The sequence below is a fragment of the Micromys minutus genome, assembly GCF_963924665.1.
Source record: "Micromys minutus genome assembly, chromosome: 4".
In the NCBI taxonomy this organism is placed as follows: domain Eukaryota; kingdom Metazoa; phylum Chordata; class Mammalia; order Rodentia; family Muridae; genus Micromys; species Micromys minutus.
In genome coordinates this window covers 46,433,646-46,505,734 of record NC_137973.1, presented here as the reverse complement: position 1 = coordinate 46,505,734, position 72,089 = coordinate 46,433,646, and the positions used below count along the sequence as shown (strand labels likewise).

The 72,089-nt window shown below is 35.7% G+C and overlaps 1 pseudogene across 1 annotated transcript; it reads left to right on the top strand.

Annotated features, from left to right (window-relative positions):
- Positions 1-26,436: 26,436 nt before the first annotated feature.
- Positions 26,437-61,961, top strand: LOC308420092 (large ribosomal subunit protein eL14-like; annotated as a pseudogene). Its single transcript has 3 exons — positions 26,437-26,499; positions 60,815-60,872; positions 61,327-61,961. The product of its transcript is annotated as a large ribosomal subunit protein eL14-like (transcript).
- Positions 61,962-72,089: the final 10,128 nt, after the last annotated feature.

The following is a 72,089-nucleotide window of genomic DNA, read 5'->3' as shown; positions in this document are numbered from 1 at the left end:
ACATTCTTATATTGTGGAGAATAGTTTTAGCTAACCAGATTTTTTTATTCCAAATTAATTTGCAAGTTGAATTTTTTCCTTACAACTTTACATAAAAAATAGAGACAAATGTACACATTTTTAAAAGTATTTTGGCATAAAACTATATAAATCTATTTGTGTCAGTACTTCACTTTTTTAAAGGCTTGATAGTATGCATTGAAATATTACTAGTTAAAATAAGCATAATATACCTGGAATTTTGATGGCAATTGCATTGAATCTGTAGATTGCTTTTGGCAAGATGGCCATTTTTACTATATTGATCCTTCCAATTCATGACCTTGGGAGATTTTTTCCAACTTCTGAGATTTTCTTCAATTTCCTTCTTCAGAGATTTGAAATTCTTGCCATACAGATTTTTCACTTTCTTAGTTAGGGTAACACCAGGGTATTTCATATTGTTTTTAACTATTGCGAAGGGTATTGTTTCTCTAATTTTTTCATAGTATTTTTTTCCTTTGAATAAAGAAAGGCTAATGATTTGTTTGAGTTCATTTCTATCCAGCCACTTTGCTGAAGTAATTGAACAGCTGTAGGAGTTCTCTGGTAGAATTTTTGAGGTCATTTATATATACCATCATATCATCTTCAAATAGTGATATTTTGGCTACTTCTTTTTCAATTTATGTCCATTTGACTTTCTTTTGCAGTCTAATTGCTCTAGCCAGGACTTCTAGTACTATATTGAATAGGTAGAGGGGGAATGGGCAGCCTTGTCTAGTCCCTAATTTTAGTAGGATTGTTTGAAGTTTCTCTCCATTTAATTTGAAGTTGTATATTGGTTTGCTCTATATTGATTTTAGTTTTTTAGATATGGGCTTGCATTTCTGATCTTTCTAATACTATTGACACAAAGGGGTTTTAAATTTCGTCACATGCTTTCTCAGCATGTAATGAGATGGTCGATCATGTTTTAATTCTTTGAGTTTGTGCATATAGTGGATTTCAAAGATGAATTTTCATATATTGGACCATCTCTACATCTCTCGTATGAAGCCTAGTTGATCATGGTGAATGATCATTTTGATTTGTTCTTGGATTCCATTTTCAAGTATTTTATTTTATATTTTTGCATAATGTTCATGAGAAAAATTGGTCTGAAGTTCTCTTTCTTTGTAAGGTTTATGTGTGGTTTAGGTATGAGTATAATTGTGGATTTGAAAATGAGTCGGATAGTGTTTCTTCTGTTCCTATTTTGTGGAATAGCTTGGTATAAGGTCTTCTATGACATGCAATCTTATCTAACTTGCTCACATGGTGCACTTCAAACTTTATTCACTGTTTATTTTTTAAACATCAAATACTTTTGAAAATCAAATACTGGCCACCAGGAACAGCAGAGATCCACGAAAGCATGCACTACGCTGCAATGAGCAGGGGCACGGAAGGTCTGTGATCAGCACACAGAAAGTGCCCCCAAATTTGGTTTAGGGCGCCAAAGACAACATGGAAAACATAGACAAAACAGTTGATCCAGGACATAATGAGAAGACCAAACCTAAGGATAATAGGACTACAAGAGGGTGAAGAATATCAATTAAGAGGCACAGTAAATATTTTCAACAAAATTGAAGAAGAAAACTTCCCTACCCTTAGGAATAGATGACCATGAGCATAGAAGAAGTCTACAGAACTCCAAATAGAGTCGACCAGAAAAGAAATACCTCCTGACACATAATAGTCAAAACACCAAGTACCCAAAGCAAAGAAAGAAGATTAAAGCAGTAAGGGAAAACAGTCATGTAACATATAAAGGCAGACCAATCCAGAATCACACCCAACTTCTCAAAAGAGAATATGAAAGCTAGAAGGTCCTGGACAGACATCATGCAGAGTCTAAAAGAACACAAGTGTCAGCCCAAGCTTCTATACCCAGCAAACTATCAATCACCATAGATGGAGAGATGAAGATATTCCAAGACAAAATTAAATTTACACAGTATCTGACCACAAACCCAACACAACAACGAATTATAGGTGGACAACCCAATACAAGGAGAGAAACTACATCCTAGTAAACACAAGAAAATACCTAAGCAAGAAAACCATAAGAAGAAAGACACACAGGCACAATTCTACCTCTAAAAGCAAAAGTAGCAGGAAACAGCAACCACTATTCTTTGATATCAGTTAAGATAAATGTACTAAATTCTACAATAAAAAGACATAGACTATCAGACTGAATACATAAACAGAATCCAAAATTTTGCTGCATACAGGAAACTCATCTCAGAGACAAAGACAGACACTATCTCAGAGTACAAGGTTGGAAAAAATACTTCTAAGCAAATGGCCCCAAGAAGCAAAAGGACTAGCCATTCTGAAATGGAGTAAGGTAGATATCAAACACAAGTTGTCAAAAAAGATAAGGAAGGACACTTTTTAATCATTACAAGGAAAATTTGTCAAGAGGAACTCTCAATCCTTAAGATATATGTTCCAAATACAAGATCACTTTATTCATAAAAGAAACCTACTAAAGCACAAAATATACTTTGTAACCCACACAATAATAGTGGGAGAACTCAACACCACACTCTCATTAATGGACAGATCATGGAAATAGAAACTGAAAAAGGGTGCAGTGAAACAAGCAGAGGTTATGAACCAATTGGATTTAACTGACTTCTACATAACATTTCATCCAAAAAACAAAAGAATACACATTCTTTTCAGCACCTCACAACACCTTCCCCAAAATCAAACATAATTGGTCACAAAACAAGCCTTAATGGATATAAGAACATTGAAATACTCTGATGCATCCTATCAGATCACTATGATCTAAGGCTGGTCTTTAATAACAATAAGGACAACAAAAAGACCATATGCACATAGAAACTAGACAATGCTCTATTAAACAATATCATGGTCAAAGAAGAAATAAAGAAAGAAATTAAAGATTTAATAGAATTTAATGAAAATAATAATACCACATATCCAACCCTATGGGATGCAAAGGAAGCAGCACTGAGAGGAAATCTCAAAGCTCTGAGTGCTTCCTAAAAGAAACTGGATAGATCATACACTAGAACCTTGACAGAACAGTTGAAAGCTCTAGAACAAAAGGAAGCAGATATACCCAAGAGGAGTAGATGGCAAGAAATAATCAAACTCAGAGCAGAAATTGCCCAAATAGAAACAAAAAAAAAAAAAAAAAAAAAAAAAACCATTCAAAGAATTAACAAAATCAAGAGCTGTTTCTTTGAGAAAATTAGCAAGATTGATAAACCTTTTGCCAGACTTACTAGAGGGCAAACAGAGTATCTAAATTTAAAAAAAATCAGAAATGAAAGTAGAAACATAATAACTGAAACTGAGAAAATTATTGAAATCATCAGATGCAACTACAAAAGCCTATACTCAAAAAACCTGGAAAAGTTCAAAGAAATGAATGAATTCCTAGAGAGATACCAGATATTAAAGTTCAACTAGGACCATGTAAACCATCTAAATAGTCCCATAACACGTAAAGAAATAGAAATAGTCATCAAAAGCCTTCCAACCAAAAAAAGCCCAGGTCCAGGTGTGTTCAGTGCAGAATTCTATCACACATTTATTGATGACCTAATACCAATACTCTCCAAACTATTCAACAAAATATAGTCAGATGCAACACTACATATGTCATTTTTTGAGTCCACAATAACCCTTGTTCCTAATCCCCACAAAGACCTTGCAAAGAAAGAGAACTTCAGAACAATCTCACTTATAAACTTTAATGCAAAAATACTCAAAAAAAAATCCTTGCATCTCAATCTAAGAACACATCAATATGATCATTCACATGATCAAGTAGGCTTTATTTCTGGGATGTGGGAATGGTTTAATATACAGAAATCTATCAATGCAATTCACCATATAAACAAACTCTAAGGAAAAAAAAAAACACATGGTCATCTCACTAGATGCTGAGAAATCATTTGACAGAATTCAACAGACCTTCATGTTAAAGTCTTGGAAAGAAAAGGAATCCAAGGCCCATACCTAAACATAATAAAATCAATATACAGAAAACCAATAGCCATCGTCAAACTTAAAGGTGAGAAACTTTAAGCAATCCCAATAAAATCAGGGACTAAACAAGGATGCCCACTTTCTTCCTACCCTATTCAACAAGCACTGGAAGTCCTGGCCAGAGCAATTATACAGCAAAGTAAATCAAAGTGATACAAACTGGAAAGGAAGAAGTAAAAACAACACTGTTTGCAGATGACATGATAGTGTATGTAAGTGATCCCAGGAATGACACAGGAAAACTTCTACAACTGATAAACAAGTTCAGCAAAGTGGCTGTATATAAAATTAACTCAAGCAAATCAGTAGCTTTCCTCTACTCAAAGGACAAACATGCGGAGAGAGAAACTAGGGAAAAGATACCCTTCATAATAGTCACAGACAATGTAAAATACCTTGATGTGACTCTAACTAAACAAGTAAAGTACCTGTATGACAAGAATTAAAATCTCTGAAGAAGGAATTTGAGGAAGATCTCAGAAAATGGAAAGATCTCCCATGCTAATGGATTGGAAGAATCAACATTGTGAAAATGGCCATCTTACCAAAAGCAATCTACAGATTCAGTGCAATCCCCATCAATATTCAAAACCAATTCTTCATAGAGTTGGAAAGAGCAATGTGCAATTTCATCTGGACTATCAAAAGACCTAGAATCGCGACATTCATCCTCAACAACAAGAAAACATCTGCTGGAATTATCATCCCTGACCTCAAGCTATATTATAAGGCAATTATGTTAAAAACTTCATGTTACTTGTACAGAGATGGGAACGTGAATAAGGATCCTGAAATGAGCTCTCACATATATGGTCACTTGAGTTTTGATAAAGGAACTGTAAACAGTCAATTAAAAAACGACAGCTTTTTTAACAAATGGTTTTTTGTCTAACTGGCTCTCAGCATGCAGAAGAATGAAAATAGAGCCTTTCGTATCTCCTTGTACAAAGCTCAAATGCAAGTTGATAAAAGATCTGTACATTAAACCAGGTACACTAAAACTATTAGAAGAGAAAGTTGGTAAAACCTTAGAACACATAGGCACAGGAGAAAATTTCCTGAACTTAACACCAATGGCTCATGCTCTAAGGTCAAATTGGGCAAATGAAATTTAATGAGATTGCAAAGATTCTGTTAGGTTAAGGACACTGTCAAAAAAAAAACCAAACTGGCACTCAACAGATTGGGAAAAGATCTTTACCAACATCACATATGATATGTATCTAAGGTATACAAAGAACTATAGAAGTTAGACACTATAAAATCAAACAATCCTATTTAAAAATGGGATACAGATCTAAGCAAATGTTCTCAGTTGAGGAATATCGATGGCTGAGAAGCATCTAAGGAAGTGCTCAACATCCTTAGTCATCAGGGAAATGCAAATCAAAACAACCCTGAGATTCCACCTCATCCCAGTCAGAATGGCTAGATCAAAATTCAAATGACAGCAGATGCTGGTGTGGATGCAGAGAAAGAGGAACACTTCTCCACTGTTGGTGGGGTTTTAAACTGGTACAACCACTCTGTAAATTAGTCTGGTGATTCCTCAGAAAATTGGGCATAGTACAGAAGACCCAGTTATTCTACTTCTGGGCATATACCCCAGAGAAGCTCCAACATACAACAAAGTCACATGCACCACACTGGACACAGCAGCCCTATTTATAATAGCCAGAAGCTGGAAAGAACCCAGATGTCTTCAGTAGATTAATAAATACAAAAATTGTATTCACAATGTGATTACATTTATTTTTCCTTATGATTGACTATGAAAAACAGTATGTTTCCCATTTTTTTTATAAAAAATAACATTACATAGAAGCCAATCATTCTCAGGAACTTACATACATTTGTAATTAAGCAATTTGTTATAGATTAACAAAGTGTGAGTAAGCAAGGTCATTTTCTCAGCCAGTTTCTCTTACTAGCAGGGCGCAATTGCTTTTAAAGTAAAAAAATAATTACATTATTACTTATCTTTAAAGTAAGTTTACAAAAAATTTAAATAATCACAAATATAAATTTTTACATAAAATCAGATATATCTACTTTAAATTCTCAGAATGAATACTTATTCATCAGCAATGCCTGAAAGAGATTCAGCATTATTATTGTGAGTGCCATTGGAACTTCCCAGTGAGGGGCTGGAAGGCCCCTTAGAGTTTTTATATAATTTTTAGATTTAGAGGCATGTGAAGCAGAAAAAATATGAAAAAGAAAGTATTTTAGAAGTATAAAACATTGAAGATACCTTTATTGTATGAAATTTTCATTTTTAAATGTGTGTGTGAATTTTAGTTGGGTGTAAGTAAGTGCAACCATGACAATGAGTTTAGTCTTTCTTCCAAACATTCCATTCACCTATCCTGAAACCGGAGAGATTTTTCATATCAGAGAACTACTACTTTCAGCAGAATTAGGCTTTAAAATCTCATTTGTTGTTGGGCATGCCTGTTCTTTGTTCTTTTTGAATTATCATGAGACAGCAGAGACTAATGTCTCCAGTTGTATATGTAGCAGAAGATAGCAGTGTCTGGCTTCAATGGGAGAAGTGGCCTCTGGTTTAGTGAAGGCACATTTTTCCAGTGTAGGAGAATGCCAAGGCACTGAGGTAGAGAGGGTTGTTGGGAGAGGGAGCACCTTCATGGAGGCAAGTGAAGGGGGAAGGGAGTTGGGAGAAAGGGAATAACATTTAAAATGTAAATAAAGAAAATATCCATACAAAACAATAAAAAAATACACTTAGAGGGACCCATGGTTCCAGCAAGTTAAGTTGCAGGAGATGGCCTTATTAAGCATCAAGGAAAGAGAGGTCTTTGGCCCTGTGAAGGCTCAGTCTGCCAGTGTAGTGGAATGCTAGGGTGGGGAGGTGGGAGAGAGTGGGTGGATAGGAGAACATTCTCATAGAGGCAGGGAGAGGGTGGATGGCATAGGGGGATTCCAGAGGGGAACCAGAAGAGGGAATAACACTTCAAATGTAAGTAAAGAAAATATCCATTAAAAAAGATTAAATTAAAACAAAACAAACTAAAAGATTAAGCGCTAAATACCATAAACTGCAGTTTTTGGCCCAAAAGGAATGCAGACAGGTTAGCTACAGTAGGAAAGTGACTTAGACTAAAAATAGGCAAGCATTTTATTACTAAATAGCAATCCTACCTAAATATCTTGTAAGACCAATTCTTACTTATCCTGCCTATGCTCTTCTCTCTCTGTGCCTCCACTGGACCAAAGGTCTCTTCTCCCGTTGATGCCAGACAATGCTATCCTCTGCTACATATGCGACTGGAGCAATGGGTCTCTCTCAGTGTGTGCTCATTGGTGGGTGTTTTAGTCCCTGGGAGTTGTGGAGGGTTTGAACGAACCGTTGATAATTTTCTTCCCATATGGTGCAAATTCTTTCAGGTCCTTCAATTCTTTCTCAAAATCTTTCATTGGGGACCCCTGTTCAGCCTGATGTTTAGCTGCAAGCATCCTCAGCTGTATCAGTATGGCTCTAGCAGAGTCTCTGAGGACTAATCCACATTTGGTTCCTGCCAGTAAGCACTTCCTTCTGCCATGAGCAACAGTGCTTGGGTTTGGTGGCTGATTGTGGGGTGGATCCCCTGGTGATGTAGTCTCTGAATGATCTTTTATTCAAACTCTGCTCTTTTATTTTTCTCTGTATTTCCTCCCATGAGTGTTTTCTTCTACCTCCTAAAAAGGACTGAGGGATCCAAATTCTGGCCTTCCTTATTTTTGAGCTTCATAAGATTTGTGAATAGTTTCTTGGTTATTCAGAGTTTTGGGAGGCTAGTATCCACTTATCAGTGAGTGCATACCATGTATTCTTTTGTAGGTGGTTATTGCCTATTTTCAAAATGGCAGGGGATTAAGTAAGGTATAGATTGCTAGAGTGTTTTTCCTCTAGTCCAGATGCCTCATGTGTCAGGATAGAAGGAGGATTGGAGCAATAAACTACTATTGCAGGAGAAGAAAAGAGTCATGCTTGCAGAAGGAAAAATGTTTACACAAACAAACATCAATTAAACTCAATAAATTTACATACATATTTATAGATCATACAGTACAATTCAAACCAGTTGGGTCCATATTGCAAACTATCTCATAATTGCATACTTAAACACATACACATCCATACTTAGATGTGTGTATGGAACAAAAGACTAAGTGCTAGTGCAGAAAGTACTCCCTTATTCTGGATTAAAAGTGAGCTCTAATCTTGATCGCATGGAAAAAGAAAAAGATTCCACACATACATTGCTAACTAAATTAACTAACTGAATTGCCAACTTAATTCACATGTCTGTAAGGAGAAATTTTTGTTCTTTTTAGTAAGACTAATCCCATCTTGTTATTAACATCTGATTTTACAGTCTCTTGGAATGTTTTGGATCTGTTGTGCCCTACAGTAAAAAGAAGCCTATCTACTTCTTTTTCCTCTGCATTCTCCACATTAGTCTCAAAATTTTTAAAGTTGTGTCATAATTTCAAAGTTATTCCACCCTACATTCTTCTTCTAATGTTGTCTCTCCTCCTGTTCAGATGTAACAATGCCTTGCTCCCAATGCTTTACCCCTACTGCCTTTACTCCAATGCTATCTTTCCAGTGTTATGCTATCCAATGTTATACCTGGTCTCTTATACCTTTTCTAGAAAAATAGAATATTTTTCAAAGTTTAGTAGAAATTCAAATATAAATTTAAATCATAACTTGAATAAGAAGTTTACAACAGAGAATGTTTCCAAGCATGTTTATTAAGTACTTTATGCTCATTGTAACTAGTAAAATTTTCATGCATACTATCAAACCTTTAAAAAAATCAAGTACTGACAAAAATGTATTCATATACTTTTATGCAAAAATACTTTTAAAATCTGTACATTTATCTATGTTTTTTAAAATAAAGTTGTTCAGTTAAAAAAAAAGAATAATTATCTAGCTAATCATTCATCATTGGTCACTAGCTCTATAGGTTCCTGGAGAGTTAAAGAACATAACTAAATGATCATTTCAGTTTTTATAGATTAACAAGGTTAATATTTTATCTTCTGCCTTTGCACCTGTTGTAAATTCTCAGTTCACTTTATATGACCCATAAATGGGTTTCTGGTTTACAGTCTCTTGGAATGTGCTCTGCGTTGTATATGCTATCTCAGAAGCAAGTAACTCATGACACTTGAGAGTTACAGAGTTCTCAATGACTTCAGAAATGATTTAATAGCAGTCCTATTATAAAAGAACTTAATAGTTAATATATTTTTAGAAATTCTTATAGGATCGTCATTAAGAATTAAGAAATTATCTATTTGTGTATATATCATCAGTACATCTCATCTTCATTGTTCTACAGAAATCTGCTCAAAAGAGTGGGCTAACACCCAGTGATTACTACATATATTTTATAATAACTGGAAAACATATTAATAGTAGGAATGTTTCCTAAAATAAATTCTTCTTGGCTTTGATTAATGAAGTAGTTCTGTCATTAATCTCAGGAAGATCACCTGCTGATTTTTAGCTTCTCCTAGATGGCTCCTGGTGATTTGTAGATTGACCTTTCCCGGCAAAATTTTCCTTTCTTGTCATATCATACTAACTTTTGAGGTACTTAAAATCAATAAGTCCTTCCTAGTGCCACAAGTTCAACAGAAGATTTTTTTCCTCTATGCTTGAAAGGATCTATTTCTGTTTTCCTAATTAACTCTTATTTGTCATGGAATTTATATTGAGTAGCTAATTCTATATGGATTAGCCCAAGATTATTTTGCAGATTTTGTTTGCTATCTCAACTATATGTACCTGCCTTCTGATCATTATTATAGCACATTGAGTAATGTGTCTTTTCCTCTCTATTGAGTATTCTCAATATATTCTCTTAAAGTTTTACTTCTAAAATGAAGTAAGATACTTAAAGAAAAAAGAGAGAAAGATTTTAAGAGGTTAACTTTTATTATTAGCCCCATCTCTCTCTCTCTCTCTCTCTCTCTCTCTCTCTCTCTCTCTCTCTCTCTCTCTCTCTCTCTCTGTTTCTCTCTCTGTCTCTGTCTCTCTTTCTTTCTCTCTCTCTCTCTCACTCTTTCTCTCTGTCTCTCTCCACCATGTGTGTGCGTGGTGGAGATGTAGTTTTATTAGGTTATATAATCTTCCCTCATGTTGTCTATTTTCTCAGCAGATTAAAAACTGAGTAGCTCGAGTAGCCACTTTAGTAGTTGCATCCTTTTATGTCCTAAAAGCCTGAGAAAGAAATTACAGTATCAACCCATCACAGTTTCAGGAATTTTTATTCACAACAGTAACTGATTTTTAGTGAACTATGTTCATAATCAATAAAAAATGTTTTTATAACTCACTTGTGAAAACAAGACACAATTTATGCATTAAATTTGAAATCAATTTTATTATGATTTGCATGCTTTGAAATACTGTGTCACTTGAAATAAATTTGTAGGAGTTTCATTATTTGATATGTATTTACAGATGTAATTCTTGCTAACAATTTTGTGTTTTTCTTCGGGGAGGAAAAAACATTCTAATTAGATATATTTTAGTTACATTTAAAATGTTATCACCTTTTCTGGTTTCCTCTCCAGAAACCCCCTATCCCATCTCCTTCCTTATGCTTCTATGAGATTGCTGCCACCTATCCACATCATCTCACCTCCTTGTGTGGATATTTCCTTACATTGGGGCATTAAACCTTGGCAAGACCAATGGCTTCTTTTCCCATTGTTGCCCAACAAGGTTATCTTCGGCTACATATGCAATTAGAGCCAAGGGTCCTTCCAAGTATACTCTTTGGGTAGTGGTTTAGTCCCTGGGAGCTTTAAACCAATTATTTGGATTCAAAATTATTTTTCTTTCTTTTTTTTTAATTTTTTTATTTTTTTAAACGACTTTATTTTGCAAAACAAAGATAAATGTAAAGATTTTAAACATTTTTTTGCTTAACATTATACATTTTTGTCAGTACTGTTTTTTCAGACATTAAAATAAATTTTACATAAAACCATGTGAATATGTTTTTTAGTCACTACTTGATTTTTTTCAAGGGCTTGACAGTATGCATTGAAAATGTACTAGTTGCAATAAGCGTAAAGTACATGCAAAACAAAACGCAACATGGAAATAGTCAAAGTCTTCTTGTTTTGTGAATATATGTATATTTTTTGTTTTCTTTATTTCTTGGACTTCATACAGTCTGTGAGTTGTTTCTGGGGGAGTGCAAGCCTCTGGGGTTAGCATCCCACTATCAGTGACTGCATATTATGTCTGTTCTTTTGTGACTGGGTTATCTCACTCAGGAGGATATTCTCTAGATGCAGCCATTTTCTTAAGAATTTGGTTAAGTCATTGTTTCTGGTGGCTGAGTAGTATTCTATTGTGTATATGTACCACAATTTTTGTATCCATTCATCTTCAGAAGGACATCTGGGCTCCTTCCAGCTTCTGGCTATTATAAATAGAGCCGCTATGAACATTGTGGTGCATATAACTTTGTTGTGTATAAAAGTGTCTCTGGGGTATATGCCCAGCAGTGGAATAGCTGGGTCTTCAGGTAGTACGATATTCAATTTTCTGAGGTATCGCTGATTTCCAGAGTGTTTGTATTAGTTTGCAACCCCACCAACAGTGGAGAAGTGTTCCTCTTTCTCCGCAGCCTTGCCAGCATCTGCTGTCATCTGAGTTTTGGATCTTGGCCAATCTGACTGCTGTGAAGTGGAATCTCATGGTTGTTTTGATTTGCATTTCCCTGATGGCTAAGGATGTGGAGCACTTCCTCAGATGTTTTTCGGCCATTCGGTGTTCCTTAACTGAAAACGTTTTGTTTAGGTCTGTACCCCATTTTTTAATAGGGTTATTTGATTCTCTGGTGTCTAGCTTTTTGAGTTCCTTGTATACCTTGGATATTAGGCCTCTATCTGATGTGGGGTTGGTAAAGATCTTTTCCCATTCTGTTGGTTGCCGTTTTGTTTTCTTGACGATGTCCTTAGCCTTACAGAAACTTTGCAATCTCATTAAGTCCCATTTGTTAATCTTTGACCTTAGAGCTTGAGCCATTGTTGTTTTCTTCAGAAAATTTTCTCCTGTGCCTATATGTTCTAAGGTTTTCCCTACTTTCTCATCTAATAGTTTCAGTGTATCTGGTTTAATGTGGAGATCTTTGATCCACTTGCACTTGAACTTTGTACAAGGAGATAAGAAAGGGTCTATTTTCATTCTTTTGCATGCTGAGTGCCAGTTGGACCAGCACCATTTGTTGAATAGGCTGTCCTTTTTCCATTGAATGTTTATGGCTCCTTTGTCAAAAATCAGGTGACCATATACATGAGGGCTCATTTGTGGATCTTCTATTCTATTCCATTTATCCACATGCCTATTTCTGTACCAGTACCATGCAGTTTTCAACACAATTGCCTTGTAATATAGCTTGAGGTCAGGGATAGTGATTTCCGCAGATGTTTTTATTTGTTGTTGAAGATGGATTTCGCTATTCTATGTCTTTTGTTATTCCATATGAAATTGCACATTGATCTTTTCAATTCCATGAAGAACTGGGTTGGAATTTTGATAGGGATTGCATTGAATCTGTAGATTGCTTTTGGTAGGATGGCCATTTTTAAGATGTTGATCTATCCAATCCATGAGCATGGGAGATCTTTCCATTTTCTGAGATCCTCCTCAATATTTTTATTAGAGGTTTGAAGTTCTTGTCATACAGGTCCTTCACTTGCTTAGTTATAGTCACACCAAGGTATTTCATAGTTTTTGTGACGATTGTGAAGGGTACCTTTTCCCTAATTTCTTTCTCCACATGTTTGTCCTTTGAGTATAGGAAGGCTACTGATTTGTTTGAGTTAATTTTGAATTCTTTATTTAGTTCTGTACCTGATTTTTAATAGGATTATTTGATTCTCTGAGCTCTAACTTCTTTAGTTCTTGGTATGTATCAGATACTAGCTCTTTTAGATGTAGGATTTGTAAAGATTCTTTACCAATCTGTTTGCTAGTGTTTTGTCCTATTGACATTGCTCTTTGCCTTACAGAAACTTTGCAATTTTATGAGGTCCCACATGTCGATTCTTGATCTTAGAGCATAAGCCATTGGTGTTCAGTTCAAGAAAAATTTCCCCTGAGCCTATGTGTTCTAAGCTCTTTCTCCACTTTTTGTTCTAGTTTCAGTTTACCTGGTTTTATATGGAGGTCTTTGATCCACTTGGACTTGAGCTTTGTACAAAGTGATAAGAATATATTAAGAACATCAGGGAGAAGTTGGTGATTTTTAACATAGAATAAATTTTGTAGTTACAAATAAGTTACATACACACTCTTTCATTAACGTTCAATTTAGGATACAAAATAATAGGGTTATTTATAAAATTTTTATATATGTGTATCCTATTATATTCTAATTTTTTCCTGTCTACTACTCTCCTTCCCCCTCTCTTCTGGTCCACTCTTTTCCTATAGTATTCTTCTCATGTTTTTATGACCTAACTATTCTAAGTGTCTCTTTCCTCCCACCCTCCCAGGATAATCTTCCTTCAAATTTATCTGCAACTTAGCTCTAGATATCACTGCCCCTATGAAAATGCTACATAAAATCCCATTATCAATGAGATCTATCTTTTAAAAGTCACAGTAAAGTAAGATTAAATGTGAGTTGCTGGCCTTACCAGCTCCCTCTCACTCTAGTGAAACTGGAAGCATTTCTAACATTATGCTATGGTTGCTTTTCTATGTGGGCACAGAAATAAAGTATGTAAAAGAAATTATTTTATATATTTTTTCTTTTCCTATGTTAAATTAAATGATATTGATAGTGCTGATAGTTACATTTTCAGAATTATTCCTTTTAGCATATAAGGAAATTAATTTTATTGTGACAAATAGTCACAAACACCATTATATTTGGATCTTATTGCCCCTTCCCCCCATTTGCATTTGATAATCCTTATTATTCTAATAATGCTAGCCCCCTGTCTATACCTAAGAAGTTCTTTTTCTTTTTCTAAGACTCACACTTAATTAGTCTTTCCTGCTCCTCTTTTTCCCATTACCTTTCATTTAAGAAGTATTGCTTCATTTTCACCATCTGCATTCTACATGTGATAATCACAAAGAAAAAGAAGATATCTGTAGTTCAGAGTCTTATTTCAGGTAAGATAATAATACTCAGTACCATGACTTTTCATGTAAACATCATCATTTTTGTATATTTTTAAACAATTGAACCAAATTCCATTAAGTTTTCTGGTAAAATTTGTGTATCCATTCAGTTATTGATGGTCATCTAGCTTGGTTGTATGTCTTAGGTATGGTTAGCGCTTACAGTAACATAATGATGCAGGGATCTTTGTGATGTGCTGACATAGACTTCTTTGCATACATAACCATGAGTGGTATGGCTGGATCACATAGTAGTTCCACATTTTTTTTTTTTTTTTTGTGGTACCTCACTCTAGATTTCCAGTGTCTTTGCAATTTTAATATTCCAGCAGCAGTGTAAATATTTACCTTTCCCCACGTGACTGCTAATATATGCTGTTATTTTCTTAATGATTGATATTCTGAGGAGTAGAATTTCAAAGCAAACTTACCGTGCTCCTACATGATGGCTAAGGATGCCACACACTTTAATATTTTTATTGGCAATCATTGTTTCTTTGGAGAACTACTTGTTCAGTTTATTGGCCTATTTCTTGACTGGGAAATTTATACTTTGTCATTTCTTTATAAAATATATTCAAGACACATATCTCACATTAGAGGTAGACATAAAAAGTTTTCTCCCATTTTGTCAGTCATATCTAATCTTTTGTCAGTTTTGACATGATGTTGTCATCTACAAATTTTAGACTTTCCATCTGCCAATGTAGTTTCCAACCCCCTCATGTTTTAGGTAAGTTCATAATTATGTGTGGGGCAGCATTTACAGCCATGGTTGGCCACAAACACCTCTTGAGCTGAAGGTCAGTCACATTTGTTAAGCTGCCTTTTTGTTCTCTTCTAAATTTGCTATGCATAAAATTTTTACATTTATGTTATTTCATCTTACGTTAGAAATTATTTAAGGAGTTATTGGAGTATCTTTAAGAAATGTGAAAATAATTAAAGATTTTATTTATGTATGTATATGAATGCTCTATTTGAATGTATGTCTTCACCAGAGAATAGAGGGCATTAGATCCCATGTCAGATGGTTGTACCATCTTCCAGCCATTTTCAACTGAGTCTTGTACAAGGTCAGTGATGCAGATCTAGTTTTTCTCTTTATTGTATCTTTTTACCATGTTTGATGTTAGGCTATTCTCTCTTGCAGATCTATTTCTTTCTGAAGAGGAGAGGGAGGAGGAGTAGAATGGGGATCTGTGAGGAGTAGAGTACAGGTTAGTAGTTGTCAGGATATATTGTATGAGAGAGGAATCTATTTTCAACTAAATGTTGGTATTGAATTTTTCTCATCATCACACATGGGAGACGACCATTTTATTGTTTGTGTTTCAGAAACAATTGTCAAAGGTTAGGTAGATGCATCTATGTGAATATATTTCCAGGTTTTCTATTCTGTTCACCGTGTTGTACAAATTAATACTGGTTAAACTCAATATATAAAGTCCTGTTGAAATTGAACAGGGACATTGGGACTCTGCTAAAGATGATTGCTTTTTCTGATACTGTGGATGTAAATTACAGCTTTTATTCCTGATGCTACATTTAATAATTATTGGGTTGATTCTATTGTAGAAAATCTTCTTAATTTTATCTCAGATGGTTGTATTCTATGGAAGTCAATATTCACTGGAATTTAATATGTTCATGACATTGCAATTTATTTTTTCCTCTCTTCTAATTTGATATCTGAATTTTCTGAAGATTTGACATTCTTATTACAAGAGAACATACATATTTCCCAAAAAGTACATTTATGTCCCTAGAGATGAATAATATGATAAAAGAAAAAAAATAGTGTATTGATACAATGATGCTGACACAGTTAACAAAATAGAAGTGCAATAATATCTTTAACATTGTTGACAAAATAATACATGCACTCGGTTAGTTATAATTTTAAATGTGAGAATTATCTTCTTCCTTGAGTAGCTATCATTGAATTGAACTGCTTTTATTAATATTTGCAACTCCGTCTGTTTATTAGAAATTACATAGTTCCCAAAGGTTTAAAGACAAGTGAGAAAGAAATCTGGGCAGCCAGGGAGCAGAGAGATCTCTACTGAGTGCTCACGGAAAGCGTACCCCTGCCCTGCCTGATGCAGAGACCAGGAACACAGCATTGGGACCTCTGTCCTCACTGGCAGCTTTGGGGCGCAGAACAGGGCTCGGCCCATCGGTCACCTGGACCAGCAGTTCCCAAAGGTTTAAAAACTGGTGAGAAGGGGATCTGGGCAGCCAAGGAGCAGAGAGATCTCTGGTGAGTGCACACAGAAAGCGCACCACTGCCCTGCCTGATCCAGGGAACAGGAACAGAGCACTTAAACCTCTGTTCCCACCTGGCAGCTTTGGGGCAAAGAACAGAGCTTGGACAATCCGCCACCTGGAACAGTGAAAATCCAGGTAAACAGACAAGATACAAAGAAAAGGCAAGAACATATCACTGACAAAAAGATGGCAAGAGGAAAGCAAAAGAGTATATCCCAAGGAAACCAAGACAACCTGCCAACACTAGTACCCAGCTCTCCCATAACAGCAAACATTGGAATGCCAAACACTCCAGAAAAGAAAGACACAGACCTAAAATCATACCTAAAGATGCTAATAGATATCCTTAAACAAGAACGAGAGGAAAAACAAAAAGAATCAGAAGCTTTTAAAGAGGAAAAAAGAAAAACACTCAAAGAACTCAAGGAATTAGAGGAAAACAGAACCAAAGAGATGAAGGAATGGAAGAAGGAATGTAAAACGGAAAATGACACAATAAAGAAAACACTATAAGAGATAACCCTAGAGGTAGAAGACCTAATAAAGAAATCAGGAGTCACAGAAGCAAGCATTTTCAATAGACTACAGAGATGGAAGAGAGAATCTCAGGGGGCAGAAGACAACATTCAAAACATAGACAAAACAGCCAGAGAAGATGCAAAAAACAAAAAGCTCCTAACCCAAAATGTCCAGGAGATCCAGGACACAATGAGAAGACCAAACCTAAGGATAATAAGAATAGAAGAGGGAGAAGAATATAAACTAAGGGGCACAGTAAATATCTTCAACAAAATTGTAAAAGAAAACTTTCCTACCCTTAAGAATGAGATCACCATGAGCATAAAAGTAGCCTTCAGAACTCCAAATAGGTTGGACCAAAAGAGAAATTCCTCCTGACATATAATAGTCAAAACACCAACTCAAAGCAAAGAAAGAATACTAAAAGCAGTAAGGGAAAAAGGTCAGGTAACATATAAAGGCAGACCAATCAGAATCACACTGATTTCTCAACAGAGACTATGAAAGCTAGAAGAGCCTGAACAGACATCATGCACACCAAAAAAGAGCAAAAGTGCCAGCCCAAGCTGCTATACCCAGCAAAACTATCAATCACCATAGATAAAGAGATGAAGATATTTCAAGACAAATCTAAATTTACACAATATCTGACCAAAAACCCAGCCCTACAACGAATTATAGGTGGAAAACCCAATACAATGAGGGGAACTACATTCTAGTAAAAACAAGAAAATTCCTAAGCAAGAAAACCAGAAGAAGAAAAAGACACAGACACAACTCAATCTACAAATGCAATAATAGCAGGAAAAGCAACCACTATTCCTTGATATCTATTAACATAAATAAACTCAACTCCCCTATAAAGATACATAGGTTATCAGACTGGATACATAAACAAAATCCAGAATTTTGCTGGATACAAGAAACTCATCTCAGAGACAAAGACAGACACTATCTCAGAGAGAAAGGGTAGGGAAAAAACTTCCAAGCAAACAGCCCCAAGAAGCAAGCTGGAGTCCCAATTCTAATATCAAATAAAGCAAATTTCCAACCAAAAGTTATCAAAAAAAGATAAGGAAGGACACTTTTTACTCATTACCAGGGAAATCTGTCAGGAGGAACTCTCAATCCTTAACATATATGCTCTAAATACAAAAGCACCCACATTCATAAAAGAAACCCTACTAAAGCATAAAAAATACATTTCACCCCACACAATAATAGTGGGAGACTTTAATATCCCACTCTCTCCAATGGACATATCATGGAAACAGAAACAGAACAGGGACACTGTAAAATTAGCAGAGACTATGAACCAACTGGATTAATAGATATCTACAGAACATATAATCCTAAAGTAAAAGAATACACCTTCTCCTCAGCACCCCATGGCACCTTCTCAAAAATTGGCCACATAATTGGACACAGAACGAGCCTCCATCGATATAAGAAGATTGAAATACTCCCATGCATCCTCTCAGATCACCATGGTCTACGGCTGGTCTTTAACAACAACAAAGACAACAAAAAGCCAATATACACATGGAAAATAAACAACGCTCTGTTAAATGATAGCAGAGTCAAAGAAGAAATAAAGAAAGAAATTAAGGATTTTCTAGAATTCAATGAAAACGAAAACACAACATACCCAAACCTACAGGATGCAATGAAAGCAGTACTGAGAGGAAAACTCATAGCCCTAAGCGCTTCCAAAAAACAATTGGAGAGAGCACATATCAGCAACTTGACAGCTCAGCTAAAAGCCCTAGAACAAATGGAAGCAGATACATCCAAGAAGAGTACACTACAAGAAATAATCAAAATTAAGGCAGAAATAGACCAAATAGAAACAAAAAGAACCATTGAAAGAATCAACAAAACCAAGAAATGGTTCTTTGAGAAAATATACAAGACTAATAAACCCCTAGCTAGACTAACTAGAGGGCAAAGAGAGTATATACAAATTAACAAAATCAGAAAGGAAAGTGGAGACATAACAACTGAAACTGAGGAAATTCAAAAATCATCAGACACTATTAAAAAAACCTATACTCCACAAAGTTAGAAAATCTGGAGGAAATGGATGAATCCCTAGACAGATACAATATCCTAAAGTTAAACCAGGACCAGGTAAACCATCTAAATAATCCCATAACATCTAAAGAAATAGAAGAAGTCATCAAAAGCCTCCCATCCAAAAAAAGCCCAGATCCAGATGGGTTCAGTGCAGAATTTTATCAGACATTTATTGCGCACATAACACCAATACTCTCCAAAATATTCCACAAGAAAGAATCAGATGGAATACTAGCTAACTCATTTTTGAGGCTACAATAACCCTCATACCTAAACCACACAAAGACCCTACAAGGAAAGAGAATTTTAGACCAATCTCACTTAGGAACATTGATGCAAAAATACTCAACAAAATCCTTGCAAACTGAATCCAGGAACAAATTAAAATGATCATTCACCATGACCAAGTAGGCTCCATTCCTGGGATGCAGGGATGGTTTAATGTAAGGAAATCCATCAATGTAACTAACCATATAAACAAACCCAAAGAACAAAATCACATGGTCATCTCACTAGATGCTGAGAAAGCATTTGACAAAATTCAAAACCCCTCCATGCTAAAAGCTTTGGAAAGAACAGGAATCCAAGGTCCATACCTTAGCATAATATAAGCAATATACAGCAAACCAACAGCCAACATCAAACTTACCGGTGGGAAACTTGAAGCAATCCAACTACAATCAGGGACTCCAAAAGGCTGCCCACTCCCCACCTACCTTTTCAACATTGTACTGGAAGTCCTGGCTGGAGCAATTAGACAGCAAAAGGAAATCAAGGGGATACAAATCAGAAAGGAAGAGATAAAAACATTACTCTTTGCAGATGATATGATAGTGTACTTCATCAACCCCACAAATTTCACCAGAGAACTCCTACAGCTGATAAACATATTCAGCAAAGTCGCTGGATACAAAATTAACTCAAAAAATCAGTAGTCTTCCTATATTCAAAGGACAAACATGTGGAGAAAGAAATTAGGGAAAAGATACTCTTCAGAATAGTCAAAAAAAACTATGAAATACCTTGCTGTGACTCTAACTAAGCAAGTGAAGGATCTGTATGACAAGAACTTTAGACCTCTAAAGAAGAAAATTGAGGAAGATCTCAGAAAATAGAAAGATCTCCCATGCTCATGGATTGGAAGGGTCAACATTTTTTAAATGGCCATTCTACCAAGAGCAATCTACAGATTCAATGCAATCCCCATGAAAATTCCAACCCAGTTCTTCATTGAGTTGGAAAGATCAATGTGCAATTTCATATGGAATAACAAAAGACCTAGAATAGCAAAATCCTTTCTCAACAACAAGAAAACACTTGCGGGAATCATTATCCCTGACCTCAAGCTATATTACAAGGCAATTGTGCTGAAAACTGCATGGTACTGGTACCGAAATAGGCACATGGATCAATAGAATAGAAGATCCAGAAATGAGACCTCATGTATATGGTTACCTGATTTTTGACAAAGGAGCCATAAACATTCAATGGAAAAAGGACAGCCTATTCAACAAATGGTGCTGGTCCAACTGGCACTCAGCATGCAAAAGAATGAAAATAGACCCTTTCTTATCTCCTTGTACAAAGCTCAAGTGTAAGTGGATCAAAGATCTCCACATTAAACCAGATACACTGAAACTATTAGATGAGAAAGTAGGGAAAACCTTAGAACACATAGGCACAGGAGAAAATTTTCTGAAGAAAACACCAATGGCTCAAGCTCTAAGGTCAAAGATTAACAAATGGGACCTAATGAGATTTCAAAGTTTCTTTAAGGCTAAGAACATTTTCAAGAAAATAAAATGGCAGCCAAATGAATGGGAAAAGATCTTTACCAACTCCATATCGGATAGAGGCCTAATATCTAAGGTATACAAAGAACTCAAAAAGCTAGACACCAGAGAATCAAACAGCCCAATTAAAAAATGCGGTACAGAGCTAAACAAAATATTCTCAATTGAGGAATATCGAATGGCTGAGAAACATCTAAGGAAGTTCTGGTCATCCTTATCCATCAGGTAAATGCAAATCAAAACAACCTTGAGATTCTACCTCACACCAGTCAGATTGGCCATGATCCAAACCTTAGATGACAGCACATGCTGGCATGTTTGCAGAGAAAGAGGAACACTTCTCTACTGCTGGTGGGGTTGTAAACTGATACAACCACTCTGGAAATCAGTCTGGCGATACCTCAGAAAATTGGACATAATACTACCTGAATACATACATACATATACATTTATGTAATATATAATGTTGATTACACATACATAGACACACACACACAATGAGGTTTGCTATTTCTATTGTATTATTAAGTTAAATTTCTGTTTACCTTAGTTAACATTTGAGACTCTCAATGTTTACTTAAAATAAAAAAATGACTAATTATGTGTTTTTAATGTTCCTAAATATTTTCTATATTAATATAATTGTTTGAACTCAAATTAGAATAGAAACACCTAATAATCTCATTTTAATAAAAGATTTCTTTATCTTTTTTAAGTTTATTTAGGGACCTAGTTAATATTTGCTCGAATAACAGGATTTTTTTTTCTCTAAAATGTTCTTTTCAGTATGTATCTCTACTCAATATTATTGAATACTTAATAATCTTAAAATATTTAAGAAATAGCAAACAACTTATAAATGATACTCTGAGGATTGAAATGAATATTTTCATATTCAAATGCTGTCATTGTGTGAAGGAGTACCAAACGTCCAGTATAGATATCAAAGCAATAATTATGTGACATGTCTAACATATATGGGTGTCTAGGACATTGAGGTGGAAATCTGGAGCCTATGTTTGCTTAGTCTGCATCTCTTGACTGGTTTAGAGATTATTAATGAAAACAAAAGTTATATTCAGATTTTTTGTTTATATGTACTGTTTTGAGAAGATAGTCTGTGGATTACATAATTAAGAAATAAAATGCACTCATATAAGCCAAAATCAACCCACATTAAAGAAAACTCCATAACAAATCATCAGGACTTTCAGTTATACAGGCCAAGGATACTCAGGTTAGGTGTGCAGAATTCTGAGGTGATAGCTGGGTGTGTGTGTGTGTTACTTGCAATACAAGTATGAAGATCTGATTTTGGATTCTTACCACACATACTAACCTGGGAGGGCAATTATGCAACTACAACACTCCAGTTCTCCTACTGTGGGGTAGAAGGTTGTGATTGTGACAGAGGCTTCCCTAGAACTTGATAGGATATCTAACCTGGTATACAGAATGCAAATTAAGAGATTTTCTCTCAAAAAAGGTGGGAAGAGAGGACTGCCACTGAGGTGTCAGGCAGTAGACCATGCCAGGAAACTAGGTAAGAGTGGGTGAGTTCACATATCCCTGATACCCAGGCACCCCCATCTGAGGACAGTGGGAGTTTCTATGCTCCCTACCAGATTCCTGGTTGAGTACTTGTGCCTACACCCCCCACACAAGAACATGCCCAATGGCCACATAGCACAGAACAGAGTTCTCCATGCTAATGATGTACTTAGATTGGCCCTGAGGATTTAGCTAATAAGTTTCCTTTCCCAGACATTCCTTTATTCAAAAGGTATTTATTCTCTGATTCACCCTGAAGAAGGTGGATGCACCTATTTTTTATGATGCCTTTGTCTACAGAGCTTAGCTGCCTAAGTCTCCTGCAGAAGACTCCTCTGCTTTTGACATTTACCCCCAAATCTAACCTGAAGTTCCTCCTCCCCAAGGCCATTGGCTCATCATCACAGTCCTTCAGTCTCTCCATTCATTCTAAATCTTTTTGGAAATTTCCAGATAGACTGAATGTCCTTCAGTTTGAGAACCCCTGATTCTTTGGACTCAGCCTGTTCTATTCCTCACTCAGGCTAAAGTCCCCATCATTGGCTGCATTCTTCCACCCAAAAGTCCAGCAAACCAATGGCGGCATAGGTTAAATGCACTCTAGTGTTTCTCTGCCTGATGAAGTTCCCCTACCCTTATGTCTAGGCATAAAGCAGAACCTCATTGAGGCTGTCTTCACATTCATATATAAACCTGTTAATGGGCTCTACCCACATACATACACCGTGCTGACCTATACATACACTCTAATTATATATAATATAAAATAGAGTATATCTATATCTATATATCACAAAAATATATGCCAAAAGTTGTTCCAACTCACTCTAACTTAATGCCCTAATATATATGCATAAAGCTTTAGATAGATAAAGAGATAATGTAAAGATGGAGTTAAATCAGAAGTCTTTGCCTGTGTCTCCTCTTGGCACTTGGGAATCTCAAAGAAGATGAATGGGAAAGACTATAGGAGTCAGAGAGGATGGAGGAAACCAGGAGAATGTCTTACTCCATTATCTAAGCAAGGCAAATATGGCTCCCAGAGACTAAAGTAGCAAGCATGGAGCCTGTAATTCTTTATAAGGACTTCTGTACATGCGTTGTGTGCATTACCTTGGTGTTTTGTGGGCTACCTTAACAGTTGGTGTGGGGCTGCCTCTGATTCTTTTGCTTGTTTTATGATGGTTTTCCTCCTATTGAGTTGTTTTGTTCAGCCTTGATATGAAGGCTTTCTCATTACCTTATTGTGTCTTGTTTTGTACTGTTTGGCTGTCATCTTTTGGAGGTCTACTATATTTCACAGTTAGAAACAGAGGTGAGTTATTTTTGGGAAAAGGAAATATGAAAGATATCTGGTAGGAGTGGCCGGAGGGGAAATGGTACTTGTAATACATTGTATGAAATAAGAATCTATTTTGAATTTTTAAAATCTGATACTTAATTACTAATGTAATTCTCAAGAAAAGTGTTAAAATTTTATTTTAGTCTTACATTTCAATATCTATGAAATATTATTTCAATGCTCTATAAATATGAAACAAATATGTTATTAGAAAAAATTAAAACATTCATACAAAGATAACATAATTATATTGATTAAAAATGTATTTCAAATCACATGACAAATTTCAACAATGAGCAAGCTGCAGTAACTTTTGTCAAACTTATTTCACATTTATTTCTAGCATATTCATCTCCAGTACCTTCTTCCCCTCTTCCCCACTCACTCCTACTCTTACCATTCCTCCCCCTCATTAGTCCCTGTTCTACTTTCATGTCTAGTATTCTTTGTTTTGTGAGCTCTTGACTCTTATTAAGATTTGCTTATGAGAGAGAGGATTTATAACGATTTGTATAGGCACTGGGGCAGTGATTACACATTACTGAAGAAAATGTCTTCCTTCCCAATTAACCTTTAGTTGATTATAAATCCCCATGGTATCATGTTAGATGGTACCTATTCATAACAAGATGTTGACATATTTAATGTATTTATATTGGCTTGGGTAGCCACAGCTATCACATTCAGAAGTGTAAAAGTCATGTCTTGGAATATGTTCTGAGACACTTGAATTTTTACAAAGATTTGCCTGCCTTTTGTTTCTTCTCGGTTTTCTTGTCTGTTCATCTTTCAAATCATATTTTTCTCTGTGTAGTCCTGGCTAGTCTCAAACTCAGAACCTGCCTCTGCCCAAGGTGTTGGGATTTAAGACATGTGCTACATTTATGTGGAATAGATTCACCTTTCTTAGTAACACTTTTATTATTCCCTGTGATTTTCTCAAATAATTATATTTTTAAAAATATAATACCCAATTAAGAGCATAGCAATAATGTTTTCAAATGGTTTTCTAAAAAGCTATTTGAGATATGTGCCTTCATTGAAAATATTGCAAGTTCCTATTTTATTCATTACCTACCAAATCTCAAGAATGTGAAAATGCTCAAACCATACATAAACTCACTGTTCCAAATATATATAAAGATTTTTTTTAACTTTTTTCACCATCCCTAACATATTGACTTGTGCTTGCACAGTATTCATCCTAGAGCAATAAAATATAGGACAGGGTGACAGGAAGCCTCAACATAATTGGCAATATGTCAGCAGTTTTCTGGTTGACAGGTAATGACAACTTGGCAGCAATAAGAGAACATGGGCAAATCTGACCCAGTAGCACACACAGTATTCACACAAGGCAGATGACTAATTATATGAGCTTAATCCCAGAATAAATTATTTTTTCAAATTAAGCCTGTCACATTTTCAAAATTCATAATTCATTTATGAAAATATCAATAACTAATATTCACCTCAGGAGAATGTCAATGATATGTACCTCTTTTGACACTAATTCACCTAATCTGAAGAAGGTAGAAGTTAAATCCAGTATTTAACCTCTAACGTTTATCTAAAGTTGGGTATGTACTAATGAACAGATGTTTTATGATTTTTGTAAATGAACAAACAACACCACACTGGTATCTGGTAATGCTACTCAGTGGATCCCAGCACCGCAAGGAATGTGACTTCAAAGATGTGGTGGAGATGTCAAGTTGTTTATACCAACCTACTGTCACAATAAAGAATCTAGTATCTCGTGAGAAAAATGTTGGGTGTAATTTTAAAAACATGCTTGCTCTTTTCTTAGGAGCTCTCTCTCCTCTAGGTCCTGGCTCTGCTCTGAGAATAGCAGCCGTCACACTGCCATATCACTCAGCTCCACCATGACTAAGTTTGCGAATCTGTGCAAGTCTCACACAGCTCTGCCAATTGCCAGCTGCCATTTTATTGAGAATGCCACCCATTCCTCTGGCTGGCTTTACTAACCACCTTCCAGAAAACGCAGGGAGCCGTTATTCCTGTGCTAACCATCCTGGCTGCCTGCTCTCTTCTCCTGCCCCCTTTCTCCCCAAGAAAGTAAAACACTAGAGACTTTTATTATTTTAAAACTGACCAGATAACTCGGTAGCTGGGCAAAGAATTTTCCATCCTAATCCTTTTTTTTTTTTTTAACCTTCTTTGACCAATAAGGCCATGAGAGACCTACGTGTCTACTGCTACCTATCTGATCACAGCCTGGTCTCACCCTCCAATCCTCCCTGCCTCCCCTTCTCTTCCTCCTTGGACCCGAAATCCAATCTTTTATCTCTTGCACAGCAATTAGTGTCAGCATTATTTAGTGTGATAATCAAGAAACAATTAGAAAACCAGATTTGGTATCTCACCTCCCCCCGACAGAAAAGCATTACCCCTTCTCAAAGTCCCACTGTGTTACAATATGAGTTTGTTAGGAACAAACTGTAACACATAACAACAATCAAAAATAGTTTAGAAGGATCAGCGGAGATCCAGAGACACAGGCCTGGTGAGAAGGCATTCTGAGTAGCTAGAGAGCAGAGATCTCTACCAAGCAGTGCGCCACCTCTGACTGATTCAGAGGAGCAGGAACCCTGCTTCGGAGTTGTGTGTTCACAGCCAGCGGCCCGTGCATGCACAACAGGCATCAGGCCATCTGCCACCAGGAACAGTGGAGATCCACGGACAGAGATAAGGTGAGAAGGCGTTCCCAGTAGCAGAGAGATCTCAGTAGAGTGCATGGAAAGTGCACCCCCTGATTGGTTTAGGGAAGCAGGAACCCTGCTTCAGAGTTGTGAGTTCACAGCCAGCAGCCCTTCCATGCAGAACAGACACTCAGGGCATCTGCCATCAGGAGCAGTGGAGATCAAGGGACACATGCCTGGTGAGACAGCTTTCCGAGTAGCCCGGGAGCAGAGAGATCTCAGCTGAGTGCACGGAAAGTGCACACCCCCCCTCCCCACTTAATTCAGGGAACCAGGAACCCAGCATTGGACTGTCTGTTATCAGCCAGCGACCTTTGGGTGCAGAACAGGTGCTCAGGACATCCACCACCAAGAACACATAGAGATCCAGGGAAACAAGCCAGGTAAAAGGGAAAGGTGAGAGCCAATCACTGACAAGAACACGTATAAACACAGATAACAAGATGGCAAGGGGAAAGCTAAAGAACGTACCCCATGGAACCAAGACAACCTGGCAACACCAGAACCCAACTCTCCCATCACAGCAAACAGCAGAATGCCAAACACTCCAGAAAAAGAAGACTCAGACATGAAATCATATCTTAAGATGATGATAGGGATCCTTAAACAAGAAAGGGAGGAAAAGCATAAAGAATAATAAGCTTTAAAAGAGGAAATAAAAAAAAAAAAACACTCAAAGGACTCAAAGAACTAGAGTAAAACAGAACAAAAGAGATGAAGGAATGGAAGAAGGAATATAAAACAGAAATGGACACATTAAGAAAACACTAAAAGAGACAGCACTAGATGTACAAAACCTAAAAAAGAAATCAGGAGTCACAGATGTAAGCATTTCCAACAGACTACAAAAGATGGAAGAGGGAATATCAGGGACTGAAGACAACATTGAAAAAATAAACAGAACAGTCAGAGAAGATGCAAAAACCAAAAAGCTCCTAACCAAAAATGTTCAGGAGATCCAGGACACAATGAGAAGACCAAACCTAAAAATAATAGGAGTAGAAGAGGGTGAAGAATATCAACTAAGAGGCACAGTAAATATCTTCAACAAAATCATAGAAGAAAATTTCACTACACTGAAGAATGAGATGGCCATGAGCATAAAAGTAACCTACAGAATTCCAAATAGAGTGGACCAGAAAAAAATTCCTCCTGGCACATAATAGTCAAAACGCCACGTGCCCAAAGCAAAGAAAGAATACTAAAAGCAGTAAGGGAAAAAGGCCAGGTACATATAAAGGCAGACCAATCAGAATCACACCCGATTGCTCAACAGAAACTATAAAAGCTAGAAGATCCTGGAAAGATATCATGCAGATCCTAAGAGAACACAACTGCCAGCCCAAGCTGCCATACCCAGCAAAACTCTCAAACACCATAGATAGAGAGACCAAGATATTCCAGGATAAAACTAAATTTAAACAATATTTGATTACAAACACAACACAACAACAAATTATAGGTGGAAAACCAATACAACAAGGGAAACTACATCCTAGTTAAAACAAGAAATATCCTAAGCAAGAAAACCAAAAGAAGAAAGACACACAGGCACAATTCTATCTCCAAAAGCAAAAATAGCAGGAAACAGCAACCACTATTCCTTGATATCTAATAACATGAATGGACACAATTCCCCAATAAAAAGATATAGGCTATCAGACTGGATACATAAACAAAACCCAGCATTTTCCTACATACAGAAAACTCATCTCAGAGACAAAGACAGACACTATCTAAGAGAAAATGGTTGGGAAAAAAAAAAAAAAAAAAAACTTCCAAGCAAATGGACCCAATAAGCAAGCTGGAGTAGCCATTCTAATATTAAATAAAGTAGATTTTCAACCAAAAGTTATTTAAAAAGATAAAGGACACTTTTTACTCATTACAGGGGAAATTTTCAGGAGGAACTCTTAATCCTTAGCATATATGCTCCAAATACAAAAGCAACCATATTCATAAAGCAAACGCTACTAAGCTCAGAAAATACATTGCACCCCAGACAATTATACTGGGAGACCTCAATACCCCATTCTGACCAATTAGATCATGGAAACAAAACTAAACAGGACACAGTAAAACAACAGAAGTTATGAACCAACTGGAATTAATAGATATCTACAGAATATATCATCCTAAAATAAAGAAAACACATTCTTCTCAGCACTTCATGGCACCTTCTTGAAAATTGACCACATAATAGGTCAAAAAAGAGCCTCAATAGATATGAGCACATTGAAATACTCCCATGCATCCTTTCAGATCACAATGGTCTAAGGCTGGTCTTTAATAACTATAAAGACAACAAAATGCTCATATACACATGGAAACTAAACAATGCTCTATTAAACAATAGCAGGGTCAATGAGAAAATAAAGAGAGAAAATAAAGATTTTCTAGAATTCAATGAAAATGAAAATACAGCATACCCATAGCTATGGAATGCAATGAAAGCCATACTGAAAGGCAAACTCATACCTCTGAGAGCTTCCAAAAATAACTGGAGAGAGAATACACTACCAAATTGACAGCACAGTTGAAAATTCTAGAACAAAGGGAATCAGATACACCCAAGAGGAGTAGATGGCAAGAAATAATCAAACTTAGGGCAGAAATAGACCAAATAGAAACAAAAAGAACAATTAAAGAATCAAGAAAACTATGAGCTGGTACATTGAGAAAATTAACAAGATGGATAAACCCTTAGCCAGCCTAACTAGAGGCCAAATATAGAGTATCCAAATGAACAAAATGAGAAATGAAAGTGGAGACATAATAACTGAAACTGAGGAAATTCAAGAAATCATCAGATCCTACTACTATACTCAACAAAGCTGGAAAATCTGGAGGAAATGAAAGAATTCCTAGACAGATACAAGATACTAAAGTTAAACAGGGACCAGGTAAACCATATAAATAATACCATAACACCTAAAGAAATAGAAGCACTTATCAAAAGCCTCCCAACTAAAAAAAGCCAAGGTCCAGATGTGTTCAGTGCAGAAATTTATCAGACATTTATTGACAACCTAATACCAATACTCTCCAAACAATTCCGCAAGATAGAATCAGATGGAGCATTACCTAACTCATTTTTGTGAGGCTACAATAACCCTCTTTCCTAAACCACACAAAGACCCTACCAGTAAAGAGAACTTCAGAGCAATCTCACCAATGAACACTGATGCAAAAATACTCCACAAAATCCTTACAAACCAAATCCACAAACACATGAAAATGATCATTCACCATGATCAAGTGGGCTTCATCCCTGTCACGCAGGGATGGCTTAACATACGGAAATCCATCAATGTAATCCACCATATAAACAAACTCAAAGAAAAAACTACATGGTTGTCTCACTAGATGCTCAGAAGCATTTGACAAAATAAATACCCCTTTATTTTAAAAGTCCTGGAAAGAACAGGAATCCAAGGCCCATACCTTAACATAATTAAAAAAATATACAGCAAACCAACAGCCAACATCAAAATTAACTGTGGGACACTTGAAACAATCCCACTAAAATCAGAAACTCGACAGGACTGCTCACTATCCCCCTACCTATTCAACATAGTACTGGAAGTCCTGGCCGGAGAAATTAGGAAGCAAAAGGAAATGAAAGGGATACAAATTGGAAAGGAAGAAGTAAAAATATCACTATTTGCAGATGACATGATACTTAATCAAGGCAACAAATTCTACCAGAGAACTCCTACAGCTGATAAATAAGTTCAGCAAAGTAGCTGGATATAAAATTAACTTAAACAAATTAGTAGCCTTCCTATACTCAAAGGACAAACATGTGGGGAAGTAAATTAGGGAAAAGATACCCATCACAATAGTCACAGAAAATATGAAATACCTTGGTGTGACTCTAACTAAGCAAGTGAAGGACTTGTATGACAATAACTTCAAACCTCTGAGTAGAAAAAGAGGAAGAACTCAGAAAATGGAAAGATCTCTCATGCTCATGTATTGGAAGGATAAGCATTGTAAAAATGGCCATCTTACCAAAAGCAATCTACAGATTCAATGCAATCCCCATCAAAATACCAACCTAATTCTTCATAGCATTGGAAAGAGCAATGTGTAATTTCATTTGGAATAACAAAAGATCTAGAATAGTGAAATCCATCCTAGACAACAGGAAAATATCTGCAGGAATCACTATCTCTGACCCTAAGCTATATTACAAGGTAATTTTGTTAAAAACTGCATGGTACTGATACAGAGATAGGCACATGGATTAGTGGAATAGAATATAAGATCCAGAAATTAGCCCTCACATATGTGGTCACTTGATTTTTGACAAAGGACCTCGAAACATTCAATGGAAAAAGCTCTGAACACCCCAGAAACAACTCACAGACTATATGAAGTTCAACAAAAGAAAAAAAAAAGAAAAGAAAAAAAAAAAACTATTATGCTTAATCCTTATACACCAAGATACTTTGACTAATTCCAAGTTACATTCTGTTTTACATGTACTCCATGCTCATTGTAACTAGTAAGATCTTAATGCACATTATCAAACGTTAAAAAAAAACAAGCACTGACAAAATGTATTCATATACTTTTATGCAAAAATGCTTAAAATTTGTACATCTATCTTATTTTTTTAAATAAAGTCTTTCAATAAAAAATGAAAAAAATAGTTTAGATAGTAAGTTAGTTGGTTACTTACTTGTTTCTTTCTTTATTTATTTAGTAATTTTTTTCCTATAGCAGGAGCAAATCTGGGTTTCTCTCCTCTTTCTCCTGGTGGGTAATGATTGCTGTCTATTTCAATGGCCAAAGATATTGGTGTCATGACCAGAGTAGGTCAGTGTAAACTGTTGTATCATTGGCCACATGTTAGGCTCATTTATTTTTTTTCTTTTTTTTAATTGATTTATGCATTTACATCCCAAATGCTGCCCTGACTTCCATTCTCCTCTCCCAGGGTTCCTTATGCTACCCCTCTGCCCTTTTGCCTCTGAGAATATACCATCAACCCCTACCCTGCCCCAGGTATCCACCTACCTGCACATCAAGTCTCTGTGGGATTGGGGCATCCTTTTCTACTGAATCCAGAGAAGACAGTCTTTTGCTACATAAGTGCCTAAGGTCTCTGACTAGTTCTTTGGTTGGTAGCTCAGTGTCTAAGAGCACCCAGGAGTCTAGGTTACATGGCAGTATTGGTTTTCCTGTGGGGATGCCATTGATTTCCAGGCTTTCAATTTTACTCCCAATTCTTCCATAGGATACTACAACTAATAACTTCAGCAAAGTTGCTGAATATAAAATTAACTCAACCCATTCAGTAGTCCTTTATATAAATTATAAACAAATGAACTAAGAAAGAAACCAGGGAAACAATACCCTTCACAATAGCAATAAATAATATAAAATATTTTGCTATAACTCTAGGCAAGAGAAAGATCTATATGACAAGAACTTCAAGTCTTTGAAGAAAGAATAAGAAAGACCTCAAAAGACAGAAATATCTTCCATTGTTAAAGGATCTATAGAATTAACATTGTGAGAATGGCCATCTTACCAAAAACAATCTACAGGTTCAATGCAATTTTCATAAAAATTCCAACAGAATTATTTATAGATCTTAAAAGAGCAATAGTTAACTTCATATGGAAAAACAAAAAACCTGGGATAAGTCAAAAGAATCTTAAGAAAATGGATGCATCTAGAGAGTATCATTCTGTGTGAGGCAACCCAGTCACAAAAGAATAGAAATAGTATGCAATCACTGATAATTGGATACTAACTCCAGAAAGCTCTGAACTCCCCAGAAACAACTCACAGACTATACAAAGTTCAAGAAAAAACAAAGGCCAACAAAAAAATGAAAAATGATTATGCTTAATCGTTACACATCAAGAAAACTTTGACTATTTCCAAGTTACTTCTTGTTTTGCATATACTTTATGCTCATTGTAACTACTAAGATTTTAATGCATACTATCAAACCTGTACATTTATCTCTGTTTTTTAAAATAAAGTTGTTCAATTAAAAAATTACAACCAACCTTATGGCATTGAACTTAGTTAATAATTCTAAATATATCTAAGTATGTAGGTAAAATAAAGGTAAAACCAACCTAATTATAGGAAGAAATGATGCAATATTATTTACTTTTATAATACCATTGTGTCTAATAAATTCAGGATGTAAGCATTTCATTTTAATTAACTCATTTCAATGTAAAATTGCGGTTTCCTAAATAATTACTGAAATTGATTAGGTAAGAAAGGACAATTTTTAAAAAAATTATTTGTTCACTTTACAACCCAATATCAGCTTTTCCTCTTCTCTTAGTAGCTCCTCCTACAAGTTCTTACACCATTTCAACTTCCCTTTCTCTTTTGAGTAAGGGAAGTCTCCCTCTGGGTGCCACCCCGATTAATCACACTCTTCTTCACATCAAGTTACTCTGGCACTGGGGATATCCCCTTGCATTGAGGCCAAGCAATTCTATCCATTTACAGGTAGAAGATCCACAGGAAGGTGGATGATAAGCTCTTGTTCCAGTTGTTGGGAGACCTGAATGAAGACAAAGCTTCTCATCTACTACATATGCACATGGGGCCTAGTTCCTGCCCATTTTCACTTGTAAGTTGCTGATTCAGTCTCTGAGAGGCTCCATAGAAGCCAGATTAGTTGATTCTGTTGGTCTTTCTGTGGAGTCCCTGTCCTCCCCAGTTCCTTAATCCTCCCAGCTCTTCCTTAAGTTTCCCAGAGCTCCATCTAATTTTTGGGTGTGAGTCCTTGCATCTTTTTTCAACAGAGTGCTGGGTGGAGACTCTCAGAGGACAGTTGTGCTAGGTACCTGTCAGCGTGTCTTTATGGGTCACAGTTATCTCTCTAACCATGAAATTTTTCTAGTTCCAGTCACTTGACTGTAAAATTCATGATGTCATTGTTTTTAATGCTATTCCATTAAGTAGATATACCACATTTTCTGTATCCATTCTACAGTGGTCTAGCTAGTGCAGTAAGGCAACTAAAGGAGTTCCAGGAGATACAAATTGGAAAGGAATAATTCAAATTATATCTATTCCCACATGATGTGATAGTATACTTTACTGACCCCAAAATTCTACCAGAAAATCCCTACAGCTGATAAATATCTTCAGCATAATGGCTGGATAAAAAAATTAACCCCCCCACACACATTAGTGGCCCTCCTTTATACAAGAGAGAAATAAAGGTTCTGAGAAAGAAGCTAAGGAAACAGTAGCCATCACAACAGGTATAAGGTCAAATAAAGAAGCAGATATTGAAGAAAAGACCATCCAGAGACTGGCTCTCCTTGGGATCTATCCCATGTGCGGCCACCAAACCCAAGCACTATTGCTGATGCCAAGAAGTGTTTACTGGCAGAAACCAGATATAGATGTCTTCTCAGAGGCTTACCCAGAGTCATATAGATACAGATGAGGCTGCTTGAAATTAAACATCAGACCAAAGATGGGGACAGCAATGAAAGAGCTAGAGAACAGAATGAAAGAGTTAAAAGGTTTGCAGCCCCATGGTAAGAACAACATCAACCAGTCAAGACACTGAGGTGGAGAGGATGACTGGGAGAGGGAATACCTTCATGGAAGCAAGGTGAGGGGGAGGAGGAAAGGGAATGGAGGGGGGTATAACATTTTAACTGTAAATACAGAGAATATCCAATAAAATTGAAATAAAATATGTTGGTGTAACTCTAACAAATCATGTGAAATGCCTGGATGAAAACTTCAAGTCTGTGAAAGAAATTAAGAAAGTTATTAGAAGATGGAAAGGTTTCCTTTGCTCATAGGTCAGTAGGAAAATACACAGTTTTTTGTGCATAATGAGAATATTGTGTCAATTCCTTTCAGTTTACTTCAGCTCTTTCTCATAAAATGTTCATTCCTAATTTGCGTTCCCTCATTGTTTCTACTAGAAATCTAAAAAATAGTTATTGGGCATACAATAATATAGTACATATGTAGAGTATTACATATTTATTCCTATATAAATATGTACACAAATATCATAAACACACAGAATATGAAATTCTAGCTTTCTTACTATTATTCCTGTATTATTTAAATGTGGCTTTCAACTGCCTAGTAAATACGTCTATACACAATTATTTTAAGCTAAATAAACTTTAAAATATGCTGACATGAGCAAAATTATAATCTAAAAAAATAAAATAAGAGCAGAATAGTGAATGTAGTATTTCTTTTTTGAATTGAACAACTTTATTTAAAAAAAGATAAATGTACATATTTTAAAAGCATTTCTGCATAACAGTATATGAATACATTTTAATCAGTACTTGTTTTTTTTAAAGGTTTGATAGTATGCATTAAAATCTTACAATTTATAGTGAGCATAAAGTACATGTAAAACAAGAAGTAACCTGGAAAAAGTTAAGGTTTTCGTAGTTTGTAAAAATTGAGCATAATAATTTTTCTATTTCTTTTTTTTATTGGCCTTTGTTTTCTTGAACTTCATATAGTCTTTAAGTTGTTTCTGGGGTGTTCAGAGCTTTCTGGCATTAGTATCCAATTATCAGTGACTGTATATTATGTTTGTTCTTTTGAGACTGGGTTACTCACTCGGGATGATATTCTCTAGATGCATTCATTTTCTTAAGAATTTTATAAAGTAATTGTTTCTGATAGCTGAGTAGTACTCCATTGTGTAAATATAACACAAATTTTGTATCCATTCATCTACTGAAGGACATTTGGTTCATTCAAGCTTCTGGCTATTATAAATAGAGCTGCTATGAACATTGTGGTGCATGTGTCTTTGTTGTATGTTGGAGCGTCTCTGGGGTAAATGCCCAGAGTAGAATAACTGGGTCTTCAGGAAGTACTATGTCCAATTTTCTGAGGAATCACCAGACTGATTTCCAGAGTGGTTGTACCAGTTTATAATCCCACAAACAGTGGAGAAGTGTACATCTTTCTTCACATCTTCACCCGCATCTGCAGTCATCTGAGTTTTTTCTTTTAGCCATTCTGACTTGTTTGAGGTGGAATGTCAGGGTTGTTTGATATGCATTTCCCTGACGACTAAGAAGGTGAGCATTTCATTAGATGCTTCTAAGCCATTTGATATTCCTCAATTGAGAACTTTTTGTTTAGCTTGGTACCCCATTTTCTAATAGGGTTGCTTGATTCTCTGGTGTCTAACTTCTTCAGTTTTTTGTATACCTTGGATATTAGGCATGTATCAGGTGTGGTGTTGGTACAGGCCTTTCCCCAATCTCTTGGCTGCCGTTTTGTTTTCTTGACAGTGTCCTTAGCCTTACAGAAAACTTGCAATCTCATTACATCCCATTTGTCGATATTTGACCTTAGGGCATGAGCCATTGGTGCTCTGTTCAGGAAATTTTCTCCTGTGCCTATGTGTTCTAAGGTTTCACGTACTTTCTATTCTAATAGTTTCAGTATACCTGTTTTAATGTGAAGATCTTTGATCCACTTGCACTTGGGCCTTGTACAAGGAGATAAGAAAGGGTCTATTTTCATTCTTCTACATGCTGAGTGCCAGTTGGACCAACACAATTTGTTGAAGAGGCTGTCCTTTTTCCATTGAAAGTTTTGAGCTCCTTTGTAAAAAATCAAGTGACCTTATATGACTAGTCATTTCTGGATCTTTTCTTCTATTCCATTGATCCACATGCCTATCTCTGTACCAATACAATGCAGTTTTTAATAAAAATTGTCTGGTAATATAGCTTGAGGTCAGGGATATGATTCCTGTAGAAGTTTTCTTGTTGAGAATAGATTTCACTATTCTAGGTTTTGTAATTCTAGATTAAATTGAATATTGCTCTTTCCAACTCTATGAATATTTCGGTTGAAATTTTGATCGGAATTGCATTGAATCTGTAGATTGCTTTTGGTAAAATGGCCATTTTTACAATGTTGATCCTTCCAATTCATGAACATGGTAGATCTTTCCATTTTCAGAGATCTTCCTTGATTTCCTTCTTTAGAGATTTGAAGATTTGTCATACAGGTCCTTCACTTGCTTAGTTAGAGTCATACCAAGATATTTCATATTTTTGTGACTATTGCGGAGGGTATCTTTCCCCTAATTTCTTTCTCCATATGTTTTCCTTTGAGTAGAGAAAGGCTACTGATTTGTTTGAGTTAATTTTATATCCAGCCACTTTGCTGAACTTGTTTATCCGCTTTAGAAGATTTCAGGTAAAATTTTTGCGGTCACTACCTTACATTAACATGTCTTCTGCACACAGTGATATTTTTACTTCTTCCTTTCTAATTTGTATCCCTTTGATTTCCTTTTGCTGTCTAAATGCTCTGGCCAGGATTTGTAGTACTAACAATTGGAATACGTAGGGGGAGAGTGGCCAGCCTTTTCTAGACCAAGATTTTAGTGGGACTGCTTCAAGTTTCTCACCATTAACTTTTAAGTAGACTATGGTTTTTCTGTATATTACTTTTATTGTGTTTAGGTATGGGACTTGGATTACTGTTCTTTACAAGACTTTTAACATGAAGGGGTGTTGAATTTTGTCAAATATTTTCTCAGCATCTTGTGACATATACATGTGTTTTTTTCTTTTTGTTTGTTTATATGGTGGATTACATTGATGGATTTCTTTATTTAAACCATCACTGCATCCCAGAGATGAAGTCTTCTTGATCATGTAAATGATTGTTTTAATGTGTTCATGGATTCGGATTGCAAGTATTTTGTCGAGTATTTTTGCATCAGTGTTCATAACGGTGACTAGTCTGAAATTCTCTTACCTTTTAAGGTCTTTGTGTCTTTTAGAAATGAGGGTTGTTGTGGCCTGGAAAAATGAGTTATGTAGTATTCCCAGTGACTCTACTTTGTGGAATAGTTTGGAGAGTATTGGTTTTAGGTTGTTAATAAATGTCTGATAGGATTCTGCACTGAATCCATCTGGACCTGCACTTTTTTTGGTTGGAAGGCTTTTGATGATTGCTTCTCTTTCTTTAGGTATTATAGGATTATGTAGATGGTTTGCCTGATTCTTGTTTAAATTTAGAATCTGGTATCTGACTAGGAATTCATCCATTTCCTCCACATTTTCCACCGTTGTTGAGTACAGGCTTTTGTAGTAGGATATGATGATATCTTAAAATTACTCAGTATCAGAGGTTATGTGTCTACTTTCCTTTCTGATTTTGGTAATTTGAATACTCTCTTTACCCTCTAGTTAGTCTGGCTAAGGGTTTATCAGTCTTGTTAATTTTCTCAAAGAACCAGCTCTTGGTTTTGTTGATTCTTTGAATGGTTCTTTTTGTTTCTATTTGGTTTATTTCTGCCATAAGTTTAATTATTTCTTGCCTTCTACTCCTCTGGGGTGTATCTGCTTCCTTTTGTTCTAGAATTTTGAACTGTGTTGTCAATTTGGTGGTGTATGCTCTCTCCAGTTCTGTTTTGGAAGCTCTCAGAGCTATGAGTTTTCTTCTCAGTACGGCTTTCATTGCATCCCATAGGTTTGGGTATGTTGCGTTTTTATTTTTATTAAATTCTAAAAAATCCTTAATTTCTTTTTTATTTCTTCTTTGACCATGCTATCGTTTAATAGAACATTGTTTAGTTTCCATGTGTATATGGGCATTTTTTGTCTTTGTTGTTATTAAAGACCAGCCTTAGACCATGGTGATCTGTTAGGATGCATGGGAGTATTTCAATCTTCTTATATATATTAAGGATTGTTCTGTGGCCGATTATATTGTCAATTTTGGAGAAGGTGTCATGAGGTGCTGATAAAAAGGTGCATTCTTTTGTTTTATGATGAAATGTTCTGTAGACGTCTATTAAATCCATTTGGTTTATAACCTCTGCTAGTTTCACTGCGTCTTTGTTCAGTTTCTGTTTCCATGATCTGTCTATTCGTGAGAGTGGGGTTTTAAAGTATTCCACTATTATTGTGTGGGGTGAAATGTATTTTTTGAGCTTTAGTCGGGTTTCTTCTATGAATATGGTTTTTGCATTTGGAGCATATATGTTAAGGATTGAGAGTTCCTTTTGACAGACTTCTCCTGTAATGAGTAAAAAGTGTTCTTCCTTATATTTTTTGTTATCCTTTGATTGAAAATCTACTTATTCAATGTTAGAATGGTCACTCCAGCTTGCTTCTTGGGGCTGTTTGCTTGGAAGTTTTTTTCCCAACCTTTTATTCTGATATAGGTACTGTCTATGTCTCTGAGATGAGTTTCCTGTATGCAGCAAAATGCTGGGTTTTGTTTATGTATCCAGTTTGATAGCCTATGTCTTTTTATTGGGCAATTGAGTACATTTATTTTAACAGATAATAAGGAATAGTGTTTGTTATTTCCTGCTGTTTTTGCTTTTAGAGGTAGATTTGTGCCTGTGTGTCTTTCTTCTTTTGGTTTTCTTGCTTAGGTATTTTCTTGTTTTTACTATGATGTAATTTCCCTCCTTGTATTGGGATTTCCACCTATAATTCATTGTCGTGCTGGGTTTGTGGTCAGATACTGTGTAAATTTAGTTTTGTCCTGGAATATCTTGGTCTCTCCATCTACTGTGATTGAGAGTTTTGCTGGGTATAGCAGCTTGGGCTGATACCTGTGTTCTCTTAAGGTCTGCATTATATCTGTCTGGGATCTTCTAGCTTTCATAGTCTCTGTTGAAAAGTCAGGTGTGATTCTGATTGGTCTACCTTTATATGTTATATGACCTTTTTCCCTTACTGCTTTTAGTATTGTTTCTTTGCTTTGGGCACTTGGTGTTTTGACTGTTATGGGTCAGGAGAAATTTCTTTTCTGGTCCAACATATTTGGAGTTCTGAAGGCTTCTTTTATGCTCGTGGTCATCTCATTCTTTTTTTTTTTTTTTGTTTGTTTGTTTTCTTTATTTCTTGTACTTCATACAGTCTGTGAGTTGTTTCTGGGGGAGTGCAAGCCTCTGGGGTTAGCATCCCACTATCAGTGACTGCATATTATGTCTGTTCTTTTGTGACTGGGTTATCTCACTCAGGATGATCTTCTCTAGACGCAGCCATTTTCTTAAGAATTTGGTTAAGTCATTGTTTCTGGTGGCTGAGTAGTATTCCATTGTGTATATGTACCAAAATTTTTGTATCCATTCGTCTTCTGAAGGACATCTGGGTTCCTTCCAGCTTCTGGCTATTATAAATAGAGCCGCTATGAACATTGTGGTGCATATATCTTTGTTGTGTATTAAAGTGTCTCTGGGGTATATGCCCAGAAGTGGAATAGCTGGGTCTTCAGGTAGTACTATATCCAATTTTCTGAGGTATCGCCAGACAGATTTCCAGAGTGGTTGTATTAGCTTGCAACACCACCAACAGTGAAGAAGTGTTCCTATTTCTCCGCAGCCTTGCAAGCATCTGCTGTCATCTGAGTTTTGGATCTTGGCCAATCTGACTGGTGTGAGGTGGAATCTTAGGGTTGTTTTGATTTGCATTTCCCTGATGACTAAGGATGTCGAGCACTTCCTCAGATGTTTTTCGGCCATTCGGTGTTCCTCAACTGAAAATGATTTGTTTAGCTCCGTACCTCATTTTTTAATAGGGTTATTTGATTCTCTAGTGTCTAGCTTTTTGAATTCCTTGTACACCTTGGATATTAGGCCTCGATCTGATGTGGTGTTGGTAAAGATCTTTTCCCATTCTATTGGTTGCCGTTTTGTTTTCTTGACGATGTCCTTAGCCTTACAGAAACTTTGCAATCTCATTAAGTCCCATTTGTTAATCTTTGACCTTAGAGCTTGAGCCATTGGTGTTTTGTTCAGGAAATTTTCTCCTGTGCCTATGTGTTCTAAGGTTTTCCCTACTTTCTCATCTAATAGTTCCAGTGTATCTGGTTTAATGTGGAGATCTTTAATCCACTTACACTTGAGCTTTGTACAAGGAGATAAGAAAGGGTCTATTTTCATTCTTTTGCATGCTGAGTGCCAGTTGGACCAGCACCATTTGTTGAATAGGCTGTCCTTTTTCCATTGAATGTTTACTGCTTCTTTGTCAAAAATCAGGTGACCATATACATGAGGGCTCATTTCTGGATCTTCTATTCTATTCCATTGATCCACTTGCCTATTTCGGTACCAGTACCATGCAGTTTTCAGCACAATTGCCTTGTAATATAGCTTGAGGTCAGGGATAGTGATTCCCACAGACGTTTTTTTGTTGTTGAGGATGGATTTCGCTATTCTAGGTCTTTTGTTATTCCATATGAAATTGCACATTGATCATTCCAATTCCATGAAGAACTGGGTTGGAATTTTGATGGGGATTGCATTGAATCTGTAGATTGCTTTTGGTAGGATGGCCATTTTTAAGATGTTGATGTTTCCAATCCATGAGCATGGGAGATCTTTCCATTTTCTGAGATCCTCCTCAATTTCTTTCTTTAGAGGTTTGAAGTTCTTGTCATACAGGTCCTTCACTTCCTTAGTTAGAGTCACACCAAGGTATTTCATAGTTTTTGTAACTATTGTGAAGGGTACCTTTTCCCTAATTTCTTTCTCCACATGTTTGTCCTTTGAGTATAGGAAGGCTACTGATTTGTTTGAGTTAATTTTGTATCCGGCCACTTTGCTGAACTTGTTTATCAGCTGTAGGAGTTCTCTGGTGGAATTTTTGGGGTCACTTAAGTACACTATCATGTCATCGGCAAAGAGTGATGTTTTTATCTTTTCCTTTCCGATTTGTATCCCCTTGATCTCCTTTTGCTGTCTAATTGCTCCAGCCAGGACTTCCAGTACTATGTTGAATAGGTAGGGAGAGAGTGGGCAGCCTTAAAGAGTCCCTGATTTTAGTGGGATTGCTTCAAGTTTCTCGCCATTAAGTTTGATGTTGGCTGTTGGTTTGCCGTATATTGCTTTTATTATGTTTAAATATGGGCCTTGGATTCCTGTTCTTTCCAGGGTGTTGGATTTTGTCGAATGCTTTCTCAGCGTCCAGTGAGATGACCATGTGATTTTGGTCTTTTAGTTTGTTTATATGGTGGATTACATTGATGGATTTCCTTATGTTAAACCATCCCTGCATCCCAGGGATGAAGCCTACTTGGTCATGATGAATGATGGTTTTGATGTGTTCTTGGATTCGGTTTGCAAGGATTTTTTTGAGTATTTTTGCATCAATGTTCATAAGTGAGATTGGTCTGAAGTTCTCTTTCCTTGTAGGGTCTTTGTGTGGCTTACGTACGAGGGTTATTGTAGCCTCAAAAAATGAGTTGGGTAATATTCCATCTGATTCTATCTTTTGGAATAGTTTGGCGAATATTGGTGTTATATCCCCAATAAATGTCTCATAAAATTCTGCACTGAACCCGTCTGGACCTGGGCTTTTTTTGGTTGGGAGGCTTTTGATGACTTCTTCTATTTCTTTAGGTGTTATAGGGTTATTTAGATGGTTTACTTGGTCCTGGTTAAACTTTGGGACCTTGTATCAGTCTAGGAATTCGTCCATTTCCTCCAGATTTTCCAATTTTGTGGAGTATAAGTTTTTGTAGTAGGATCTGATGATTTCTTGAATTTCCTTATTTTCAGTTGTTATGTCACCACTTTCCTTTCTGATTTTGTTAATTTGGATACTCTCTCTTTGCCCTTTAGTTAGTCTGGCTAGGGGTTTATCAATCTTGTTGATTTTCTCAAAGAACCAACTCTTTGTTTTGTTGATTTTTCAATGGGTTTTTTTTTTTGTTTCTATTTGGTCTATTTCTGCCCTAATTTTAATAATTTCTTGCCGATTACTCTTTTTGGGTATATCTGCTTCCTTTTGTTCTAGGGCTTTTAGCTGTGCTGTTAGGTTGCTGATGTGGGCTCTCTCCAATTTCTTCTTGGAAGCACTTAGGGCTATGACTATTCCTATCATTACTGCTTTCATTGCATCCCATAGGTTTGGGTATGTTCTGTTATCATTTTCGTTGAATTCTAGAAAGTCCTTAATTTCTTTCTTTATTTCTTCTTTGACCCTTCTATCCTTTAACTGAGCGTTGTTTAGTTTCCATGTGTATTTGGGCATTTTGTTGTCTTTGTTGTTGTTAAAGACCAGCCGTAGACCATGGTGATCTGAGAGGATGCATGGGAGTATTTCAATCTTCTTATATCGATGAAGGCTCGTTCTGTGTCCAATTATGTGGTCAATTTTCGAGAAGGTGCCATGGGGTGGTGAGAAGAAGGTGTATTCTTTTACTTTAGGATAGTATGTTCTGTATATATCTATTAATTCTAGTTGGTTCAAAGTCTCTGCTAGTTTTGCAGTGTCTTTGTTCAGTTTCTGTTTCCCTGATCTGTCCATTGGTGAGAGCGGGGTGTTAAAGTCTCCCACTATTATTGTGTGGGGTGAAATGTATTTTTTGAGCTTTAGTAGAGTTTCTTTTATGAATGTGGGTGATTTTTTATTTGGAGCATATATGTTAAGGATTGAGAGTTCCTCCTGACAGATTTCCACGGTAATGAGTAAAAAGTGTCCTTCTTTATCTTTTTTGATAACTTTTGGTTGGAAGTTTACTTTATTCGATATTAGAATAGCCACTCCAGCTTGCTTCTTGGAGCTGTTTCCTTGGAAGTTTTTTTCCCACCCTTTTACTCTGAGATAGTGTCTGTCTCTGTCTCTGAGATGAGTTTCCTGTATGCAGCAAAAGGCTGGATTTTGTTTATGTATCCAGTCTGATACTCTATGTCTCTTTATTGGGGAGTTGAGACCATTTATGTTAATAGATATCAAGGAATAATTGTTTCTGTTTCCTGCCATTTTTGCTTTTTTGGGTTGAGTTGTGTCTGTGTTTTTTTCTTCTTTTAGTTTTTTTGTTTAGGAGTTTTCTAGTTTTTACTAGGCTGTATTTTCCCTCCTTGTATTGGGTTTTCCACCTATAATTCGTTGTAGTGCTGGGTTTGTGGTCAGATATTGTGTGAATTTTGATTTGTCTTGAAATATCTTTGTCTCTCCATCGATGGTGATTGATAGTTTTGCTGGGTATAGCAGCTTGGGCTGGCACTTGTGCTCTCTTAAGGAGTGCATGATGTCTGTCCAGGCTCTTCTAGCTTTCATAGTCTCTGTTGAGAAATCGGGTGTGAGTCTGATTGGTCTGCCTTTATATGTTACCTGACCTTTTTCCCTTACTGCTTTTAGTATTCTTTCTTTACTTTGGGCACTTCATGTTTTTACTATTATGTGTCGGGAGGTATTTCTTTTCTGGTCCAACCTATTTGGAGTTCTGAAGGCTTCTTTTATGCTCGTGGTCATCTCATTCTTGAGGGTAGGGAAGTTTTCTTCTATGATTTTGTTGAAGATATTTACTGTGCCTCTTAATTGATACTCTTCTCCCTCTTCTATTTTTATTATCCTTAGGTTCGGTCTTCTCATTATGTCTTGTATTTCCTGGACATTTTGGGTTAGGAGCTTTTTGTTTTTTGCATCTTCTCTGGCTGTTTTGTCTATGTTTGCAATGTTGTCTTCTGACCCCGAGATTCTCTCCTCGATCTCTTGTAATCTGCTGGAAATGCTTGCTTCTGTGACTCCTGATTTCTTTTTTTGGTGTTCTGACTCTAGGGTTATCTCTTTTAGCGCTTTCTTTATTGTGTCAATTTCTGTTTTAATTTCCCTCTTCCATTCCTTTATTTCTTTGGTTCTGTTTTCGTCTCGTTCTTTGAGTTCTTTGAGTGTTTTTCTTGTTTCTTCTTTAAAAGCTTCTGAATCTTTTTGCTTTTTCTCCCTTTCTTGTTTAAGTAACTCTATCAGCGTCTTGAGGCATGATTTCAGGTCTGTGTCTTCTTTCTCTGGAGTGTTTGAAATTCCGATGTTTGCTACTATTGGAGAGCTGGGTTCTGGTGTTGCTTGATTGTCTTGGTTTCCTTGGGATATACTCTTTCTCTTACCTCTTGCCATTTTGTTGTCAGTGATATGTTCTTGCCTTTCCCTCGTATCTGGTCTGTGTCCCTGGTACACTTTTCGTTGGCACTCCGCAGAGATCTCTCTACTCCCCGGCAGCCCAGGTTCCGGGTGGCAGCTGGGCCAGGCTCCGCTCTGCGTACTGAAGTCGCCTCCGGGTGGGTACAGATGTTCCTAAGATCTGTTACTGGTCACAGATGCTCAGCCTCTCTGAGCCACCTTTCCGCCTGGCAGGTGGGCCAGGCTCTGCTCTGTGTCCTGAAGTCGTCTCCGGGTGGGAACAGAAGTTCCTAAGATCTGTTCCCGGTCCCAGTTTCTCAGCCTGTTCGAGCCGCCTTTCCAGCTGGCTGTTGGGCTAGGCTCTGCTCTGTGTCCTGAAGTCGTCTCCGGGTGGGAACAGAAGTTCCTAAGATCTGTTCCCGGTCACTGGATCGGGGAGAACCGGGCAGATCAGGGCAGGGGGTGCCCTTTCCGTGTGCACTCCGCAGAGATCCCTCTGCTCCCCCGCAGCCTAGGTCTCCCACTCACCAGTTGCTCAGCCTGTTCGAGCCGCCTTTTGGTCATCTCATTCTTAAGGGTAGGGAAGTTTTCTTCTACAATTTTGTTGATGATATTTACTGTGCCTCTTAGTTGATATTCTTCTCCCTCTTCTATTCCTATTATCCTTAGGTTTGGTTTTCTCATTGTGTCCTGGATCTCCTGGACATTTTGGGTTAGGCGCTTTTTGGTTTTTGCATCTTCTCTGGCTGTTTTGTCTATGTTTACAATGTTGTCTTTGGCCCCTGAGATTCTCTCTTCCATCTCTTGTAGTCTATTGGAAATGCTTGCTTCTGTGACTCCTGATTTCTTTTTTAGGTGTTCTACCTCTAGTGTTATCTCTTTTAGTGTTTTCTTTATTGTTTCCATTTCTATTTTAAGTTCTTTCTTCAATTAATTCATTTCTCTGCTCTATTTTCTTCTAGTCTTTTGATTTCTTTGAGTGTTTTCATGTTTCCTCTTTAAAAGCTTCTATTTCTTTATGCTTTTCCTCCCTTTCTTGTTTAAGGATCTCTATCATCATCTTGAGGTATGATTTAGGTCTGAGTCTTCTTTTTCTACAGTGTTTGGCATTTGGCTGCTTGCTGTAATGGGAGGGCTAGTTTCTGGTGTTGCCAGGTTGTCTTTGTTTCCACTGGGTAAGTTCTTTTTCTTTCCTCTTACCATCTGTTGTCTGTGATTATATCTGGACTTTCTATCAGTAATTGGTTCCAGTGCTCCTATACCTTGCCTGTGTTGCTGGATTTCTGCTGTTCCTGGTGGCAGATTGCCTGAGCCTTTGGTCAGCAAATGGGCCCTCTGTATGGAAACTGATTCTCTATGGCAGACTTCCTGCTCAAGGTGTATGTGGGGGTGTCTGGGCATGCTTTCTGTGTGCTTGGCCCAGCCTTCTCAGAAACCCCGCTACTTGCAGTGCAGTCTCATCGGGATTGCTTTTCTGGATCTCCTTATTGTATTTCATTAACTAAAAAAAAGTGAACAGAGGTAAGGAGATAGATCTCATTTGTTTATAACCGTGGTTCTCAAATTTCCACATTTTTTTATACTTTTATTATTGTTCTTCATGTAGTTGTGACTATCAACCTTAAAATTATAAAATATTTTCTTTGTAACTTCATAAATTTAATTTTGCTACTGTTAGGAATAGTAATGTAAATATGTTTGTACAGAGAGGTTTCCTAAAGGGGTCACAACGCGCAGGGTAATTACCACTGGTTTAGGTAATGGGCAGCATTGTGAATAGAGCACGGGCTGGGTCTTTATAGTAGTATGTGTGCAACTCAGTTATGGTTGCTTCCTCCAGTCTTTCAGCTCTGCCACACTTGATGCTTATTTATCAATGATATGGAATAGAATGGAACGTTTCTCATTAAAAATTAAAAAAAAAAAAACCCAAAACAGCTATCTTAGGTAGGTAACATTTTATTTATCCTATTATTATTAATAGATATTTATCAGTAAATATAATCAATTTTATATTGACATTGTAAATGTCTCTAGAATTTCTTTTTCATTCCTTTCTTCCTTTTCCTTGTATTCATTTCCTCTATTTCCTCCCTCCCTTGTCTCTTTTTCTATTTGTTCTATGTTGAGGATAAAATCTCAGTCCTTATGAAAATTATATAGGTTCTTTGCCATAGAAGCACATCTCCAACCCTAGATTTACTCATTTAATTTAATTTGTACCACATAGAATTATTGAATAGTAACATGAGATGATACCTGATACTTTAATAGCCATCATTGCAACCACTCACATGTAAAAAGGAAGATATATTGTTTGTTAGTTTCTGCCTCTTTTTATTGACCCTCCTGTTATCACATGTACTTTTTGCACAGTAACTAGATCTAGAAAATACGAATAACACAACTGATTGTCAGTGACCATACTTCAGAATAAAAACATAAGATCTTGACGAATTTTGAAATTCTACTTCTTTATTTAGTCATTATTCCTTCTTCCCCAAATATGACACTATTTTATTGAACTTAAAATTCTGCAGTTAATCAATGTTTATATTGGAATTTTATATTTGGATTGGTACAATTAAATCATACATCAATGATACAAATGGAACTGGTTAAAACCAGACCTAATTCTTTTTCTTTCAGTTCCTTCAGATTCTCCTGTTGGTTTATAGACATTTTACCTAATCCTTGTAATAATCTTTTATCATCATGAGAAAAATCATCTCTTCAATGTATAAATTTTTAGGGGAAAATGTTCTTTATTTTTTTCCAATCTACATAATAAGTTTTTTCTTTTATCTCTTTCATTTATGTTTACTCTAACCTGGGGGAAAATACACATTTACACACACACAAAAGAAAAACAAAACAAAAAACAAAACAAAACAAAAAAAAAAAAAAGAAACACTCTCCTTGACTTAACACTATAAAGCAAAGAACCACAAGGATGCCACTGAGTTTGTCTTTAATTGACTATTGTTAGGCATAGGGCCTACACTTAAGAGTGGGTGTTTTCTGGTGACATCCGTTGGAGAAAACTAATTTTTCATTCACAAGAGGTTATTAATTAGAGATAGCTTTTTGGGTAAGAATAAGGGCATGTATGTTCATATCTGGGACCCCATCTGGTACAGATCTATGCTGGTTCTGAGTGCATGCTACCAAAATCTCTGTGAATTAACTAAGTGTTTTAGCTCTATAATGGATATAAGAACTTGATTCTTTGATATCCTCTATTCTCTTTGTCTCTTATACTCTTTCATCCTCCTCTTAGACACGACTTCCTGATCACTTAGGGAAGGGATTTGATAGATATATCTCTTCTGGAGCTGAGTTTTCTAAAGTCTCTGTGCATAACTTTGAGTTTATCAAGAGGGAAACATACCTAATACTGGAAACAGCCAACTTCCCAGGGTAGTAAAATCATGGATTTCAGAGGAGAACCTATAACCACAGTTTTATTAGGCCAACACTTTTTCTCACTATAGTCTTTATATTTGTGCTTATGCCCATAGAGAAGTGTATTTCTCACCTCTCATCAAAATATCTATTTGTAGCCAAGACCATTATAGAAAAACACAACCAGTCAAAGTTCAGAGTTGTGAAGCCCAGTCCCAAGTGATACACAGACAACAATACTCCTGGCCAAAAAGGTTTTAAAACTATAAAACTTTTAAAAAGTTTTTTAAGTAGCCCTTAATTTTGATTAATATCAATCGAGCTACAAATGATTCTATTCTTTTCATTATTTTAGTAGTAATTAGTTTACTGCAAAAAAAAAAAAAAGAATCTTTAGTTTCTAAAATAATAGAGTGGAAATGTAAAGTAAAAACAAATATTTTACATAATAGAAAGGTTTATATTCCTCTCCGAGTTTTGCTGTAATATTTTTATTGTCTTATTAAAGAATTCTAGGAGAAGAAAAATTTTTTTTCTTCTTTGTGATAATGTGTTCCTAGTTTGAGAATTGTTGAAAGTATCCTCAAGCCATTTAGCTTCTTCTTTAAAAAATAGGTGTTAATAGAAAATAACTTTTTTTTATTTTGCCATTCATCTTTTTATTTGCTGTGTATCTCTAATGTGGTTTTGTTTGTCTCTTTATTTGATTGATAGATTATCAAATAGTAGTTCGAAAAATTCAGAATCACATTATTCCCAAATTTATGTGAAACTTTAGACAATATATTAAATTTAATAACTTCTTCATAACACTAATGAATATTATTTCAGTTAAAAATAAAATATTATATTTTATAAATAATTATAAAATTTAAAAATCAACTATTATTTTCACTTCATAGATTTTTAATACACATTAGCCAAGAAATAAGACTAATACTAAAGTTTTGCCACAAGGTGGCAATGTTGTCTCACATATGAGAAATACCCAAACTTCTCTGGGGGATGATCTAAAGTGAATATATCATATTACCTTAAGGATTTTGAGTTTTGGGTAAACATTAAATGAAGACTGTCCACAAGAGCATTACTTTCTGGTTAGAATGTCTGCAGTTTGTCTTCAAACCTCTGAAGGTATATGAAGTTCCCTGTCTCAAACAACCAGCTTTGATTGAGTATTAAATATTTTAATTTGATCTAAAGCCCTTAGGAGAAAAATAATTAGACAGGCGTCTTTCAGTTAATAATATTGCCATTTCTGATTGTAAGTTTGTGTGATTTGATGCAGGAAACAATGCATTTCAAAATGTTAGTATTATGATATAAAAATCAACGTTTATCCATTAGCCATTGGTGATTGATCAAGATTAGGTTTTTAAAATAGGAACAAATGAAAGATTACACATTGGTTGTTTAGAAAAGAACTCAGGAACAAAGATCTATTACCACAGTATATCTTATATGTACAAAGTTGAAATAAAAATGAGTAAATTAATATTGCATGCTCATGTTCTTTGAAATAAATACTTAGTAGGTTTACTTTATCTATATGCATTGCTTTGCAAGTATAATTGGAGCTAGAGTGCATTATATTTTTACATGACAACAAGTCTCTTAAAATAAATTGTCTGAGCTACAGAAGCCAAAGGTGAGGGGTGATGTTCATTAAATATGCTAAAAAGATTAATAAGAATAAAGTTTGCCAAAGGCAGGAAGTCACCTTCACAACAATAAAAAGGAATAAAAAAACACACAAACATTCTTCTGACCTGGACATAGTAATGGATAAAGAATGAACATAAAAGGGAAGAGCATCACACTAGCTTGGAGCTTATCAATTGTATCTTCACAAAGAATAATTACATTAGCTCCCAGAAGGACACATGAAAAAGATGCCAAAGTCATCTCAGTCTATATTCTACAGTCAGAATATTTATTTTATTAGTCACATAGAAATTAGCAAAAGAAAGAAGAATCTAGGATAGTTCATATGTAAATGAAAAAACCTGTGTCCTCCAGTTAGAGACTACTTTTAACCATAAGCCACAATCAGAGGAGTTCTTCATAAATGATCCCTCCCCAACACACTTTATTAATGATCCCCTAAACACTTCATAACTGATTCCCACAACACACACATACATCATTTAACACTGTGATTTCTCACCTTCTTCTGCTACAAATCATGTGTCAACCTTTGGTTTATAACAGCATGCTAGTGTTTGAGATAGCACATAAAATTTGTCTAAAGAATGTTTTTTATTACATAGATGAACTTTAATACATCAATAATATATAAATATAATTATTTTTCTCTGTAATAATAAACAAATTACAGTTGATATAAATTTTAGACATCATCATACACTTAAAAAGTAAGGATTATCTGACAGAGTACAACATTTACACATTCAGTGTTATTTTTTTCTCTAACCATACTATATAATGTACAGGATATGTAAAAATTTAAAAGGTCAGAAAATTTGTGCTGAGGCAAGTTGTTGCTACAATTCATCTTTTTTTTTTTCTTTAAGACAACAACTTGAATATACCATCAAGAGCCACACTTACATTTTCCATCACTATTATGAATTTACCAAAATTTCTCTCCTGTATCTGTTATCCTGTGGAATAAGTTAAAGAATTTGATTAAAGGCAGAGAGGTAGATTTATATTTATATTTTGATATTTTCTGTTTCTCAATATAAAGAACAGTATTACCTACTCCAAATATGGACAATTATACCATTCAATAGTTAATGCCTAGATTTAAGCTTTAATGGAAGCCATTAACTCACTCTTCTCATCTATACCTTGATACATAATAAAGCTAGAAGAATGGAAGATGCTCTCAAAGAACTTCATTACCTTAATAAATATTAAATAAAATTATAGGATATAATATATTAGCTCACCAGAATTACTGGAATTGAAAAGTAGGACTTCCAGTGGAGGAAACAGACATCCATTCACTCATAAAAGTTTCAATCCAAAAATTGTTCTGCCTGCCAGATGCACAGGGATAAAGATGGAGTAGAGATTGAGGAACAAACAACCAGTGACTACCCCAACATAAGACCCATCCCATAGAAGAGAGCCAAATCCAGACACTATTAATGACACTCTGCTATGCTTGCAGACAGGAACCTACTGTACCTGTCTCTTGAGAGGTTTCCTTCAGCAGAAGATGGATAGACCCACAGCCAACCATCATGAAAAGGTATAAGACTCCTCTGGAAGATTGGATGATTGGGTTGATTGAGCAGGAGGTGTCAAGGATACTATAAGAAGACTTACAGAGTCAACTAACCTGGGACCATAGTGTATCACAAAGACTGAACCACCAAACAAAGAGCAGTGACATTCCCTGCTTGTAGCAGATGCATAACTTGGCCTTCATGTGGGTCCATAAGCAATTGGAGCAGGGGCTGTCTCTGATTCTGTTGGCTACCACTGGATCTTCTTCCTCTGCTTGGACTACCTGGTTATGCTTCAGTGGGAGAGAAGGTTCTTAGTTCTTCTGGTACTAGATGTCTCAGGGTGGGTTGGTACTCAAGGTGTGCTTCCTTCTCTTTGAAGAGAAAGGAAGGGGGAAAAGGAAGGATTTACAAGTGTAAGACTGGGAAGAGAGGAGGAAGTACACTGTAACTGGGATGTATTATGAATAGAAATAAATTATGAAAAAAGAAAAGCTAAATTCCTGACAATATAAAGATTGTCGAAAACTATATAGCATAATATGACTATGCTATGCCAAATACTTTGGTGTCTTTCAGGTTCATCCCACAAGGAGCCTTGTGGGTATGATAGGATAGTGATTTCTAGGATGATCTTATATTATATGGCATAGCAATCTGTAAAGATGTGTGTTATCTGTAGTGTACAGGTCTTTTCTAAATCAAACAGAATCAAACAAAACAAACCCTTAAAAGACGTAAAGCTCTTGATCAGGAGAGATTTCAGTATAAGAGAAAATCAATCTGAGGTAGGATTTATACTGCAGGATTTGAGCACTGAAGGGTCGTGCATGACATAAGTACATTGGAAAACTGTTAGTACAACAACTTTACTCAATTCATACACACCAGTCAGCACAAACACTTTGACCTTAGCCCTAGTACTACAGGACACCACATCCTACAAACATGTAATCTCAGAAAAAGAATAGCAAATTCCCACAGCTTGGATCCAAGCAGAAAACTTGATTTTAGCCTTGATTTGAGGTGGTGAGCTAAGATCCTAAATATTTGGATACTTGCCATATAAAACAATTAGAACAAGTAAATTTCATTTGGAGTCATTGCATTTGTGATAACTCATTGTATTGGATCTCTACTATAGTGATGAAGACTCATGTGGGTAATCAGCCTCTACATTCTTTCTGACAGTTTCCAGAGTCTCTAAGGAGATGGTCACCTCTCTTTAGATTTTTTATTTAAACACTGTCCTTTCCTAACTTATGGAAATAACATTTAGTGGCCATGTTCATTGTGCCATTGTGCCACATATCATTCAGGTGTCTAGCTGACATCATGACAAAAAAACCCTAGAGTAAACAATGAAGGCAACATGATCAGAATTCTATTTCAATGATTGCCTTAGTAGCTGAATAAGAGTATAACTAACTGTATCAATCATATACCAATGAGTATTTTATGCTAGAGGTGCAGGTAGAAGAAAATAGATCAGAAAAATAGTAATGAATAAGAGGAAGGGAGTAAATTCCTAAAATACATGCTAAACAAGATGACAGTTTGATGGAGCCTTGATGAGGAAAATGGAGTCCAGCATAATTCTTTTTGGAACTACATGGTCATTGGTTTTATTGATTGTCCTGAAGTGATTTCCTTTCTCTCTCTTTTTTTTTTTCTTCTAAAGCTTGAAATTAACTTGGAGGAAAAGATTGAGTTCATATTAGTCTTTAGGTGTTATCAATGACAGCACAGATGTAGGCAAGCAAACTCAGAGGTGGCACAGCCAAGCTGTCATCAGTTGTAACTCAGCATTTGAGGTTGTCTGGAACTGCATTTGCGGGCTCACACTCACTCACTCACTCACTCACTCACTCACTCACTCATTCACTCACTCACTCACTCACTCACTCACTCACTCACTCACTTCCACTTGCTTTGACTTTGAGGGAAGCCATGGTTTTATGTCCTCTGCGGAATGGATTATGTCACACTTCAACTTTGTTTCAGTGTATTCTACATCAAAACCCAAGTGTTCTTACTACTTACACAAGAGTAATTATTTTTGGTTTTAGGAAATGTATTGCAGTAGAATTTCCTCCTTCAAAGATATTGCCCACCGTTTGTTTCTTAGTTTTGTATAGGAGTTTTGGCTATACAAAGGCAAGATTCAGTGATGTCCAAGCTATGAAGTATATCAAAAGCTGGTGGTTTTCTAGTTGGCTCACTGAGCTCCTTCATTAACTCTTCAGAATATGATGAAACGAGTCCTCTCTCTAATAAATCCTTTCTGTTGGATCCTCCCATAAAAAGGAATATATTGTAACTTGATTTAAAAGTTTGCACATCTGATGACAAAAAATATCAAGGCCTGAACACCAACCAATGAGTACACATGGGGATACCCATTGCTCCAGTCGCACATGTAGCATATGATGGCATTGTGTGGCATCAGTAGAAAAGGAAGCCTTAAGTCCTCTGAATATGGTTCTCCAGTGTAGGGAAATGCCAAGGCGATGAGATGGGAGTGGGTGGTTGGGAGCAAGAGCATCTTCATGGAAACAAGGGGAGGAGGAGGTTGATAGTTGGAAGGAATATGATTAGAAATGTAAATATATAAAATATCCAACTAATGGGGCTGCAGAGATGGCTCAGTGGTTAAGAGTACTGACATTTTTAGCAAAGGTCCTGAGTTCAATTCAGAGCAACAATATAGTAGCTCACAAACATCTATAACAGGTTCTTTGGCCTCCTCTGGTGTGTCTAAAGACTGCAACAATGCACTTGCATACATAAAATGAATGTGTAAATCTTTAAAAAATAATCAACTAAAATAGCTTTATAAAAGGAAGATGTCAATATGCATTCGAGAATGCAGAAATAAGGGGAAAAATCAGTGTTCAATTATGAAATCTAAGTGGCAAAATGGTGATCTCTGGAATTTTAAACAGCTGAGTATAATTGACTAGTTTTCAAGCTACCATTGAAATATGGGGGTTTGTATCTCTTGTGGAGATAAAGTGAAATTTGGAAGAAAGAATCATATAAATATGAATATAAATTTGTCATTTTTTCTTGTGAATATCACTTGGTCATTTCTCCAATTTTACTAAAACATCATGATAAGAAAGCTTGAGAAATGGAAGTGTATACATAAAACTTTATGAAAATAAAAATGTAAATATTTTTAATTGAACAACTTTATTTTAAAAACAAAAATAAATGTACAGATTTTAAAAGCATTTTTACAGAAAAGTATATGAATACATTTTTGTCAGTATTTGGTTTTTTTAAAAGTTTGATAGTATGCCTTAAAATCTTACTAGTTACAATGAGCATAAAGTACATGTGAAACAAGTTGTAACCTGGAAATAGTCAAAGTTTTCTTGGTGTGTAAACATTAAGCATAATGATTTTTATATTTTTTTGGCCTTTGTTTTTCTTGAACTTCACATATTCTGTGAGTTGTTTCTGGAGTGTTCAGAGATTTCTGGGGTTAGTATCCAATTATCAGTGACTGCATATTATGTCTGTTCTTTTGTGACTGGGTTACCTCACTCAGGATGATATTCTCTAGATGTATCCATTTTCTTAAGAATTTCATAAAGCCATTATTTCTGATAGCTGGATAATAATTCATTGTGTAAATATACCACAATTTTTTTTTTATCTATTCATCTACTGAAGGACATCTGGGTTCTTTCCAGCTTCTGGATATTATAAATAGGGCTGCTATGAACATTGTGGTACATGTCTGTTTGTTGTATGTTGGAGCTTCTCTGGGGCATATGCCCAGAAGTGGAATAACTGGGTCTTCAGGTAGTACTATGTCCATTTTTCTGAGGAATCACCAGACTGATTTCCAGAGTAGTTGTACCAGTTTATGACTCCACCAACAGTGGAGAAGTGTTCCTCTTTCTCCACATCCTCACCAGGCATCTGCTGTCATCTGAATTTTTGATCTTAGCCATTCTGACTGGTGTGAGGTGGAATCTCAGGGTTGTTTTGATTTGCATTTCCCTGATGACTAAGGATGTTGAGCACTTCCTTAGATGCTTCTCAGCCTTTCGATATTTCTCAATTGAGAACTCTCTGTTTAGCTCTGTACCCTGTTTTTTATAAGGTTGTTTGATTCTCTGATGTCTAACTTCTTGAGTTCTTTGTATACCTTGGATATTAGGCCTCTTTCAGATGAGGGGTTGGTTTTATAAATAAAATGTTTTGATTTTCCTTGCCTATAAATGGGTCAAAAATTAAAATGTACCCATAGAAACTGTTACATGGTGAAATAAACAAATAGTGAGCAGAACAGGAAATGTAGATAAAATGAGGAACAAGAGTGAACTCTCAATCCTCTTTTAACACAAACTGCAAAGAACTGTACTAAAGCCTATTAAATAGTCCTAATTAACTGTGAATACTCACTACCCTCTGTTTTCTTTAATCACAACTTCACAGTATATAAAAAAATGCAGAGCATGTTTTTTCTCTGCCAAGAGTATGTTTGATATGGTGATGGGAGGTTTCTGCTGAATTTTATGTTGAAAAAACCCAACATGCATAATATCATGCCCAGCATCTTCTGCATGAGCATTCGGCATTTTTAAATTTAGTTTCACATATTGTCATTTCTCATCTTGTCTGTGCTGTTGTAATTTGAAGTAAATGTGACATAATGTCATCTTCCATGAGAGAACCCATCAGTGGTGCAAACAGTTGCAAATACAATGTCTTCTTTCATTAGCCAAAACTCCTACTGAACCCATCCCATTGTAGTAATGTACACATACAAAATGTATAAAATATTTCCAGAAAACATAGCATGATACAGTTCATTTGATTTCAGTGAGTTTTTATGAGTATTAGTTCCTGGATTGGAAAAATATACGGTTTAAAAAGTAATTCCAGGTTACATCTTGTTTTACATGTACTTTACGCTCATTAACTAGTAAGATCTTAATGCACATTATCAAATCTTTAAAAAAAAACCAAGCACTGACAAAATTGTATTCATATACTTTTATCTAGAAATGCTTAAAATCTGTACATTTATCTTTGTTTGTTAAAATAAAGTTGTTCAATTAAAAGTAAAGTAACTCTCTAGTTGGATCCAAGATCCATATGACACACATACAGTTTATTAGGTAGGTTGCTGCTAGAGCAAATATCAAACTTAAATTGTACAAAGCCAAATGGAAGTCTATCTGAGGAACACTGAAAAATGTAGTGGAATAAACTAACACATACCGCTGGCATGGGAACTCATAGATTGCAGTCCTGATAGGGCTTACATCTCTGCTTTAAGTTGATGGGTTTTATCTCTTGCTTTCTCTGCCAATTACTTTATTTCAAATGATAGAAAGCACATCTGTTAACAGCATTATAATTTAGAATTTATCAACACCCAATAATAATTGGAAATATACCAATTCCTGTAACCAGCAACTGTACCCAAATGTGAAATGAAATAATTTAAGCATGGGGATGTAGAAATCACATGGATAGATAAATTTAGTTTCCAGAAGGGCTAAAGGAGAATAGATGGTAGAAACCATCACACACTGAATCTCTAGGGCACATCTGAGTCTAACACTAGTATTAAATCTCTGAGTTCCATGACATCTGAAATACTTTTGCTTTCCACATACATGCTGCTTTCCAAGTTCCTATATATGTCTTATAGGTGGTTTGTTACTTTGGAATGTCAGGAACAAACTATAAATAAGTAATAAGATGTCCTGCAGTAGGAATGTATCCAAAGTCCAAGAAGATAATGTGACATTTTTGAGCATTCATTTTAAATTGACAGGCCATTAATATGAAATTTTAATAAGGATAGGAAGAAAAAGCAGAGGGTTTCAGTTCACATTAAATGTGTCTTAGTTGCGTTTTCATACTGACATTATGGCAAAGTGAGTAAAATTAAAGAACAAGACAGGTTTGGGATGAGATTAAAAAGAGTGTCTAAATTGTAATGTTTCATATTTTTTTAAGTTCCTGGTTTGTTTTAAAACTCATCTTTGTAGGCTTGATGCTTTGAATGAAACTTAGAAATCTGTAATTGGTGGAGTTTTTACTTTGAAATCTCCAAATAATTACCTCTTAATGGAGGAAATTTTATTAAGTCTTTACTCATAGCCAAGTAAATACATTGTTCTATGATAAACAAATCATTACTTTGATACAGATTGGAATTATTTATTTCTTCATTTCTTAATATTTTGATGCAGAAATTTCAGCCACACTACAGGCAAAAACATGAAGTAATGAACCCTTTTGTATGATGAATTTGCTTCAATAATTCTTTTATACAGGCTAATTTTGAGAAATTCATTTATATATCTCAATTATGAGCAATCATTTCTTTTGAACTTTGCTATTTAGTTTTACAAATGTTCGTGCTTTTCTATTTTTATTGAAAATATATTTTTGTACTTATATCTGATTACGGTTTAGTCTCCCTTTCCTCCTCCATTTTTCAGTAGTAAGAACACAGTGGGGTTGGGTCATCTGTAAAGAAGCCAGAGCTTTAATAGAACTCTTAGATTTTCAATCTTAGTGTTCTCAGGTCAGAATTGTGACCTTGTTTTTTTATTATCCCAGGCACCTGTCTTTTTCATTTTTATTATAGCAACTTAGACTAAAAAATGTTTTCTATAGTGAATCAAAACCAAATAAATTTGGGTATCAAAGTTTTTCTAAATGGACTATATGATGAGGTTTCACATCCTGCTATAGACGTGATTTAAAAGTAACTGAATAACAGAGGCACTGTCATTGAGAAATTAATCAACTGATGACTTATTAATCAATATACTATTAGCAGGCAGCCCTGTATAGAGAGAGTAGATCATTAGGGACATGTCTTTGAATGTAATACCTTTCTCCATTTTTATTTTATAATTTCCTTTTCAAGTTTAATTGTCTTTTTTTAAGACTGGATTGTTTTATGAAGTCATGGTACTTCGTGTCCCCACTATGTGGAACATGTTATTAAATTCTCGACAATTGTCATGTCCCAGGCTCTTGATTGCTTAGAGTTTTGGTGTAATCCACCATGATACTTAAATCTTCCAGTACATCAGAACTTTAATATCAGTTTGACAACAACTACCACATTCCTTGATAGGATTTTCATGCTGATGACATTTGTTATTCAGAATAATAATTGTTGAAGAATTATTATTCTTATTTCAACTCATTCAGTTGTCAGGCTGTCATGTCATTTCTATGCTTTCTGTAATTTTTCTTATCCACATTCTCTGAAACCTTGACACAGGAATTTTTAAAACTTCCATTACATTTATTTTTAAATACCTAGTGCTTATATGTTAAATAAGCTCACCATTTGTATGAGGATTTTAATAGAGTCCTTATTCCATTTTTCTCTACACAATAAAATTATTTTAATACCATGTCATGATATTTTGTCAAATTAAACCCGTTTTTAAAAGACATAAGCCTATTCATAAGGAGCACTGCAGTGGTTAGTACAGGACCTGCATATGTTTTTACCAGGTCCTCACATGTATGTCATGTCTGTTAGCCTCGTGTTTTTGTAGGAATCCTAGTAGTTGGCATAAATATTTTCCTGATTCTTTTTCTGCTCTTGAGACTTTTTCCTCCTATTGGGTTGATTAGGTCAGCTTCAATAAAAAAGGGTTTTGGCTTATCTTATTGGATCTTTCTTTTGGTCCTGTTTTATTGTCCTCTTTTGGACACCTGTGCTTTTCTGAGGGAAAAGGTGTGGTAGGGGTCAATTTTGAGAGAAAGAGGGAGGAGGAACTGTGGTTGGAGTGTATTGTATGAGGGAAGAATTTATTTTCTTTCTTTTTTTTTTGTTTTTCAATTTTTTTATTGAAAAATATTTTGTATAATAAACACATATTTGATTGAAAAGGTACAGTTAAATAAATATGATTGTTTTTCTTGCAGGCTAACTATAGCATTTACCTGTCCATTTGGTGTCTTTTGTCATTTTGTTTAACAGTTCATTATTTCATGAAACCCCCAAATGGGCCTTGTTTTGCCCATCACATGATTTTTTTTTAAACAACTTTATTTTACAAAACAAAGATAAATGTACAGATTTTAAACATTTTTTTTGCTTAAAATTATACATTTTTGTCAGTACTTATTACATGTACTTTATGCTCATTGTAACTATTAAGTTTTCAAGGTATACTATCAAACCTTGAAAAAAATCAAGTACTGACTAAAAAATATATTCATATAGTTTTATGTAAAAATTATGTTAAAATCTGAAGAATTTATTTTCAATTAAAAATTTAGCACATTAGGTTTTCCACTTTATTGAGATATAGTTAACAGATTCTATATTTTTAGAATGTGATGAATTAACATATACTTTATAAACTAGTTAATATTAAGTTAAAGGAGTTGACACATAGTCAACCTAATTAGTTACTATTTTTAAAAACATCTTCATACCTCCAAATAATAAAAACTACAGAAAAATTTGCATGTGTGTATGTATGTATGTGTGTACACACACACACACACACACACACACACACATACACACATACACATCATAACACAGTATGGTAAATACATAAACTAGTTACATAGCTAATTATCATTATTATAGATTATATATAATTGTTTATACTCTGGACTTTAGTTGTTGATAGATGGCAGCTGGGAAGGCTTGATTGTACCAGCAGCACCAATAACTTGTTAATTATGGATTGGTCTATCACATTGGGAGAGTAAAGAATAACACCAATTGTTAGAAATGTGATAATCTTGTGAGATAATAACTATAGATTCGTTATTCACATAAACTCTCTTAATAAATTGTGACTAAATTGATGTTAAATTTAAATGTATTTATGTATATGCTAATAATGTTACTACCTTGAGATCTAGCAACTGTGAGCCTGGCAATGCTACTAGAGAAAGGTCACATGATCTATTTGAAACCTGCTTATACCAGATTATTTCTATAAGCAAATTGTTAATTAAACTGCTACATACATAAAATTTAGAATTACTTAGGAGCAAAAAGTAGTTATCTATTAATCAAGGACATGCCTAAATTATACCTGCAGAACTAGGACAGTGACAAACTACATTTATATGATGCTTTTGAGAGATAAAAATTTGTAATATATTGAATTTTCAAAAAGATATTAAATTCCTGATGATTAGGAAGGACAGGAACTTGTGGCTGGAAAAGGTAACATGAGTGTTATTATTTTAATGGGAAATATCTCCCAGGGCCTCATGATTTTAACAATTAATCCCTAATTGGACACATTGAGGCAATGAAGACTTTATTGGAAAGGCCTAGCTGGGGTCAGGGATCACTAGGGTGAGGCATTCGATGTTTATTATTCTTGAGTTATTCTTTCCATTTTCTGCATCCTCAGCCAGAGTCTACCAACTGCTGAGCTCTTCTCTTGATGGTCTCCAGGCCACAGTGGGTGGAGTCTAAATTGATCTTTGCCCCATCAGTTGCTTGCAGTGATACAAAGGCCACTCAGACAATAAGGGATGCTGATGTGGTCACCAATAGATATATTCTAGATTTTCACTGTATTCAGGTTGAAGTTCTGTCTATAGTATTGTAGTATAATTTTTGGAAAATGTGTGTCATTTCTGTAGCTGTATCTGAGCCTAGATTCTTTGCATAATTAAACATTTAACTGAAAAAGTCCAATTATTTGGCAATCAGTATCCTTTCATATTCTATATTTTTATTTTGCAAAAATGTATATAAATGTTGTTTCTCACTTAGAATACTTATGGTGGTTTACATAACGGGTTTCCATGGCTAATGGTTAGTTTTTTTTTCTTCTTTCTTTTCAGATAACCCTCTCTTTAAATGTAAAGCATATTCCATTGTTGTTTGACTTGTGGAAAGAAGGTACGTGGGTTGTGTGAGGTATGTGGTGACTCTATAACTCTCAGCGGTTCTTGTCCTTTATGAGATAAATGTGAAAACTATTTTTGGATCAGCAAACGAATATCATTACTGAAGAGGACTGCATTTTTATTTTCCCTATTGAATAAAGGTGAGAAAATGTCTCTCTAATTAATTAGAAATGAAGGACATATTCCATAGCATATACACATAGACTGCATGGCAGCCACATTGTACTTAGTAAACAGCAACGGGAAAGTAGCACGTTAAATAATAAAATAAAATAATTTGGGGTTTTCTTATTGAATTTGGGCATAACATTCTACTTTCTATTATAGTGTAAATCTGCTTGATATTTCTTTTTGTGAATGACGGCAATAAACAGGTCTTGTAAAACGTATTGAGAGTCCCTGACTTTAAGTTCTGAATCCTTGAGCATCACCAACATGATGTTCAGGCATTTTTGTGGAGTTTGACCGGGTGGCCTACACTCCTTTGGGCCCCATGCTGGAAAGCTGGTGGCAATTGTAGATGTTATTGATTAGAACAGGGCTTCAGTGAATGGGCACAGCACTCCGGTGAGGAGACCGGTCATGCCTTTCAAGCAGACAGCTCACTGACTTCATCCTCAATTTCCCACACAGTGCCCGCCAGCGGTATGTACGGGAGGCCTGGGAAAAGGGCACATATCAATACGAAATGGGCAGCCACAGATGGGCCAAAAAACTGATGCCAGGAAAAAGAAACTCAAGATGACAGATTTTGATCATTTCAAAGTCATGAAGGCAAAAAAAAAAAAAAAAAAAAAAAAAAAAAAAAAAAAATGAGGAACAAAATAATTAAGACTGAAGTAAATCAAAAGTTCAAAGAACTGCTACCCTGAAGGCTTCTAAAAAGGCAGCTGTTGCTAGGGCTGGCATTGCGGTGGCAGTAGCAGCTTCTGCTTAAGCTAAAGTTCCAGCCAAGAAGGCAACAGGGCCAGGCAAGAAGGCTGCAGGTCAGGAGGAAGCAGCATCTCCTGCTAAAAGTCAGCCGGGTTAGAAGACTCCAGCCCAGAATGCACCTCCAAAGGCAGCTGGCAAGAAAGCATGAAGCTACACAAAAATTAAGGTTCTTTTTGTCTGACACAGTGGAAAATCTTTTTTGTGGACTCTAAGCTTTGTTGCCAAGTGGGTAGTAGACTGGTGGGATTATGATCAGCGACATAAACTCGCTGTAGCCAGTCTTTGGTACTTAGCATACAGCCACAGTCAAACTGATCCTATGTACATGGATATCATGAGGTACAACAGTGTCGTTAACCCTTGTACAAATAAATATATTTACCAAAAAATGTACTGAATTCTTAAATGTATGAAGTGGCAATAGAATAATGAAATTTTTATTGTTAAGATTTCAAAATTTCATTCAATGCAACAAATGCAATAATTAAATCTATTTGTTCACCTTCAGTTATGCAAAATACTGATATATCATTGATTTCTCTAGTCCACTGATTCCTCAAAGTGATGTCAAAAGTGGTCCTTAGACACAAGAATTTTATAACTACCTACCTTTATGTACAAATTAGCTTTTAACAATATAAAATAATGGTTACATTGTCTAAATTTTTTCTTAAATAAAACAATATGTTTTTTAATTATTTCAATAAGATTTAGTTTATTTTATCTTGTATATGCTAAGTGTTCATGTATTTATGGATGTCCATCATGTGTGTACAGTTCAAGTGAAGGACAGCAGAGGACACTAGTTCAAATATCTTCAGAAGTTGAAATTACAAGAAGTTCTGACTTCATCTCTGGGTAATAGAATTTGATATTTTGCAAGAGCAATACTTACTGTCAACCACAGAGACATCTCTTCAACGCTTCTGTAGGTCTCTTGCAGCTAACTGAGCATTCTTACCTCTAGATATGAAGTCTTTTCTTCTATGACTTTCTGTTGAAAATATTGTCTACTATTTCTACTGCAATTTTTTTACTATGCTCAAAAGTTCTATAGTTTAGTATTGTAATAATTTCTTCATAGATCTCATATGTACCATTCAAACTTTGTCAATGATTATAGCTGGATGAAATAATTCCTCTACCTTATTCCTCAATCTGTGATATCCTGTTCTGCACACAATTGACTGTATTGGTTATTTCCTTTGCTTGGGATTATATTTTATCACTGAAGTTTTCATTTTTGGTGTTACTTCTGTTCAGCTGTTCCAGCTTCTCTCTCTGTTTTTTTTTTTTTTTTTTTTTTTTTTTTTTTTGCTGAATCCTATTTTAATATTGTTTACTGATCGCAAATTTTCTGTTTTCATATTTAAACAATTCTGTTGTCTTTGTGATTTTCAATATATAAACATTCTACTGAATTCTTGGTCTGGATTTTCATCTACAGCACTGACATTGGTGGCCATTACTTTCTGATAGTTACTTTTGGCAAATACCAGTTTGTCTTCTCATCTTGCTGCTGCTGTTGCCCTGAGTGCTCTATGTGAGGAATTTGCTTATTGAGACCGTCTCCCTTGTCTACCTGCACTTTCCTAATATGAAGGATTGGTCCAGTAGAATGTAAGTGATGCGCACTGCTAAACATTGCTGGTCGAGGTATATTCCATCCATCATTATCATTTCATCTCCAGTGTTTTCTGCATGGCACAATCTGTCAAAACTATGAAATCCTTTCAGGAGACAAGCTCCCTTCTCTTGCTTTTAAGAAAGCCTCAGACTTTTCTTTCTACCAGGAAGACATTTCTGGGGAAATTCAAATTATATTGGGTCCGTAGTCTTCATAGTCTGATCATAAAATGGGAGTGATACAAGTGTCACTAGATTCTCTTAATTCTTTCCAGGAAACATACCAGGCGAGTTTCTGGTTACTCAGTTCCATATGCTGAGCTCACCGATTGCCCATCTGTGCTTGTTAGCTGTATTATCACTATTTTCTCATTGCCAAGGTTCACAGCCTCCTTTCATCTTTGGAGTAGATTCTATTCCTTGCTATTCTGATACTTCTATTCACCATGTTCCATAATAGCAGCTTATCACCCAGCATTCCCAGGATCCAGAATTCCCCAATACAAATCATTTTCAGTTTTTTTAACATAGAAGTTAATAGATACATCCAGATATTTTTCAAGTTTCTTTTATCTATACAATGTCAAGGTCAGTTAATTTTTTAATATAACATTTAATAACAAATAAATATAGTATTAATTCACTGAGGCACAAAGAAGATTGCCATTACTTTTACATAGGGATTTTGCATTGGTGTTTACATAGGTTTTGCATAAGTTTTACATAGGGATTTTATAAAAGATCTAATGGAGTTGTGCTAGTATCATTTTTTCCTGTTTTTAGATAGAATTTTGGTTTGGGTGGTGATGTCATGGCAAAGAGAAGGCATTTTGAAGGAAAAAAATTCAAAAACTGCTTTTTTGATTTAGAAGTGAATTCACCATAAAAAGATGTTTGAGGAAAGAAGATTTATTTCCACAGACGATGAACCTAAAGTAAGTAGAAGAATACTTTGATGGTATGTCTACACAATTCTTCACCCCCAAACTTTTTTAGAAGGTGAAGAGAAACATCAATGGGGAAATACCATGCTAACCCAGGTAGTACCGAACAAACATACTGAAAGACTATCTTAGTTATTGTTCTCTGAGAAACTGATAGAAAGAATACAAATATTAAGAGGGAATTTATTAGATTGTTTCACTGGCAGTGGTTGGAGTCATCCAACACTATCCCAACAGGAAGGCAGAGTCCAGTCATTGTTCATTTCATAAGGTCAGATGCCTCGGTTATTATAATCCAATGGCAGAGGCCTAGAGGATTCCTGGGGAGTCAGTGATCCCTCAGTCTACACTGGAGTTCCACCAAATATGGTTCCATTACCTGCCAAAGAATGCCTCGGCTACAGGATAGATAAGCTTTTCAGCTGGAATGAGGGCATGCAGGCCAAAAACTCTTTTCTTCTTTTTTTGTGAACTGTCACTAGTAAGTGGTCCATATTTAGGGTGGCTTATCTAGCTTCAAAATACTATGAGTTGGGTGATTCCTCCTGGGGTTGGAGAGTTGGCTCAGCACTTAAGAATAATTGTTAATCTTGCAGAGAATCAGACTACCTACGTGGCAGTAATCACTTGTTCAAATACCAAGGGGATACATCACCTGCTTCTGGCCTCTGACAGTATCAAGCACACATGTGCTTCACAGTCTCATGTAAACAAAACATTCAAACACATAAAACATATGGTGATTCTCTTGCAGACTTAATAGTAGGCAGTGAAAAAAATGATCAGGGTTGGATAAGAATGAAACTCGGCTCAGCCTGCTGATTTTATTGTAACTGGCATAGGTGGAATCTTGCCCATATAAATGTCCTTTAGCCATATTTATACAAAGTACAATTTTGGAAAAAAAAATGTTCCAGTAACTTAACGCACTCCTGAGTAAACAGAAATTTACTATATGTTTGCATAGGTCTTTACAAAGTACATATAGCTTCATCTATAAGATAGATTTTTATTGACTTGAAAAGTTAATATTAGTCCTATTAGTGCTCAATATAAAAGTCTAGGGAGAATGACTAAAGTAAACAAACTGCCTGTGGGTGTAAAGTTTTTGATGGCCCTAAGATAATGCAGAAGTCACTCAGACTGTTGTAAAGCACTAGTGACATCATTCATAAGAATGGGTTTTATGGTTTAAAAGTGATGCTCAGTGTGTTAGGAAGAGACAGTTTGGGATAAGTAAATTCCTTGAGATGTAGTCAGAGAGTGTCTCATCAAACAACAAGAGATAATTAAGTTGTCAAATTACACCATTCCTGGCATTGCATGAAGAGCAGGTAAAGTACCACTTCACATTGAGGAGGTAAGCTGTGTGCTTAACTTCCCTGGTTTCCAGCTGCTTGTCTTTGTGTACAAGGCTTTCTTGACCTCTACAAAATCTTAATTTAATTTTTTGAAAATAAAAATCTTGTTTCCTCCTTAAGAGTTTCTTCCTGTTTGCCTGTGTTTTCCTGTATTACTTTAAGAGGGTTATTTAGGGTATCTAGGGCTGGCTGATTTTGTGTAAATGATTTCAATAGTGCTGAGTTACATTGGCATTTGTTGTTTATGTTTTAGTATTTGCCTCTTGTAATATGGTTATCTTTAGTGTTAACTTGCTGAAGTGTCTCCAGTTCATGCAGCCCTCCTTGAAGGCAGGTAGAGCTCTGTGACCTGGGTTAGAGCAGCCCCCCTGAGAGGCAGGCAGTGCTATTTCTTGTTAGGGCAAATTTCTATGTCCCTATTAAAAATGAGGACATCATGAATTTTGGAGGCAAATGGATGGAACTAAAAATATCCATACTAAAATCTAGACTCAAAAGGACATGCATTGTGTCTACTCACTGATAAGTGGATATTAGACAAAAACTACAGATTGCCTATGATGCAACCCACAGAGTGTAAGAAGTTTAACAAGAAGAAAGCCCCAAGTGAGGATGCTTCAATCCAACTGAGAAGGAAGAACAAAATAATTATGGAAGAAATTAGGTGGGAGAGGGGAAGCAGAGCGTGAAAAAAGGTGCAAAATCAGGAATGGAGGGAGACAGGCTAGAAGCCCAGAGTGGGAGGAGAATGAATAGAAATACGCAACTGCTCAGGGTGGTGGTTGGAGGTAACCTCAAGACAGTCTTAAAGACCTGGGATGGGATAGGCTCCCAGGACTTAATGGGAGTGACTTCAGCCAAAATTCCCAACAGTGGGAAGGGGGAACCTGAAGAGACCACCTTCAGTAGGTAGACAGTGCCACCAGTGGAGGGATGGGGTCACCAACTGACTTTTAAAATTTTTGACCCATAATTGTTCTTGTCTTAAAAAAAAAAGTAAACAGAGACAAAAACTGGAGCAGAGACTGAATGAAAGGGCTTCCAGTGAATGAATCAATTTAGGATCCATCCCTTGGGCAGGCATTAAATCCTGACACTATTGCTGATGCTGTATTGTGCTTACAGACTGGACCCTAACACGACTATCCTCTGAGAGACCATAAAGCAACTAACTGACTGAGACAGATGCAGACACAGATTGGACTGATATCAGAGACTCTATAGAAGAGTCAAGGAAAGACTGAAGGAGCTGAATGGGATGGCAACCTCATAGGAAGATCAATAGCACCAACTAACCCTGACCCCTGGACCCTTAGGATCTCTTAGAAACTTAGCCACCAACCAAAGAGCATATACTGGCTGGTCTGAGGCCCCAGCAGATATCTAGTAGAGGACTACTTTATCTGGCCTCAGTGGGAAAGGATGTGTCTAATCCTGTAGAGACCCCAGGCTCCAGGGAAGGGAAATGCCTAGGAGATGGTAGGTGTGGTGGAGAGTGGGAACAGCCTCTCAGAGATGAAGGGGAGGAGCATGGTGTGAAGAACTCTGGGAGGTGGAAATGTTAGGGAGGACAACATTTGATATGTAATTAAGTAAAATATATTTTTTTAATTAGTGAGAAAAACATGCTTAGTATTGACTGGAGTGCATAGTAATACAAAAGGGCTATGCTGCAGGACAACTCATGTATTTATAGTTATATTATTTTCATATTCATTAGACTGAAAAGAGTATAAAGAACTCTAAAAGGTGAGAAAACTTTCTCATCACTAATATATTAAATCTTGCTGAATTAAATGCCTTTCGTTTTCCTTCTTGATAAAGTAACGTTCCAAGAAATTATATACCTCTTATATAACAATATAGAATAAAATGATTTACTCTTTTGAAATATTCCAGATTTTCCAAACTAAAAATATTTATAAAATAGATATAATATAATATATTTTTATGTATAATGATGTAGCACATTGCATTGAAGAACATTTTTGTGGTTGTCTAACAAACTTTTATTTTTAGCTCATCTGCTAGCATATGTAATTGAAAAGAAATTGATATAATTCCATATTTATAGAATACAAATGTCTAAACACATTACAGATTTGAAGTTTTAATAGATAGGTGATAGCCACCCAAGATAATATTCATATTATGACTGATTCTTACTATGAAGCTAACCTGGTTTTGCTTATCCTCCTGATACTTACTATTAAATTATTAACTCTAATTTTAAGACATATAAAACTCAAATAATTTATTTTTAAGACAGCACGGGTAGGTAAGTGAAAGATCTGATTCCATAGGAAGTAAAATTGTTTTTTCAATGATTCTATCAGAAATTGGCTTACTTACCATGCTTGGAGCATCAAATTCAATGCCAAGCAGTTTATAAACTGTGGTACTTCTGGATAATCTTAATAAAGAAAGTAAATGCATGAGGATGAGAAGTTCAAGGTCATTGTCTCTTCTTCGTTTTTCGTGCCAGCTTGTTATAAAGACATCCTGTTTAAACAAACAATTGCTAAAACGACCCCCCCAAAATAAAAGAAAATTTTATTATATGTTATTTTTATATAAGGTGCCTGTATACACATATTATTTTTCACTTGTAAAAATCTGAAATAAAGTTACATAAAGTAATTGAAAATGATTTCCTTTTTGTTGACAAGCTTAAAATTGAAACTTAAGAAGATGTTTGTTCAAACAATGCTTTTGCAGACACACTGGGCACTTATTTTGAAATGTAGAGATTGTATTTGTAGAGATAAATGGATGTGATTTTCTAAGATTTTTCTTTTGCTTAAGATGTAATACTAAGTTATACAAAAATAAAATAGAGTGGCACAAATCACATTGCTATTAAACTAAATTCATCTGAAGCTGAATGTCAATTTAGTCACAATAGAGTGATAAAATGCCCTTGAATGTTTTCTATTTAAAGAGAAAATTGATGTGTAGTTAAGAATGCCCATTCTTTGCCTTCATAATATTATTTTTAACATTGATTTACTTTAAAGTCAGACTTTTCAGCAAGGTATATGCTAAGAGAAAATTTATTAGATATTTCTAATGTCATTTTATGAGGTAATACTATTATTTAAGCTGAACATGTTTAAAATTGTCAGCCAGGTATATATTTTTAGCAGATGTCTGCTCTTTTTTGTGAGTTAATTAGCATTTTTCCAGTGGTAATTACTGTGACCTCTATTAGGCATATAGGTGAAACATTCATTTTTGGTCTTAACAAAAATTGCCTAGCTGGTACTCCATTAAAACATATTTTCTATGTATTAAGCACTGAAAAATCAAAGGTACTATACTATTGTTATGCTCAGACAATATATAGTCTTACCTTAACAGTAAAAACAAAGGGCATTTTACTATATTTACACGAGGACAATATGTAGTCAAATAAATCATGAGTATTGCCATGTAATTACTCATTCCAACTGTTAATAGCAGATAATTATTTCTGATAGTTCTGTGCATTGATGGGGTTCAGCTAGATGATTTTTCGAATTTAGCCATAAATTTTTAGATGTGTGAGTGGACAAATGCTAGAATACTGAAGTCTAGAGTTATAATACATTCGTCTATATCCAACCCTTTTCGTATATATTTGAAAAGAAAACTGTACTTTTGAAATCATTACATAGAAACTAGAGTTACAAATGTTGGCTAGATGGGGAGAAAAATTTACTTGTTACTATACTGTCTTTTTAGAATCTTTGTATCTTTAACTTTACTTATTTATTTATTTTGCCAGTCTTTTATCCTTCCGTTTTAATAATTTGAGGTTGGATTTTACTTTTCTTATAAAATACATTTTAATTTTTATCTTTCTCTTTGTGTGGGGGTTGGGGGAGGGTTATATAAGTGCAGAAACCCACAGAGGTTAGAAAGTGAATCAGATCCTATGGAGCGAGAATTATAGTTGGGTATGAGCTGTTTTGTAGGTGCTAGGACTAAACTCAAGCCCCCTACAAGGGAAGTGAAACATTTTAAGAACAGAACCATCTCTCCAGCCCTCTTCTTATTTATTCTCCACTTTGGCTTCCTTTTTATTAATTCACAATGAAGTTAGGTTGTTTTTTTAAAATATTTTATTATATTTATCCATTTACTATAAATTTTTTCTTAATACTGTTGTTATATCTCATAAATGATTTTGACTTTAGTTTATTTAAAATATTTTCTTAGTTTTATTTATAGTTCTCTGATCAACTGGAAAGCAAGTGTGGTTTGCTCAGTTTCCCCGTATTTCCAAACACTCAGCTTCTTTCTTATCACTTTTAATTTATACTATTGTAATAAATAGACTTCAGCTATATAGCCAGTCTTGTCTTAATTTTGTATTCAAGGTTTTGTTGTGGTGTACTACAGAGAAAACAAAAGTGTTTGTTGATGTGTATGTGTGTGTATGTGTGTGTGTGTATGTGTGTGTGTATTTTACTGAATCCAGATATCCTGCATACACCTTTAATGCTGGTCGATTGTGGTGGAGTACAAGAGAACCAGTTGGGTTTACTAACTTCCAGTATACAAAGACTACAGTAGTCCCAGGTTCAGAGACCTGCCCTAGCTCAAAGTAGGCAGAAAGTGACAGAATGAAACACCCAGAACCCTCTTCTCTTTTCCACATGAATATACACATGTGCACCCACTCACATAAACACACACATATAAAAAGTTCTTTAAAATATTCTTTCCCGAAAAATGTTTTATTTAAAAGTAGGGAAAATACAAAGACAATTAATGAGTAGGAAACAATATTTGTTGAACATAGGGGTTTTGTTTTTTTTTTTTTTTTTTTTTTTTTTTTTTTTTTGTCATTGATAACAAGTTTATTCTTTTTTTTAAACGACTTTTTTTGCAAAACAAAGATAAATGTAAAGATTTTAAACATTTTTTTGCTTAAAATTATACATTTTTGTCAGTACTGTTTTTTCAGACATTAAAATAAATTTTACATAAAACCATGTGGATATGTTTTTTAGTCAGTACTTGATTTTTTTCAAGGGCTTGACAGTATGCATTGAAAACGTACTAGTTGCAATAAGCGTAACACCGAATAGCTGAAAAACATCTGAGGAAGTGCTCGACATCCTTAGCCATCAGGGAAATGCAAATCAAAACAACCCTAAGATTCCACCTCACACCAGTCAGATTGGCCAAGATCCAAAACTCAGATGACAGCAGATGCTGGCGAGGCTGCAGAGAAATAGGAACACTTCTCCACTGTTGGTGGGGTTGCAAGCTAATACAACCACTCTGGAAATCTGTCTGGCAATACCTCAGAAAATTGGATATAGTACTACCTGAAGACCCAGCTATTCCACTTCTGGGCATATACCCCAGAGACACTTTAATACACAACAAAGATATATGCACCACAATGTTCATAGCGGCTCTATTTATAATAGCCAGAAGCTGGAAGGAACCCAGATGTCCTTCTGAAGATGAATGGATTCAAAAATTGTGGTACATATACACAATGGAATACTACTCAGCCACCAGAAACAATGACTTAACCAAATTCTTAAGAAAATGGCTGCATCTAGAGAAGATCATCCTGAGTGAGATAACCCAGTCACAAAAGAACAGACATAATATGCAGTCACTGATAGTGGGATGCTAACCCCAGAGGCTTGCACTCCCCCAGAAACAACTCACAGACTGTATGAAGTCCAAGAAATAAAGAAAACAAAAAATATACTTATATTCACAAAACAAGAAGACTTTGACTATTTCCATGTTGTGTTTTGTTTTGTTTTTCTTTTTAATTTTAATTATCTTTAATCTTTTTTTTTTACAGTACAGTTCTTATTCTCCTCTGACAGTTTCTCATCCAATCCCCAACCCACCTTCAAGAGGATGTCCCCATTCCTCCTTACCTGACCTCTTCAGGCCTCCTCACTTCCTGGGTCCTCAAGGCTCTAGAGAATTAGGTACCTCTTCTCTTACTGAGGCCAGACCAGGCAGTCCTCTGCTGTATATATGGCTGGAGCCTCAGACCAGCTTGTGTATGCTGCCTAATTGGTGGATCAGTGTCTGAGAGGTCTTGCAGGGCTAGGCTAGTTTAGACTTTTGGTCTTCCTGTGGGTTGCCCTTCTCCTTAACTTCTTCCATCTGTTCCCTAATTCGACCACAGTGGTCCCTGATTTCAGTCCATTGTTTGGGTGTAAGTATCTGTATCTGCCTCAGTCAGCTTCTTGTTGGTCCTCTCCGAAGACAGCCATGGTAGGCTCCTCTCCGTAAGCATGTCATAGTATCAGTAATATTGTCAGGCACCAGGGATTCCCCTTAAGAGTGTCCCAAGTTGTCCAGTCACTGGACCGCCTTTCC